Source organism: Melanotaenia boesemani, chromosome 11 (assembly GCF_017639745.1).
Source record: "Melanotaenia boesemani isolate fMelBoe1 chromosome 11, fMelBoe1.pri, whole genome shotgun sequence".
Lineage (NCBI taxonomy): Eukaryota > Metazoa > Chordata > Actinopteri > Atheriniformes > Melanotaeniidae > Melanotaenia > Melanotaenia boesemani.
This window is the reverse complement of record NC_055692.1, coordinates 7626686-7679187: the sequence shown is the minus strand read 5'-3', so window position 1 is coordinate 7679187 and position 52502 is coordinate 7626686. Positions and strand designations below refer to the sequence as shown.

Genomic DNA, 52502 nt, shown 5'->3' with positions numbered 1-52502 from the left:
CACCACCGTGCAGCTCACTGGGTTTTTTTAAAAAGTGAGTTTAACTTTGAATAAGTTAGTATTAATTAGTGAGCCTTAGAGGCACCTGCAGCAGTGTTTTGTCACTTTTGGACAAATCCGAGCTCATAACTTCCCCCTGCTTCCTGTCTTACCAGCTGCTGGTGCTGGTTAAACAATTATACAATGAACATGTCACTAAACAGGAAAAAAAAGCACATTTTTCCAAAATGCGAAACTATCTTTTGAACAGCAGTGTATATGTCTGCAAGGCAGATAGACACAACATAAAACTGCAACAAAACAAAGAGAATTATCAGATTTAACTAATTCTAAACAGGAAGTCTTCTAAAAGCAGCGAGTGCTTTAATGGACTAGATGAAGTCTGCTTAAAGGACTAGGAGCACTTGCTCACGGTCTGATTGGCATCACATCCATTTCCTGTTTTGGTTTCTCTTGTTTTAATGCACAGTCTGGTTAATGTTCTAGGAATTTGCCCTGGATTTTGTGTGCCTGGACAAACAATTTTTGAGTCAATTTGAACAGTTGGTGCTTGGAAAAACCTTCCAACAGGCACTTTTCTAAGACTGTAACAATACAATTGTGCTTTACAGTAATACAAATACTCATTTTAATTTCAGCCTCATTCTGCTATAAAAAAAAAAAATCACCCAGGAGAAGAGTCCCAGTCTGTGTGTACTTCATGTTACTTAAAAGCAAACAGAGATGAGGTGATAACGTCTGATCAGTTCGGCATGAACTGTCATTACCTCGGATGTTAAAAGGGTCACATTTAACATGCACACAGTTTAGCATGCTAAAATTTTGATTGTAGCTGGACAGATTTGCAGTCATAACAAAGAAGAGGATGCTTTCAGCCGATCTTCGGTCACTCTTGTTGGTCGCAGATGGGAGGATGTGACACTCCAGGGAGGTTTGTAACAGTCTGATATATGTTGGAGGAGGCAGGTCACATACACTTTGTCTCTTCTACATAACAACGGAGCTGCTTTTCAATTATACAGCGCAGGTAATTATACCTAAAAATATGGAAACAGATGGAAATAAAATGTTAATCAACTAGAAAACAACCTCTTACAGTTGATCAACACATTAACAACAGTATATAAAGTATTTCTGGTACCTTCTCCTGAGTTTCTGCACCTCTCTGTCCTCCTCTTCCTTAAGCTTGGTGATGAAACTCTGCAGAACAGGCATCTCAAACTTGATATATTGCGCCACCTGGTGGAAAGAAGAAGAAATTTAATGACGAAGCTCAAAAGAAGCAAGACTAATACAAAGTTTCTAAGAGATTCAAAGTGATGCAGTTATAGTCGTGAATCTCTGTATGTTTGTATCAAGTAAAAAAAAAACGAATTAATGTGACGATTTACATCATATGTGACTTCTTCACCCAAGTCTTCTTCCGTGAGGAAAACCTTGCAGACCTGCTCACATGGACCCTGCATTACTCTCAGCACTAGAGGATAGTCAGTCCGCTTGAGTTTGACACGCTCTGAAATGCCAACACAAAGGCACTGATTAACAAGAGTAAATGAGAAAGGGAAAATAAAATCAGCCATTACTGCTGTGGCTGATTTTAAACCCAGTGTACAATACTGTTGTAATCATCTTGCAATCATCTGCAGGCATCTTCATTCTGCACAATTATGTTTCTCTTTACAAATGAGGTTGTTTTTAAAGCTCTGATCATTCAAGTGAACTGCTGAATTCCTGCAGAGCAAAGTAGTGTTTCTGTGAAAATGTGTAGCTCTGTTTTTGTTGCACCCTTTAGGTGAACAAGATAAAACTCATTAAAAAAAATGTGCCAAATAGTAAACTAGCATACATTGTCTTATCATCAAAGCTTCTTAATGTAATGATGTTTAGAAGCTGAATAAAACTGCATCAACCCCGTCACCTGAGGAAGTAACTGCACTAACATTACTCTGCAAATATTATATTACTGAGATGATAACTAAATAAGAAAAAATATGCCACCAATGTCTTTTTCTGATGCATCAACTATGCTTTTCATTTGTCTAGTTTTTGTATCCTGGACAGATTGAGATGCTAAAAGGTTGAAAAGACGTTGACACTAAAGTGATTCTAACATTAACTATGAAATGAATGTTAGTAACTTGAGTTTTAAGCACAATAAATCATTCACTAGGAAAATAATTCCATCTTTTTACCATGTTTAACTTCTTTTTACACTTAATCGGAATAATTCACACTCACCTCCACTTGTATGGACAAGATACAGCGCAAAATCATCTGGGCTGTTTTCAATTTTAAACTTGTTGAGAAGAACTCGCAGCACCTGAGGCGTCGTCATGCAGCTGTTGATCCGAACATTAGTGACTGAACCAAAAGCAGGCGTGAACACTGCCGTCTGAGGGGGAAAAAACAAGCTAAACTTAGTTTTCAAGATATCTTCATGCCAGCATTTGAAGTTAAATGTGTCATTAAGTTTGATAATCACACATTAAAACTTCAGCATTATAGCTAACCAACTAGAAATGTCTTTGGGGATGCAGCGATTACACCACCTTATGGTTATAGAAGTGTCCGTTAATAGAGAATCGATGGCGTCTGATTTTTCTCTGGTCACTTGGGGACCTTCGCTGACCTCTTCTTAAAACTCCAGCATCGCTCTTTGTCCTGAGGAGCTGAGCGGAGCTCTCACTGTCCTCTGTGTGAAAAAACAATCAGGTCAAAGCTGTGATCCTAATGTGCACAAGTTTTAAGGCTGCTAGATGTTTATGGATGAGACTTCAGCTTCCTTTCTGGCTGATAAGAAGTTGCTTATCTGAAGACACGTGCCAAGGTAAAGTAGCTGAAGGCTGATTAAAGATGTGATCTGCAGTATTTATTCAGGCTACTTTGCTAATTTGATTAAGTTCATTTCATCTTAAAGACTTCACAACGCTTTTTTTTCAGGCGAATCTCTATGACTAAAACACAAGATAGTGAAGTTCAGTAGCTCACATTTAAACAAGAATGAGGTATCTGTCATTTACTCAATCAATGAGTCCTCATAGACAAGGGATTAATATGCTGTATGTTCCAATATTCATACATTCTTTAAAGCCCCACACCTTCCGAGTGTTCCTCAATTTCTTCGTTATCCTCTGGTTTACTGTCAGGTGGCGTCACCTCCACACTTGGTGGACTCTGCTGACCTTCTGTGTTGGGTGAACTGCAGAAGGGGAACAAGAGAATGGAAAAACTGTAAACATACAGCACAAAATATTTGTTAATAAAAGTAGTTAATAAATTTATTGACAATGAAAAAGCATTTGTGATCAAAAGGGAGGCTTAGCAGATTTTTAACTGTAAGAAGACAAACTCTGAAGTTACACAATCAATGAAAAACTGACAGGATGGAGTTTTATTTTTACATTTCCTGCCAAGTAGCAGCAGCTTGTTACCCACTCTGCACACATGTATATCATACATGCTGGTAAATTTCATTATGACCTTCTGTTTTAGCTGCAGTTTCTCTTACTTTTTTATTAATTTTTTTTGTTAAAATGCCCAATCGTGTTTTATTATTATTATTACTGTTATTATTATTATTTTATTATTTACTATCAGTATTAGTGGTGATTACTATGAGCTCAGTTCTGTATTAATCATATCATTTATACTATTTAATGACACAAATGTCAGCTGAGGCCTGTTATTTTTAACAAGACTAGCTTGACTTGATAAATAGGATTACTGAGCTAAGAATTGGGACTTGGAGCTTATTGACACAGACTGATCTGTCATAGGGGCAAAATCCAAAAATGAGCCAAAGGTGTGGCTTAAAAGGTTTATTCTATTTTAGGGACTGTTGCCAACTGGGCCATGATTAAGGATTAAAGAGCAACGGCAGGGATTAAAATCATCCAAAATAAATAAAACAACATTTTAAACATTAAATACAGCCTGGTGTCTGATCAGACAAAATGAGACATAAATCTATATCTGCCCTTGCTGACCTACTGCATATCACCATTTCCGGTCACTAAGGTGTAACTAGATCCGTCAGAACCTCTTACCCTTGACTGTCCAGATTGCAACCAGAGTGCCAGGATGTGGAGGAGGGGGGTGGTCGAATTCGCTCATGGTCATCCTGCATCTGAAGCCTGATTGGTCGCCGCAGGCCCCAAAAGATATTTAGCAAGCCCTCAACAATCAGCTCCCCCTCTTCCTGTTAGGAGACACAAGCTCTGATCAATATACACACACACACAAAATGGACAGTTATTACCCCCATGGGCTCAGACAGTGTAATGAGTAGTCTATATTATATTACAAAGGACTAAGAACAAAAGAGAAAAGGTCAAGAGGGATGAAGAGTGGAGACTAGGATTCTTTGAGACCAAAAGATTAGATGTATTTACTTACTTCTCTGTGCCGGAGCTGCAGGTTCTGTCCCTCATAATAAAGGTTGTATGTTTTCAGATGTGAGAGGACTGTTGCCCTGAAGAGGAAATGTTGTTTACAAAAGGAGCATGGCATTGATTTTAGCCCAAGTCACCAAACACATCACTGCTAACTGTTTTACAGAACACAGCACATGTGGTTAAACTAATTTGCTGATCAAGCAGGAATTACTTACGTCCTTCTTGAACTTATTCATTTCAAGTTATATAAAAATATGGTGTGAATATATGTATTTGTTAATACAAGTTTTTAGTGCCGCCAAGCAAGTGTATAACCAGTTTTGCTGTGATACAAGTTTCTTGTCCACTCCTGTTACCATTCTAGGTCTGATTTGATAACGAGCCAGCTTGTGAGAGGACAGACTCCTTGGCAATAAGCAAAAATATTTGTGATTCCTCAGCAGGAAAAAAAAACAGCATCAGAACAAGACGTGTGTTTTTACTAACTGTTCCTTTTCTCATGAGATTAAATCATAACTGGCTAAAAATATCAAATTGGCTGAATGTCAGTTTGAGCATGTTCTTCATGAATTTTATACTTTTTTGTGTTATTGTTGCAAGCAAGTGTGTTTACTGACTGAAAAGAAGAAATCTGTGAGAATAATAATAAAAAAATATCCTGATTGAAGCCAGTCAAGCTGAAATGGACCATTTCTGATTATCACCTGATCAATCGGTACAGCCTCATGAAAGATTTTGGCTTTAATGAGATGTTCTGAAAATCCTTTGCAGCTACAAGAAAGCAGCTTATGACAATCTGACAATTACTGCAGATTAAATCTTCTAAAACATTCCCTTTTTATGTTGTGGATAAGATGTGTGTGTTACAGTTTACTTACTCAGGCTTATGTTGAGCTTTTTATTTTACTCACTATGTAAACTCATAACTCAATAAATTAGAGAATGTACAGTATGTATGCCTAAGATATGCTAGCAAACAGTTAAGCTGATTGTTAATGGGATAAAAATGTGTTTAGCAAACATCCTTTTTTTCCTTTTTACACCATGTTATCTCACACCAGTGGCTGACTAAGGTTTAATATGTTTTCAGCAGGCGTCTGACCTGAGTTTATTGATTTTATGCTGATATGTTTTTTTTTACACGTTCATATGTGAAACTGTGTGGAAATGAAACCTTACTTGCTGACAAACTTGTTCTCTCCAATCTGAACCCCATCCTGTGTATCATCCATTCTCAGCTAGCATGGGCGGAGCTGAAAAACAAAGAAGCAACACAGAGTTAATTTTCATCCATCTGATTTGGTCTTATGACTCCTCATGACAACCAGTGAGCACAGACGTGAAGAGGACAGAAGTAAACTGCAGGAAAAAGAGGCGTAGGAGGAGGTAACGCTCCAGATCGTAAACAATAACAGATCATATCTACTTTCCTGTCAACTATTCCCCTTAAGATTGTAAAGCTGAACTACCACAGAAAATCAACACCACACAGAATATTTAACGTATCATGAAGCAGCAGAGCAGCTGCTCTGCATATTTTCTTCTTTCCTGTCATCACTTCACTTCAAATGTCTCCCCCTTTTCCACATAAACTGCACATTCACACATGCAGCTGTTTAAAATGGCACTCTGCTGTCTTTTTTTTTGTTTTTTTTTTTAAAATTCCCTTCCCCCTTTGCAATTCAGTATGCGATTGTGTGCTAGTTCATGTGTGTGTATCTCCGGAAGGAGATAGACAGGTGGAGTACACATGGGCCACCTGCTGCTTCACATTATTTCAGCTGCTTAAACATTAATCTCTGAGCATTCAACACACTACACCCTCATCTGTCAGATTTATATACATACATACAGAAACTATAGCTTCCCTGCCCTAAAACTAAAATCCACTCAACATTTTTTTTTTTACTAATAATTCCCATTTCTGCTGACCATGTTTGAACGGGAATGTAAGTTTACTTTTTAGAAAGTAAAGACGATGAATTCATGGGTGACAGTGTTGGTTAGTTGGGTGAGTGTATCCACTACGTTGTCCCAAAGTAAAATAACTCAGCAATTACTGGTTTCATAAACACATTATTTTTTGCAAACAAGCTTTTATAATTAGGAATAATCTAGTCTAGTTTAGGATAAATAAGTGTTCTAGGAGTGTCACAGAGCTTACCGAATTGAAGACTGTAGATTCTTGTTGAGTCACCAGCAGGTTGGAGTGGCCTACGTAGAGATGGAGTGAAAGGTTAAGACACAAAGACTCTATCCTAGGTAGTATCCTTAGGTAGTAGGAGTTTGTCAGGTATCTGTTTCAAACAGACCACAAGGGTCTTTTCAGTTGAGTATGATGGTGAACAGACAGGGTAGAGCGGGGGCGTTTAAAGGAAGTGCTCCCCTTCCGTCAAATCGCTTCCTCCTTTGCTCAGTCAGTCACACAGGAAACTGACACTAATCCTTCTACAGCCGAAAACTTCCTCAATACAAACAGCATGGAGGAGTTGTCAAGCTATAAAAGATACTGAGATAAAATCACCCGTACATAAGCTGTCTCACCCCGTTATCAAACATGTCTTGACTACTGAGTGTAAACAAAACATGTTCTCAAGCAGCTTTAAACACAGTGCTGATAAATAACCCGAGGCTATCAATCTCTGAAATAAATGTGGACAAATTAAATATTAAAAAGCCAATCAGCCAAGTCCCATGTCAACACCATCAATATTTCAGCACCTATATTAGGTCTGTCAAGCACCCAAAAGCTCGCCATTGACTTACACAATGGTAGTCATTAGCTTTTAATACCACATTCAAAGGCATCCACGCTTGAAGACTTATTACCAGGTGATGCCAGTGGTCTGAGATGGGCATGTGGCCAGCTATCAGACCAAAACAAAGCTGTAATCGCCTGTTAAGTCACAAGACCAACATGAACTTAGGTTCATCTAACCATCTGATAAGAAAATTGATCCTTCCAGATGCTACTGCAGGCTCCTGAGATAATGATCAAATCAGGCTTTTCACCTTTGAAGTTGCTGCCAAAGTATCAGTGTAAATTAAATGTTTTGTTGGCAAGACACTTGCTCCCCTCAGCTGAGGATCTCATTCTCAAACCACAGAACAGAGGTTGGAATTACTTCAGTGTCAGCTCATGTTTAATCAGGCCATGTTATCTTGCTTTTCATTGTTAATGGTGTCTGCAGAAATACCTGGCATGACAGAGCCTGCAATAACAAAATCAACATTAGCATAAAAATGCAGCCAGACAGATCGGTGGCTGACCCAGTCATGTTTCAGACCACAGCTTTCTTCTCTGTGCTGGAAAACAATCCAAATGTAGAGGTCATTGACTGAATGAATTCCCCAGTGCCCCATCACAATGTCAGCCAATCCCCAGTCTCCATCTACCCCTTTTATGTAACTTGGCTTCTTCTACACAGTTGTTTTGGATGATAGTAACTCTATTTATTAATGACTTTCCAAGTTTTCTGACTGGAATATTTTCTCTCTGTGATGTCTGTTTTTCCCCTTTCAGTTTCCTTCTTGGCTTTGCATCTCCTTTGTGCTCCCATATGAACAACTAGAAGCCATCCAACATGCTATTAAAACTCATGACCACAACTTCCAGACCGTCCTCCCCTGAACTCTCCCTTTCATTGACACACATGGCGCCTTGTTTTCTGCCCTCTTGCCTCTGGACCTCCTCTGTCAATGTCTTTGGCTGACACGGCCAATGAATGGCTCCAAACCTCCGCCTATCCTCCCTCAAACCCACCAATACCACCTCCCCAGCCTTTCAGCTTTCACATTATTACTGCTTTGCCTCTCTATTGTTGCTATAGTCATAGCAACACCTAAAACAAGTAGGCTCAAGCAAGTGGCCCACAGTACAGAGCCAAAAATAGTGTTGTCTCCTGCTCCTTAGTGGGATTGTCAAAAATGCTGCAGGACTTAACTTGAATCCAAAGACGGTTTTTAGATCTTCTAGATACAGCCTGAATGATTTGTTTCCAGAGAGCTGAAACTACCAGTCATATAAAAACATCTTATATGCTACTACTTCATCCATGAAAGCAAAAACTGATGGCAAACCTTGAGTATTCTTGCTTGTCTCCTCTCTAGACATGCATGTTAAATACAACTAGGTTTATGGCCTTCTTTTCCTCTTTCACAGTATCAAACAGTATCCTATAATACTCCTCAACCATCAAGTTTAACCTAAACCAAAACTTGAGGGCCTATTTCAATTATGTAATAAACTGGAATTTAAAATAAACATACAGCTAAATGTGGATTATACGACACAACATTCACTGTTCCTCTGTGCAGCTTGCCCATCTAAAAGCTGAGAGGAATCTCAACCATCTACTGCTTGTTATGTAATCTGTTTTACTAATACATATATGTGCCCTGTTAGGAGACCACGTGTGATAAGAAAAAAGCTGTTTCTATCGTTTGCAGTGCAGGATTTCTGTTCACGTCCAGTGCTTGAGTTTATGTCTATATACTGTAAACAAACATTGAACGTCTAGTATTTTAGGATTTAGATTTTAGTCTTTGTGCGTATCGTTACGGCTTTTTAAAAACACATAAGGGTAGTTTTTTTTAAATTTTTTTTTATTTAATTATCCAAAACCTCACATTTTCAAGCTTCATTTTAGTGCAAACAATCAAACGACATCCACTCCGTATCGCTAATATCTCAGACAACATTATGATACGCCGACTTAAGCTACACCGACCCCAGTGTTTGATTCTTGCCGACTTTAAGAGATCCCCCCTCGGCTCACCTTCAGCGTTTCTCCTCGCTGTCGGTCCTCCACCTTCCTTTCTTTTCTTTCCTTTCCGTTTCAGCTCAACTATCCGTTAACGGTCGACTTTTTGGTGAAATCGTTCGTTTTTTATCCGTAGAAAACAATCAGCGGGTGCGCGTGCAGCCGTGCATCCAAGAGCTGGTGGAAGTAGGAGGAGGAGAGCGCGAGAGGTCCATCTGTTGTGGCGAAGCTCGTGCAGCACAGAAGCGTCGCGGTGGCCTCGGCTGACAGCCAATCAGAGAGCGAGACTGACGCGCCTTTGTTCGCGCAGCGTACGGAGATGAATGAAAACTTGACAACAATGGAGAACCGAGCCGAGCACGCGCACACAACTCATGAATAATCATTGTTATTTAATAAACACCCGAATAAGTACAGCGTCGCATCAAACCCTGCCCACATTTATGTAACAAAAAAGTTTGTTTTCTTTAATAGTTAGGCATGTGTCAAACTCAATTCTGCATCTCACGATTAACCAGTCAGTTATTACCACCTTTAAACCATCTAAACTCCACATTTATAATTTGGCTAGTGATTATGGAGCATGTACAGAAATGTGGCTTATGGCACAAATATGATAAATGTTCAGGGAGAAAGCTGCCCCTTTCAGGCAAACGTAAAAACCCCCAGATTCACTGAGACTGCTGATGCAAAAACTGACCATTTTCAAAATTGCCAAGCCATTTTGTTAAAATATATTGGTGCAAAATTTTAACAGCATAGCTAAATTAAAACAATTTTCAGATGAAATGGCGTAAAATTCTGTTAAATGGGAAACAGCAGTAACACAAAAAAAACTACAGCTAACACATTCAAACAACCCTCCATAAAATGAACCTGATGAGCACTTAAAGTGTAAAACAGAGATAAGAGACTTTCCTGTATGAATGTTTTTGGCATGGTTTTCTTGTTATTCCCTTGACTTATTCTGCTGTCTGTTACAGTTTTTCCTCAATTGCTAAAACACTAAACTCTATTTTCTGAACCAAATGCTCAACTGTGGCTTGAAAATTGGGTTTGGAGTTTGGAGAAAAGGAGCAGTGCTTTAGAGAAATGTGTCTTAGCAATAGAAAATAACTGTATGAGACAAATCCCAAATAATTAAGGTCCAGTAGTTGGGATAACCACAGCTTTCAAGATTATTTTTGACCAGACAGAAGAAGAAGAAAAATACCTTTAGTCTTTGATTGAAAAAAAATGAAAATAAGAGGTGGAGACTGTGTCTTATGAGTCCATGCTTGGCTGTTCGAAAGACAAAATGGAAGAAACACCCTTTGTATTCTTTTTAGGACTCAGAGCAGCATTAGTAAAACTCATGTAAGTACATCATGCGAGTTTTCCCACATACTGTACATGATCACATCTATATTATACTCCTGTTATACGAGACCTGATGGCATTTAGATCTTTTAGTTTCCAAGTATAACTTTATTTTTTTTTAAAACATTAACTTTGCTGTGGTGTTATGACTATTTTTGTTGGAATATTGAAAAATTATACATGATACAGATATGTTTTAAAATACAGGTTTTGTTTAAAGCAAAGCTTCCACCAACACAACAGAGTATCCATCTTTTCACCTTTTTAAATACTACACCATCGTGCAGTCATATCCTCATGGTTTAATCCTGCAGAATCCAATCCATCACATATTCAAGTTTTTTGCTGGTAAATATAAACTCAGAAAAATGCCAACAAAAGGAGCAAAATTAAAAGAGCTGCAATCCCCATGCTAAAGCATAACCTGCTTTGTTGTTCATTTTATTTTAAATGGGACCATAATTTACAGTATTAGCTTTGTGCTTCAAAACCAGTTGAAACCATTAACTCAAACTCAGACCTAATAGGTAAATGTGTACTATAATAACTCTTAGAATGAGAAATAAGGTTATTTGCTTACACACTTCAGTCTGTAAGTACCCACTTTTCTCTGTCTACACTTTTACCTTGTGATAGGAAAAGAAAATATAAGAAAAAAAAAGCTGTCACCACCAGAATTGGCGACACAAAAGACAAGACAAAAGACCGATTTCATTCTATAACATCTTATTAAATAGTTTGTAAGAACAAAGAATATAACATTTTGATGCTACAATTAGTTTACACAATTTATCTTCTAGAATATTTAGCTAACATTAAATATACATTTTTTTGTTTGTTTTTACATCTATTAAAATGTTTTTAGCTTGTTCTTTAACTTATACTAGTAATGTAAAACAGAGACAGAAAGAAATGTTAGAATAAAAAATACAATATGAACAAGGTCCTGACAAACAAAAGGATTCCACCAAGTCAGTCAAAATAGGGTAAAAATGTATTTACTTTTTAAAAATAAAAAGTACAAGATGGTGCGCTTTCCAGCATGACTTAAGATTAAAAGTTATGATTTGTTTCTTACAAATATCTGGTTGCAAAAACATGTATATATATATATATATATATATATATATATATATATAGATAACATTGAAAAAGATTAAACATTTTACACACCAGTATAATCTTTAAGTAGTTCCCCTTCAAAATAACTGAAAGGGATAGATGTCTTTGTGTTATATACCTTATGGCCACCTTCTTAAGAGCCATATGTTGATTAAAATGACATGAATGCATTTCAGGGCAGAAAACCATGATGTTGTTTTATTTTTTTTTTACTGTAACTGGATGTCTGGAACAACAAAATACTAAATGCACATACATGTGCTTAGATTCTTCAAATAATAAAAAAGTTACATATTAAAAACTGCAGGTTAGAGTGAAAATGATCAGGAAGCTGCTTTTAGGCACACAGAAAACCTAATGTTTATCTTGACATTTGGTAATAAGGCAGAATCACTCAGCTGCCAGTGAACATCAGGCTCTTAATAAGGTGACCAGCAGGTGTCTCCTCCTGCATCTAGAAACATGGGAGTAACCAGGTACACCAAAGATGACAGGACGCCAATATATATTTCACTGCAGGATCACTGAGTAAGACAGAATATGCAGGGAGATGAGAGGTAATGTGACAGAAGTGCCAGCTGTGTGGACATTATATGACATAGAAAACAAGTTCAGGTGTTGTGCAGGTTATTATGGTGTGCATGCCACGCACTGAAGGATTTACAACAAGAAGTGCCAAAAAAACACCAAATCCCTTCCATCTCTCAGAGGATGTAAACGGTGAGGGTTTCTCTGACTTCAGCATCAGCTCCTGGAGTAACGCTGCAGTGCAGACAAGAATGTGTAAAAAAAAAAAAAATAATAAAAAAAAACATAAAAACAGCAGCTGGTGTGCTCATATCACACAAATACCAACACCAATGCAGCTTTGTATTTAGCTCTGAGCAAGGCCAACATTTAGTCGATTTAGATTCTCTTTTGTGACTTTGTGACTTCAGCACTTCTTAAACCAATGGTTCCAGGATAATTTCATATTATTTAATATTTGATGAGCCCATTATTGGAATAGAACATTGACATTTGGACATTTCCCTAACGATACACTCCACATCATTGCAAGTTCTGAAGCTGTGGAGAAACTGGACAGCTGAGTAATTTGGTTGCTCCAAAGCCAGCCAGACCTTTGTCGGGTAGCGTTCCCCTTTCGCTTTCCAACTTTCCTCTTTACATAGAGATAAAAAAGTAACAAGACAGTAAAAAACATGAGGCTATGGTGATTTCAGTTTACGTGAATCAACAATACTAAAAAGACTAAATAAACTACATAAAACAGAGCATGTCGAAATGATAACATCACATCTGAGAATTTTTACTTGACACACAGCTTCTCAAAATTTTAAGATTTTAAGGCAATAACTATGAGAATGATTTCCATTGATCTGTAGGAAAACCGACAGAATAAAAAATTTCCATCAACATCTCAAAGGCATTTTCCTCATTTTAGATTCAGCTGACAATTTAGGCTTGATGCAGAGACTTAGCATCACCACGTTTGTCTCAAATTGTCAAATATTCAAATGTCCATAACTCAATGAGCATCTAGTGACACAATATGTGCATGCTGCATTTTATTTGTACATTGAAGTTGTTGTTTGCCAAATCTGCCAATATGCAAATGTTTTCAAGCCCAACAGGCAAACAGATGTGTCAAGTGAATTAAATAACTATTTATTACAATGTTTAGTGCCAATTAATGGGGTCATTCTCCTTCAGATGAATGCTGATCATTAAAAACCAAGCCCATAATCTACTACAACAGTTAGATAAAACGAGCAGACAAAGTCGATAAGATTATTGGCAAGAAAAATTAATTATCAATTAATATTGGATGTAATGAGGTCACAAATGGAGCCACAATCAGAAACTAAATAATCAAAGCAGCTCAGTAACTTGTCCTCAGAATGTTCATATCAACTGAGTAAGCACTCTAATGACATTTTAGGGCTCCAGGTCGATGAGGGGTCCTTACTCAGACCCTGATCCTTGACACCGTTTCATGTGCAAACAGTACTTGCTGTAAAAAACGCCTGAATCTGGAAACCAACTGTAGTTCAAAGTGTTTTTCTATTGCTTTAAACATGCCATGAATGGAATGAAAGAGAAGCAACTTAACTCACACAGTAGAAACCCCCAGCTAATAACCTCCGTGTCTCTGAAAGCACTGACTGTAGCCGAGGCAGAGGAGAAGCAGTTAAACATCAGGACACCCGTCTTTCCTGGGCATAAACTTGTAAAACCGATAAACATACTCAACATTTTGCCACACTGAAACAAGCCATTGGATATAAATCACTCGACAATTTTCCCATAAATAAATAAATAGCTCAAGCAAGAGAAAACTAGGAACGTTTCTCATCTAACCATAGATGTTTAAAGTTTTGGTATATGGAACAGAATAAAAGACCGCTAGCATTTTGGTTGGGTAAGGTCTCAGTTTAGTTAAATACCTTTTGTAGTTGAGCTTCTCGTCTTTGCTGCAAACAAAGACATTTTCTAAAATACTGTTTCAACTAAAGCAGCAGAGATACATGATGTCAGATTCATTCTTTGAGATCACACCTTGGTTTATAAGGCGCAGCATTAAAAGGCATTGCCACAGACTGAGCAGCATCAGACAACAAACACCAGAAGTTAAACTGCATGGAGGTGAGAGAGGGAGGTGTGCAGATGACCGAAAATGGGAGGTGGAATGTAAGGAAAGTCATCAACACCTTTGAATTTATTAAAACAGCTAAAGTCACTCCCATAAGTGGACACAGAAGGGAATAAATGACTCTAAACTTCAATAATCCTTATTTCTTACTACAAATATGCTGAACACACTGAGCTTGGATAGCGGCACATTACTGTTATAAACAAAAGAAAGCCTAAAAATAACATGAGAAAAGATCCAGAGGATCAGATATCTCTGCAGTCACTGGATAAAAAGCATTCAATTTTCATTAATCCATCTCAAACTGTATGTACACAAAGTCTCCCTGACAAGGCCACGTGTCTTTTACTGTGCGTCACTGCAGCTTTAAAAAATGCACTACTGTTACCATGACAGTTTAAAAATTTTGCTTCATTATGCAAAGCTGTCATACAAAACAAATAAAGGTTATCAAAAAAAAAAAAGCTCCAAAGTAACGTAAAACAACTTAAATGCCATTAAGGAGCTCAATGAGACAAGTGTATTCACATAAAATTTACTTTTTTTTAAGTAACTCATGCATAATACTGGCATGGTAGGGAGTTGTAAACTGATGTCAGTGATCGTTATGCCCAGACATATGGGAAGTCTTGCGAATATTAGCATTCTTTGCATATAAAAAAGGGATATAAGGTAATTTTAGTGTATGATGAGTGGATATGTTGTGCTGCTTTGTGGATTTCTGAAGAAAAGGTGGAGGAGGGCTGTGAAGTGACATTCTAGTTTTGAATTCAGGAGGCAGATAGTGCAAAAATAAATCTCACAATCACTCTGCATTGCTAAGGGCACCTGACAAACTACCATCAGTCTGCATGACCACGTGTCGTGCACTGTAGCGTTCAAACTACTTCTACTGAGGCTGTTGGTGTGTGTGTGCATGTATCTCTAATGTGGTTGCATAACAAGTTTAAAGGCAAATGATTCAAAAGATGTTCCTCAATTGAAATAATCCACTCATGTGGACAATCTACTAGTATGATTTTGTAAAATGCCTTAAAGATGCAGAGTACAGGTTAGCAGCTCTTTTCAGTCAGTAAATCATCAGATATTCAGGTTTGACTATCTGATGTCCACTTGCCTCTTTATGGAAGTAAATTAAAGCACAGACCCGTTTTATCTCGCTGTATTCTGTACACGTGCACACACACCAACTCACCTTTGCATGGTGACATCTTTTATAGCATGCTGTGATTTGCTATAGCATGCTTAAAAATAGCATAGTGGGAAGTGGGAAAAGACATACACTAAGCTTAAGCAAACACATCGACGGGGGGTGGGGGTGGTGCAAAAAAATTTCTTTCACACAATCCTGCATTGCTTCTGTGCTCCACTATCCCATCATTACATCTTAGTGTAACTTAGTTGCTCCCCAAATACAGCCATTTCTCCAGCCCGTTGGCTATACTCGGCTCTCTCCTGGCGTGGCACCTCCTTCACCTCCAGCTCCTCTTCCCTTCACTACATCTCCATGTCCCATTCTACACCTGCTGGCTTCCTGTAGCCTCCCCCATTGGTAGCCTGTGAACACAGGGCTGATAGGGATGTACTTGAAGACTGAGTGTCTGCGGATGAAGTTCATTCCAAAAGGAAGATCATAAGATCTCATCCCTTCCAGCTCTGCCGCATTGAGACCAGAACCACGTTTCAGCTTCCTGATGCCTCGTTCTTCAGGGGAACCTGGGGTTAGAGGAAAAGATTAATCATGAGGTCATTAAAATCCACAAAGACTATTCCTCTACTGATACAGCCTTATGACCTTTTACAAACACACGGAAATAGAAAGTCCCTGACAGAAGTCTTAAAGTATCACTCAGCCATGCTGCTGGAGGGAATGTGGAGAAATTATGATTGGTCATGTCTTCTGGTGTTCAAGCCTCTATTCAGTCAACCACCATCTAATAAAGCCCTGGATTAAAGTATGAGAGCAGGATTCATGGCTCACTGTCAGAGATAATGTCTACCTTTTTAAGATCCTGCTGTCAGCAAATACAATGTTCATTACAAAAGAGGGGCCTCAGAAACTTTCCTCTGACTATCTTCCTTATTTACACCATTTAACACACAAGATAGCCCACTCCATGTAGCTCAACATAAACTAGCAAAAAAACATGTTACTTGACCACAAGACATATGTTCGCTAATTATTTATGTGCCATGTCTTTTATTTAATTTAAAATAAGGCAGTTTTTAATGTTTGTCATGTTTCTTTTTCTAAGTTCCTCCCCCGACACACATAAATCCTAATGGAGGCTGTTTTTCTGCCCTGCATAGCTGTAGTATGTGTTGGCCCTTTTAGAAGAGTTTTTATTTGTGTCACAAGCCTTTTTTTTCCTTATTCAAACTGTTTTTTGTTTTAAGTTAACATTTAAATTTAAAAAAGGAAGAAATATAAATAGGTAAAAAAAAAAAAAAAAAAAAAAAAAAAAAAAAAAAGAAAGGCACTGATGTACATTTGTCCATCCATCCTCCATCATTTCTCTGGGTGTTGGCAAGTTTAAACCCAGGCTTCCTCCTCCCAGCCACGTCTTCCAGCACTCCCCCTGAAGTATCCCAATGATCAGATTAACAACCGACTCGCCGACGTCGTCCTTTCTACGCAAACCTGTACCTGCTTGGCAGTCACAGCCAAATAGTTATTTTCTTCCTTTGACAACAGTTGTGTACCCACTAGCATCATGATGTCATGATTATAACCTAGTCAATCACAGATAAATTTCAACATCGACTAGTAAAGAAAGAAGAAGAAGAAAAAAAAAAGGATTTAATGAAATATCTTACCAGGAATAGTATTATCCAAAATAAAGGCAACAGAACCTCCAACAAACATTGCGGTGGTGAGGAGCACGTTCAGCACTTGGTCAATCTCAACTATACCTGAGAAAGATAAAGACACAGATACATTTGTGATAGTAAGCACACTAAAAGTATGAAAAAGTGAATATATTTAGTTAAACAATTCAAGCACTTTTAATAGATTGCATAAATATCTGGTCGTTGTGAGGTTGTAAACATGACATTAGTACTCACCAGTGACCAGCGGGTTCTGTTTGAGGTAGCTTGGCAGCATTAGACCAAAGAAGATGGAGAAGCCCAAGACAAAAAGGTTTCTGGAGGAGTTGAGGTCGACAAACTGTAGGTTGGAGAGTCCCACCGCTGTAATCATTCCAAACAAGGTGCAGAACAGGGCTCCCAGGACGGGGTCAGGCAGAGAGGCAAACAGGGCGCTGAATTTACCCACAAGGCCCAGTAGCAGCATCATGGCAGCGCCGTACTGGATCACACGTCTGCTGCCCACCTGGAGGACCAATCAAAGCAAAAGAAGAAAAAAGGGAAATATTTCAGACCTTATTGACAGAAATTTTATAAAAAATAAAAATTTAATTCACTTGACATTTACATTTTGTTGCTGCTTCCATGCTGTATAAGAGCAACCGCTCAGCTGTTAATGGTGAATTATGGATAATGATTCTGACATTTGCGCTCAGACACAGATCTACTCGAATATCAAAAATATTTCAGGGCTGCAGCAAAATATAACAGAAATGAAATAAACGGTGGTTGTCTGTTACCTTTGTAATTCCCAGGACGCCTATATTGGGACTGGAGGACGTGGAGCCATTTCCTGTCCCAAAAAGACCATCCAGCACACAGGAAATACCCTCTACAAAAATGCCCCTACAGAGACAGAGTATGAGCAGCATAATTAACACAAATACAGTGTAATGCCTGGAATGTACCACATGAACAAAGTACTGGACAGAAGAAGGAGGCAGAGGAAAAAAAGAGTTACCTGTTGATGGCATGGATGGGAGGAGGCGGTGCACAGGAGAGGCGAGCACAGGCGTAGTAGTCTCCAATTGACTCGATGATGCTGGCCACCACAGCGCTCATCATGCCAATCACACCTGCAGCTGTTACAGTGGGCATGCCCCACTGGACTGTGGAGGCGAGAACACAGAGCCGGTCAGAGCTGAGAAACACCTGCTTCATCTTTATGAGGACACCAACCTACTGCATGTACACTTCTGGTTTCTGTCTGAGCTGAATGTAACTGACAAACCAAAGCTGCAGTTCTAAATCTGCCACTTTATAGCATAATTCTTCCTCTTTGTTATCAAGGGTAAACTATCTGCAGCTGCCATCTTTTTCAGCTTCCTCTTTGTTGTCCTCATCATGCTCAGCAGACTTACAAGGATAGGGAACTTTGAACCACGGTGCCGCAGAGAGGATTCCTTGGCGTGCATCTGTGCGTGCGTAGAAACCGTACTTGTCCTTTTCTGGCGGGAAAACATCCGTCACAGTGAAAATGAAACACAGCAGCCATGACACCAGAATGGCCATTATGATCTAGGGACAAGAGACAGGAGAACACTTAGTAGATTTTCAACATGGAAAAAAAAAAGAAAAACACATTCACACAGTTTTAAACCTAAACACTTGTGTTACTTCAGCTTAGTTATTTTATCTAAATAAAAAGAAAAGAAGGTGTGATTAATATTATTTTAATTATCATTTAACTTTCTTTCTTTTATAGAAAACTAGTGAAGTTAGGAGTGCTTTTCAGTGTACTTGTTGGAAGCTTCCAAGGCCCCATTTAAACTTTGTGAATACGAAGCTGATCAGCCATGCAACACCTTTTAATGAGACAGATAAAATCAGACTGATAGGCCACTGTGGTGCTTTTAAGTGTTTGACCAGCAGAGGGTAGAAACAGATTGATTTACACTCTGTCCAGACACTGAGGGAGAATGAGATTAGCTCTGCTGAATAATTATACTTTTACAGACGCACAGCTGTAAAGAAACCGAAGTAAATTCTTTACAACACTTTAGAAGGTTAAGACTGTAAGCAAAGAAATGAAATGTGAGATCAAACATGGTTTGTACAAAAAGGCACAAAGCCAGTACTTACAGGAAACATTTTGAAGACCTGCAGCCTATAGGAAGTCCAGCCTTTCTTAACTTTGTAGACTGGAAGGGGGAAGTGGACATTTCTGGCATACTGAGAGAAGAGCAGCACCAAGAAGATAGTCCTGCAGACACATACAGGCCTCCTCAGTTAGGCAAATCTCCATGTCTGATCGTTTCCTATACTTATTACTATTCTCCTGTGAGAGAGATAATCCTGTGCAAACATGTTTCATTTAGTCCTTTCTATGTCTATGACTCCAGAGGCTGAAGAGCCAATCAATTATCTTAACTGCCTCAGAAAATCAGTGGCAATTATAGGCACATATCCTCCGTCCCTGTGGAGCAAGAAGGGAGGCCCTCCAGCAAAAACAATGACTCAGCGGAAGCTGATGTCATATCACCTGATGATCACAACCAGACAAAACAGAGGACATCTAGAAGGCAATTTTTTCTTAAGCAGTTACTGTAAAATAGTCTAGTTAACTAATGACTTTTCAATTTAGTAAAAAAAAGCTTTAGCTGATAAAAAAAAAAAAAAAAACTTCTCAGTTTGAAACATACGACTCTTAAAATATATATTTTTCCATTACAAACAAACTGTTTTAGTTCATGTAGTTTCAGTGGTTTCCAGTGGAGACAGCTTTCATGGCAGACAAAAATGGTGTCAGGATACTAAAGCTACAATCTTCTCTACAATCATAACGATCAAGCGGAGTGTTCTCTTGCTGTAAATGGCAACAGGGAAATGGGATTTAAGTGAAATGTCACTTCAAATATGTCTTTACTGATAACTAAAAATGCATATTCATTGCATGAGGGCCTGTACTCACAGCATAGCAATACCCCAGTGTTTTCCGGCCCTCTCCCCTGCGGCCTGAAAGCCCGACAACCCGATGAGTGCCACAGTTGGGGTGATGGTCAGAGGCCCGATGTATTTCAGCAACATCCCTGGCAGACCCAGTGCTCCAATAAAAACCTCAATGAGGGATGAAACAATGATGGCCCCTTGGATCTGATGGAAATCCAAGGAAACAGGAATGTGTAAGAAATGTTAAAGTATACTTAATACAGCTGCAGTTTTACACCATGTTCTTTTTTTTTAACTAAACCTATGAAGTACACAAGCATTCTCAGAGAGGTATAAGAGGATGACTGGAAATATAAAGAGTTAAGTTATACAATCAAAATTCCATCTTAAAAGGGGGTTATTGTCAAACAGCCAATTCGGGAGTGCCTGAAATGCCTTGTTTACCACCCAGGTTTTATTTACTTCAATTCAACACAATAACATGAAACACATTAGCAAAACGACTGGTGCGTGGCTGGTTTTCCATTCTACAAACACAGAATGGAGGCATTTAATATTAAATATAGATTACACATTTAAAGCCGAATGAAAGACTGACCCTTTTCTCTTGCAATGAATATTGTGATGCTGTTTTTTATTCCATAAAGTTCACTACCATTTCTTTTAGATTTTATTTTAGCATCATTTAATCTAATGGCATGTTTATTTTCTTTAATTTTTTTTTAATTGACTTGTTTTCATCATACCATTTGCTGTTATGAAAAACAACTTGAAACATCCCATTAAGATGGGATATTTGGTGGAAGCTATAGGTATGTTATGCTGGAGAAAAAGACCATATGTAGAAATCTGTAATGACCAGATGTAAAATTTTAAGGCTAATTTATAATAAAATAAATTTTAAAATAAATTTAAATCAACCCTTCAGATATGTTTCAAGCCTTGCCTTGCTTTTGGTCAAAGGGATGACATTTTCCTAAATTTTAGCTTTATTTAACATAAATTACTGAGATGTAACATTATATATTTGAGGGAAAAAAAAGAAAGATCTCTTTAAGATCCAGGCAAAACAGAGGTACTGATCAATAACACTAAATGTTTGCTTTGCAGCAGTGAATCAGCACTTACTACCTCTGCTGGCCAACAGCCTGAAGGAAAACCCGGCACACAGCCACGTTTCCCCCTTCCTTTACCCACACAATAAAAGAAATCTCATTTACACAATATTTGTCCAATCTCATTTATGAATCAGAAATGAGCGCAAGCTGCCAGTGCCGCGGTCGGATTACATGCAGTAACAGAATCAGCGTTGTGAGTGATAACCCTGATTACGCTCTGCTCTGTTGTCGTTCATCACACAGACTTTACAATGTGATTCAGCCTGATTGAGTTTAGTCTCATTCACGTCACATAAAAAACAATTACTCAACGTGCTTACGCAAACTGAAAAGGTTAACACAAATCAAGAGCATCTGTCATCCAAAGCCAAACCCTGCAGACATACAGATATAGTGATTTCTTTGTCTGAGCAAACAAACCGCACTCATAGTGCAACTGACTAAATATTAGGGTGAGAAAAAGCTTAATAACAGCTGGAAAAAAAGTTGTGTAAGGCGTTACTTAAAGTGAATATCTTATACAAGTTTTTACAACAAACTCAACCCATTTTTCCACATGGAAAGGTTTTACAACAGAGGATTTTATAATCATCCAACAGGACTCCTCCAATCTAAGCCTATATGAGTTTTTACATGCGCCTCTTTGCCTCACCTCTCGTATCCTGGGGTGCCAGATGTGCTCTGTATTTAGGAGCTCTGTCCCATTCAGTACTGGAAGAACTGGTCATGAAAAAAGATAAGAATAAAAAAGGGAGTCAGAAAATAATAAATTTCACATGTGAAGTTGTAGATATTTATTTGAAGCATACAGAGAATTTAATCTCATTTGGAGCCATTTAATTTTCTGCTCTATTTGCAGACCCTCTTGGAGTTTAGATCAAAATAAACAAAGATATCAATAACCACATTTTTCATTTGTATTGTATTGATCAGTTTAAGAGCCAGGCAAGTGTTACCTGTGTTGTTACACTTCCATTTGTCCAGTGACAGGATGGCTTTAGCTGGTGCAAGGAAGGCAAACGCACTAGCCTGGAACAAAGGCAACCTGAATACAAAAACTCCAATTTAGAAATGACATTCAGAATTGAAAGAACTACTTGGTAATTTTTGTGTATAGAAACTGTATACTATCAGTGTGGGATGCAACGTTCACGCCATCTTGGTAGTCATTTTTAAAATCACCCTGTAGCCTTTATCATGAAGAAGGACCTGAGGCTTCAATGTGTATAAAAACACTACAAAAGGTGACCAATTATTTTGGAAAACACCACCATCATTCCAACAACTTAATGTTCAAAATCATTATTAAAGAAGCAGATTGCTCTTTCAACAGACTGAAGAAACTAAAGCTTGTATTTGTTGACAGAAGATTTACTAGTAATGTTTACTGGGCTATAGCTACAATACAATAGTTTTACAAATCAACAGAAAGCACATGTGACAGATTAGTTGAACAGAATAGACGGCTGTAATGTATGGAGGACTAATAATGAAGTGTTAAAGGTGACAAAAATATTTATTTCACTTCTTACTGTGTTTCTTTCAGGCTGGGTTATATCTGTGAATTACCCATTTGTGTTTAGGATCACAGTTTTCTTGTTAAGTAAAATCTCTAGATCCCGTATCATCAGTCACTGTTGAAGCATCCATAACTAATGTTAGATCTTCAGCAGTGCAGACTTTTGAGGGCTGAGTTAAAGATAGCACCATTACAGATTTCAACTTAAAAACAAAACAACAATAACAAAAAACACCTTAACTATATTAAACCAGCCTAAAGCTGCAGGTGAGGGTCTGCTGCTGACTAGGCTGAGGTCAGTTAAAGAGCGGCGGGACCAATAAGTTAAATAGAATTAATCAGCTGTAATGTTTTTTTTTTTATCCATCAATGTAGTCCAAAAGCCGCAGGACCCGTGTTCATTAAAAAAAAAAAAGTGCAGGCCTCTGATGTTAGCAGATTTTAGTTTTTTCCAGAAACCATGTATCTATGTAAAATGCTGTTATACAAATAATCTCCTGTAAAGCTGTTTGTTTTCAGTGAGGTGGAAAATGACGGTAAAGACACTTAAGACTTCAGGCTTGAACAAAAAATCTGCATATTTAACCTCCACATGTACTCCACAGGCCACATATCTGCAGATGTCAGCTGCACACAGCCAGAATACGTGGATGTAATGCACACGATATTCACCTTTCTTGGATTGGTTGCCCTCCACCATCCATCTCACTACTGCCATGAACATGTTTTCATATTCCTCACCATTATATATCCACACGATATCTCTTCAGATTATTCTCACATGTGGCATCTTGTGATCAGAGTTAATACCCACACTAAAAGCAACAGATTATGACTGGTTTCATGAAAAAAAGAGTAAAGAATTCGAAGTTCAGAGGAAATTTATATGCAGATATGTTGGATACAAGATGATTCTACTGCAGTTAAAATATACAATTTCATGTGAATTCGAAAATAAAATCTGCAAAGTATATGTGTTTGGTAGATGATTTTACAAGAAGATGTGTTGGGATGGTAACTCTTCAGCAAAGCGAGTTAAAAGATGAGAAACTGATCACATTAACTCACACCATCAGTCCAAATCATCTGGCCTCAGATTACATTTGGTACATCATAAACAATCCAGAGAGTAGGATAATTAAGGTTGTGTTAGGGCCAAAATAAAGATAAGACTTGACTATTATTATATAACCAAAAGAATATTCTTAAAGACAGCATGACAAATAAAGCAAAGCCCAACGATCTGTGTGGACACAAACAACTAAACTAGACTACTGTTTTTGCTGCTGGACATTTTCCTATTGTCTCTCCCTTTTACCCACTTCTTTCTCTCCCTCCTTCGGTTGTTCCTATTCAGTGGCATTTCTCAGGAGACAGTAATCCACTGAGAGATGGACAGATAAGCACCGTCTGTCACCTCAGCTCAGCCCTGCCTCAGAGAGAGTGGGCTGCTGGTGTGACAGGAATGCCACTCACGTTAAAGCCAAGACCAGACCCGTGTTTGTGTCAGAGAACAAGGAAGAACTGGGTTAGAGAGGAACAAAAGATAACAACTTATATAACTTTAACTTGAGAGCCAAAAGCCTCTAACAAAGTCTTTTCTGGAATTTCCCTGGTGTTGACATTGTAGATTAGTTTTGGGAAAAATCTTTTTACTTTTAAGAAATGTTTGCAGCAAATTTTAAGTCATGCATCTTTATTCTTTAAAAAAAAAAAAAACAGATTTTGTTTTTGGCTACAAATCTGAAAAAAGTAAAACGCACAGCTAGAAATAATAATAATAATAAAAATAGATAAATGAGAAATCCTATCAGTTTTTAACTTTTTAAAAAATATACACCAAAAGAGGAGCACACATATTCAAACAGCTTAGCATGTCCTGACAAACTACATCAGTTTGTTGATAAATCTAAGCAAATGTGACACACAAGAAAGACAAAAACAGTGGCCAAGAACCCAAAGTCTTAACACTAATTAGAAAAAATAAACATTTAAAACTGTAAAGGCACAGTCAAAGCTGATGTAGTTGATCTGAAGCTCCAACAGAGGGCGACTTCTTCACTAAGAGCCTTAGTCTTACAACCTTACCATAAAACAAGCTGAACTTAAAAGCACAACATAAGTTTCCCTGTAAGTTACAAATCTGATCTAATTTTATTGGGATTTTATTTTATTTTTTGTCTTGAGTGTGAACACTTTCATGCTGTCTTAGAAAATGAAGAGTTCAAAGCTGAATCACATGTAAACTGGACAGATGCAGTAATATTCTGTTATTCCTGTACCAGGTATTGCAGATGTGATATAAAAGCAGAACAAAGATCTAGAGTCCACCAGAACTGATTGGTTTCTACAGCACAGCGGATTTGAGGTTTCCTAATATATTTAGTTTTTATTCCAGGAATGCTTGTGTAAATAAAATAAATAACAGAAGAGGAAGGACGGTGCTTGTACACTATGTTAATAAGGCCTTGGAACTACCCAGCCTTCATTTGAACGAGGAAACTTTGATGACGTGGCTGCTGCAACTTAGCAACGATTAATGAGCCCAAAAGAATGTGTTATGATAAGATGGAAAGATTACATTTATTAAAAAAAAAGGGAAATGAGAAAGTCTAAGTCTTGGAGCTGATCCTCTTTTATGAAAGCAAAGTAACACCTAATGCTAGCAGGAGCTGCTTATATTAAAGTACCAACCCTGAAAGATGGGATAATATCCATAGAAACAGTTGTTTGTTTAAGGGCAAAAAGGAAGACTAATAAAACTCTGGGTGGCTCAAATGAATCAAAGATTATAAAACACATTGCACACATCACATTCTATACAAGCAACATTAAAGTTGCGCAAGAGTGAATTTGTAGCCAAACATTTCGTTGTTGATAAAAAGGTCAGACAACACAAGTGAGGACAGAGGAAAGTAGCTCACGAGGAGAAATATTTGTAAGCAGTGAGCAGAGTGACATAAGAAAATACGCATTTTTAAAAAACAAGCAAATGAGATCAACAGAGCACATTTGTGAGAACTAGGTCAAACGAGTTATTCTTAACATGTGTGCTCTGGTATGTCTGAAAGTGGGTCTTCCAAGTAAAAAAGCCTCTCACAAACTATTGCCAGTGGATTTAATCAATTATAGCTTCAGAGTTATTTGAATCACTTGCCCAGAAGTGATGAAACTCTGAAACCAGATCTAACTCCTTCCTCAGCAGTAAATTTCCTCTTTTGTTTAGTTTCTGGAAAAATCTTGGCCCTCAAGTGTGTCATCTGAATCTGTTAAGCAGAAACAGAAAGTTTCTAGTTGAAGTTTCAGCCTCAAAAAGACAACTGCAGTCTCATGAACAAAACAGGGAACTTAAAATATGATCAACAGGCTGAACAAGCATTGCTATAGTCAGCTGAAAGGCATGCAGACTCGTTAAAAAAAAGAAAAAAAAACATGGACCTGACATTAAGAGGACTAAAGAGGAACTATATGTTGGTATTATTGGCAGTAGTCAGTGATGAGAGAAAGTAGCTGAAAAAGTGGCCAGAAATAATTAAGGTATACGTGTACAAAACATCATTGTACAAAGGGTGCCTGCATTTCTTTACTTTGTGTTGTTGCAAGATGGTGATTATTTTTTTTTACCTGCAACCCAGGGTAGTTTGCAGCAGGGTGGTGATCCCCACGCAGAAGAAGATGGTCCCTATGAGCTGACTGGTGGCCCACTGATCAAAACCGACGCACATCGCCTCAACCAGGAGGAACGGCACTGCAATAGTCCCACTGAAGCATGTCAAGTAGTGCTGAAAAGAAAGATGCCTTGTTTGTGTTGTCAAAGCTTTAATGGTTGTAAATCATTTTATTGGTTTATTGGAAGTGATGTATGAAAACGCCACAGATATTTCTGGTCTTTTAGCAAGATGCTGATCCCTCAGAGTTTATGTATAGAGTGCTAAATGTAATGAATTAAAAAGTGTGTCTGAATGGACTACTGTGGCTTTACTGTAAAGCTCTTAAGTGCTTAAGAAAAGTATTAAATGCACTCCATTTACCATTCCTGTGGCAAAATACACTGCCCCATAAAAAAAAAAAAAGTTGCCATCATGATTTAACTAAACAAATAGGTACTGGACAGCTGTGTAGCTATAACAAAACCCCCAATCAGTGAGGCTAATCAGAGAAAAAGGCTTTGATTTGCTAGGGATCATAAAGATTAGACTGGAGCAATGTGTTCTGATGAGACCAGATTTACTCTGTTCCAGAGTGATGGAGCATCAGGGTAGCAAAAGAGGCCGATCAAGTGATGCAGCCATCATGCCTGGTGCCTACTGTACAAGCCTGTGGTGGCAGTCTATGATCTGGGGTTGATGCAGTCACGTCTAGGTTCAGGTCTAGGTTCAGCAACATTATGAACCCAAAGAATGAGGTCATCTGACTACCTGAATATACTGGATGAGCAGGTTATTCCATCAATGGATTTTTTTCTTCCCTGATGGCACAGGCGTATTCCAAGATGACAATGCCAGGATTCAACAGGCTCAGACTGTGAAAGAGTGCTTCAGGGAACATGACGCATCATTTTCACACATGGACTGGCCACCACAGAGCCCAGACCTGAACACCATTGAGAATCTTTGGGATAAACTGGAGAATGCTTTGCGCAGTGGTCAGACTCTACCATCATCACTACAAGATCTTTGGTGAAAAATGAATGCAACACTCGATGGAAATAAATCTTAAGAGTGTGTGATGTGTATTTTTTGGGGGTGACTTTTTATTTTGGCCAGGCCATGTATGCTGTCAGGTTTATGTGAAATTAAAGAGATAGGAACAAAACAACTGGTGGGAAAGTCTTTGTTTTGTTTTAGATCTGCTAGCACCATCATAAAAAGTATGAACAAACCAGTTAATAGAAACTATTTTACCGGAACAGCATTTCCTGTTCAGACTGGATTTCTCAAGGAAGGCTTTTACTAATCAGAGCAACTGTGCAAAAATTGTGGAAAATCTTTACCCACAATAGATTAATGTAAAGTATGAAACTCATTGTTCATGTAAGCCATGGAGCATGTGTGGAAGATCCAGTCCTACTCTAATCTTGCTCCAACTGGTCTGGATTTTTCCCCATATGGGTGTAACTTCAGACTTTATAAGCTGAGCCCTTTCTGAGAAAAGAAACGTGATGAGAGTCAAATCCTCCTTAAATAACCTGCATTGGACTGTTTATAGTTTGAAGCAAAATTAGTCTTTTTTGATGCTTAAGAAATAATTTTCTTTGTTTCTACCCGTCAGCATTTCTTTTTTCCCGACTGACAGGCGACTAATGGACTGAATCCATCAAAGAAATGTGCTATTCTCCCTACAATTTGATAGATTTCACATATTTAAAATAGGTAATGGTAATAGTTGGAAATTTTTCTTGCTAAAGCTTTGTGTATATTTTTAGATGTGTTGACTTTTTTCATGTTCTTTAGACATGAGCTCATTCCAGCAGTAATTATGGGATAAAGGAAAATAACACATGGGGGAAATCCAGTGTCAGACACACTGTTGTCACAGTGAGGACATCAACCTCTTGAACCACCAGCATGATGACTACTGGGAGCAAAATCCTACTTTTGTGTCTGACATTAAGCTGTGTAATGAAGTGTGAGCAGTAAGAGGAAAACTACTGAGCTGAAAAAACTAATTGCATGTGAGGGGGTGGTTATTCAGTTCATCAACTGTATGTATAGATTTACCTGTAAGCCCAAGAACACACACAAGTACCAAGGTGGGGTGTCCTCAATGGTATAGATCATTTCCATTCTGCGTGCATCCGTACTGTCTGTGCTGTCAAGGGTCTCAGACATTGAGCTCTATACACACAATGACATAAAGAAACAATATTAATGTTGTTATAACAAAAGCTGGTTTAAGAACATCAAAAACTCATGGGAACAGCATGTTTGAACATGTGTGATGACGACTGAACTGAATGGAATAAAAAGGCTGAAATAATGAGTGAAAAAAAAATTGCAAAAGAGTGTGTCAGAAAAATGCACTGTCACTGTGACAAAGAAAAGAGCACAGAAGAAGAAGATAACTGTTTAGTGAGTCATTCTTTTCTGGTCCATATCTCATCCAAACCATCACTTTTCATTTATAGTTTTAAATACAACAACCTTGTGGCTTTACTCACTGGACATGATAAAACCACCGTACACACTGCTTAGAATTTATTACATATAAAATTATTAAACCTTATAAACAACTTAACTATGTCTTTAAAACTATGCTTGATAGCTTGGTACAGTCACCAGGAATTTTTTAATTTTCTATTTTAACTTCTACTAATCTTAAAAAATGAATCTGAAAAAAGCATAATGAGAATAATCATGATTATGCTTTGAAATGAGCACATTTTTCAAAGATTGTTTTCAGTTTAGTTATTTTCCTCGTTGTCTTTGTACTACTTTCAATCTGGTGGCTGAGATGCAAATGGAAACCAGCAGCTCTTCTGACTGTTCAAAGAGTGTTTGTTGTGGTATGAGGCCGCAGGATGAAGGACAAAAGGTTAAGAAAGGGAAAAAAAAGGTTACTAAAAGTGTGATGCTAACAGCGGTTAACAAAATTATAGTGTCATAACAAGCATAAGTCTGTTACTGACTAAGCTTTTTAACCATGTGATTGTGATGGGTTTTTTAAAGTTACCTTTTCAGCAACTTGATTTTCCTTAGTGTAGATGGCCATCAGCTCTGTGTTCTCAGTATCTTGGTCTCCACTAGCACTGCCAACTCCATTTACTACCACCTAAACACACAAACATAACTGAAGATTTTTATGTTTTACTTTTATAAGGCAGTACTTGAACAGTGTGACAACCAAACATCCTGGTAATCCTGTAAGAAGAATGAGGATGCAGACAAAGCCATTAAAAATAATAAAAGGTGATGATTAGTATTTAAAGTCTGAAAGCCTAAGCTCCATGCTGTGTGGAAAAACAAAAAAAAAATGTCCTGAGTGTCTGAAAATGGACTATGTTTATGTATGAAGATGTGCTTCTCTGAAATATGCTTCACTTTTGTTTCAATAAAAACAAGAGAAGCTCCCTATAGGGGGGAAAAAAGAACAAGAAGATGGTAACAAGGTGTTTTTTTTTTTATAACCTTTTCATGACCTAAGGATGATTTACAGATAGCTAAAACTAATTCTTAATGCTGATAAAAGTAAATTAATGCTGTTCTCAAATTCTAAGAAGGTTCCTCAAATTATCCCCACAGTATCCACTGGAAATGAAATTGAGGTAGTTCATATGTACAAGTATCTTGGTATCCTGCTTGATGATGCTCTCGCTTTCAAACCCCCCTATTGATAATCTTGTGAGGAAACTCAAACTGAAATTGGGTTTTTTCTTTCGAAACAAATTTTGTTTTTCTGTTGAGGTGAAAAAGCAGCTTGTCTTTGCAACTTTTATATCCGTTTTAGGTTATGGAGATCTTTTGTATATGAATGCTGTTTGAGGGGACGAGTCTCAAATATTAGGAATGCTGGTTGAGGCGGCAGATTATCGACTATGATTCTGGTTAGAGAATCAAGGCACTTGGAGAGAGAGATCTGCTTTCTTCTTCTTTAATAGAACTTCTGAGGTTTGACATTGTTGTACAGGATACAGGTATACGTGTCTGTGTGTGGGTGTGTGTTTGTGTGTGTGTGGTCTGAAAGGAAACAATGAAATGTATTACAAAATGTTCAACATAATATTCAGCAGTTAAAACAATAAACATTACAAAGAAAATGCTTTATAAGTGTATGATAGCGTAGACACAGTATTAGGGGTTGAAACAGTGCAAATTCCATCATTAATCTTAGCAGGAGCAAGAAAAAATGTCCTAACAGCATTACCAGCATCAAATGTAAACCACAGTAACATGAATTAGAATAACGAACAACTTATCCATAACTCAGAAGTGGAAAGCACTTACATTTCCTCAAGTACGCACATATAACTGGGAAAACACACAGAAAGTCCACGCAGCTTCATACAGTCTACTTGCAACTAGCCTGCGGCTTGTCAGTGGGGCTGTACATGCCCTAACTTGTTCAGACAGCATTCTTCTTCTCGCCAGCAAAGGGTGCTGTTGAACCTTGAGCTGTAGGGCTTTCTCACAAATGCTTCAGTTCAATGTCTGAGAAAGCTTGATGCTGATTATCATGCTTCTTTGAGGTTAATTACAAATTGTAGAGCCCTGACCCATCACTGTGAACTGTATTCTTGAGTGGGTTGGCCTTCTTTGTCCACCATTAGGTTGGGACACTGGTACACTTTTGTCTACAAGGCCACGCTTGGACTACTGCCCTTCTATATTTGTAACTTAATCACACGGAGAAATGTTGATTTGTATGGTTTGCGATCAAATAATCATTTGTTGCTCTCTGTACCACTTGCCCATACTGAACTGGGAAAAAGGGCCTTTTTCTTCTCTGCCCCTTCAACATGAAACATGAAGCTAAAGGACTGGAAATTAACAGAATTTATTTCACTGAATGACTTTATATCCACACTGAGAACACTTGAGACAGCCTCTTTAACTTGTAACTGTTTTTTCTTCATTTGTAAGTCATTTTAATTGTAATTGATACTTTGGTTGTAATCGATACTTGTTCCTGCCTCTTGGCCAGGACTCCCTTGGAAAATAGGTTTTTATTTTCAATGGGACTTTCCGGGTTAAATAAAGGTTAAAAAAATAAAAAAACAAAAAATAAAAGATGGGTATATATGTATATACATCCATCAAGTCTGACTTTATCATCAGAAGACTTCCACAGCTGTGGAAAACATTTTTCATATGTGAATGTACTCTGCTGCGTGCCAAGCTAACAAGATAAAACACTGCAAAGTAGAGCAGGAAAATAAAAACATTGTCTCACAACACTTTTGGAGGGAAACCTCAGTTTTTTTGTTTGTTTTTTTTTAGCAAAACTAAAATTTTCCAAGAAATAAAGCAAGAAATTTTACAATCCAAGTTTCTAAAACAAATCAGCAGGTACTGGTAGAACTTTGAGAATGATTTCTTTTCTATTTTAGTGAAAACAGATAATTTCCTTCTACATCTATTAATGTGGTCTGTGTGTTACTAGAACACAAATTAAATCCAAGTTTACTGGCTTGTTAGTTCTGTTTTAATTAAAACACCAGTTATTCTTAAAAGAGCTAAATGTTTAACTATGTCATTCCCCTAGTTGTGAGTTTTGTTTTTAGCATGTGAAACCTGTTTGGCGAAGGTGTAATATCAGTTGAAACTAACATTTCTGAGAGTGGCGACTCTGAATCAAAACCAGAAGTTGTGACTTGAAAAAACATAAATCTTAACAAACTGAAAGGCATTCAAAAGTTTCTAAAAATGTAGACGTAAGGGGTGTTTCTCAGTAGACTTGTTGCTAAGGGCAACGATTTTCACATGTAAGTGAGTCATTGTTAAAAAAAAAATAAATACAGTTGATTGTGAAAAATGATTATTCTTGTCACATTCATGTGTGAGAACGTATTTTATACCTAAAATGTGGATCTGGAAAACTATAAATGAATGTATATTTGCTTCACAACTGTTTTCCATCCATAAGCAACAACCTAAGACAAGACATCCAAGCCTCTGTCCCTACAGTGGTCTTACTGCTCCTCTTACAATGCTCCCTAGCCACATAAGATGCATCTGGTTGACAGACTCTAACGTTACGTCCAAAAACCCTCAAAAGAAACTTGCTCATGTGGCATCTTTATCACATACCTGAAAAAAAATCCAGCCAATCTTTATTTATTCTGCTACAGGCTCCATCTGAATGATCTCATATTTCTAAGAGAGAGCCCCACTATCCTCAGCTTCTTTTGGTCACCAACAGCTGTAGCTGGTGGTGAATGTAGATCATCTGGTAGACAGAGAGCTGTGCTTTCAGGCTCAGCAACCTTTTCACTACAAATGTTCTGCTACAATGGCTGAGCTACTGCAAGCTTATTCTCTACTTCATCCCTAATACACCAGATCATTCGCACCACTGGATTCATAAAAAAAATGCACCAGTGTGTGATTATGAGAGGATTTCAGCCAGGCTGACAACAGGTAACGTATCTATTGACCTACATGAAGCAGCAGCCTGGTGCCAAGGGGACAGACAAAGGAGATGAATGGACACCAAGAGACCATGAAGAGGACTGTTGTGTGAGGCTTTCCAGTTAAAAAAAAAAAAAAAGTAAAAGGAATAAAATCAGCACTACATGCGATAATGAGAGTCTAAGAGAGGAGGAGCAAATAGAGCTATGTACCGGAATAGGGTAGAAGTCTGCGCCATGTTTGGTCTCCTCTTCGTATTTTCCACCCTCACTGCTGCTGTCCATTGATTTGGAGGTGGTGTTCTTCCCCACGCCCATCTTTGCGTCTTTAATGTCCTCCTCCTCTTCAATCACTCCTGGCTCTTGTTCTGATTCGTATGCAGCAGGTAAATCATTCAGTCCAATCACATCATCCAGGAGTGCCTCACCTGCTTGGAGAAATACAAATAAAGAGATTGACAAAGGTTTGAGAACACTAGAGGGGGTTGCCATGTTGTACTTCACTTACAAGTACTCATTAGTACTAATTTAACTAAAGAAAGAAAGAAAAAAAAACGGTTTTGGGCGTACAAACACCTGGATTTGCTTCCTCTTTTCTTTACTCACATCAGGCCCTTTCTATTCTCTTTTTGGAGCAGCAGATGTTCTCGGTTTTCTACAGAGAAAAGCTTAAAAAAAGAAAAAAAAAAAAACTAAAGAGTTTGGAAACTTGACAAGGTGATTAGCTGATCTAGAGCTGAAGTATCTCTATTTCTGAGTAACTACATATGCTATTTTTAAGATGAAAAACCAAGAGAAACATCAAGCAGAAAGCAGATCTCAACATCCCATTTTTGAGAATTTGCTTATTTTCTCTTTTTCTCCACCAATATTTCTGTTTGAGGATCTGTTGGACAAAAAGTCGCCAAAATCAAAACAATCAAAGCTGTTGCTTTGGCTACACAATCATTGTGAGGATCATTTTTATTGTCATGATTATTACCTAAAATATTATGGGCAAGACAGTTTATAAGAATCAATCAAGATATGACTGCAGATAACTCAATAAGTCAAATAATAATTATTTAAGCAAAAAACTTTTTATAATAATATATTAACAGCTTATTTGGTGCTAAAGAGCTGAGTTTCAAAGTTAATTACCAACAGGTCAATGTCTGATAGAGACAAGAAGTGAAGACACAGAGGAGAGATTATGCAAAGGGTTGGGGAAAGAGTCTGAGAGGGAGGAAGAAAAGAGTCAGAGTTGAGAGATGATGAAAAAGCTGCAGAGACAGAAAGAGGGATGTCAGTTTGTTCTATCAGGCATGGGAATGTTTCTCCAACTTCTGGTGTTGTGTCAAATTCAATGTTCGTCAGCACCATCCCCTTCTCACCGTTGTGACTTGCACTTGTATACCTTACAAAATGGTCCATGCTTTTTGTTATATTTACATCACACATTAAACGGACTGGAATAAAAAGTAAAGGATCTCAGTTTCTCACGTATTATCCACCTTCTAAACCCAACTGTAGGTAGGACAAATGTTTCTGGTCCTGGTCAACTAAAATTATAGTGATCATAGTCATTTAGCTTCAGTTGGACTTTAAACACTAGCTGAAATAATTACATTATACTGTAATCCACTTTGTGTTTACCTGCTTGCACACATGCATTTCAATTACAAAAACAAAAAATAGATTTTGTGTTTGGTTCTGATGACATAAAGCTGAACCAGCTGACTCACTCACATCAAATCAAGCAGCATTGTGTGCACTGAAAAAAAAACTTGTTTTTTAAAACTACAAACCAGTAATAAATGAAGCTCTAAACTACAGATGAACATCATACTGCAAAGGAAACCCTTTATTCTACACTTAGTCTTAAAACCGTAAAGATGTTTGTATCAAAATACAACATGTTCTTATTGAAGATCATTATTCAGATAGTATCTAGTACAAAAACCACATCAAACTAAAGAAAACTGCATAAGATATAAATGTTCAGGGTCAACTTAGTGTTACAACACTCCTTTAGAGCTACCTCTAAATATCGATCCGTGATTTATCGTCATATTTATATATAGGATGCAGAGGATCCAGTTTCCTGCTTCCAACGTGAATCCAATGAAAAGCTGCTTCATTATTTAACAGACTATTTTTTCCTCTTTTTAAAAACAAGTTGTAATACCACATTTGCCTTTGATGATACAATCATTGTTCTGCTATTACAGCAATATCCTAACTCCATTTCCCTTTAATTTATTAGATGTCTAGAGTTTGATAGGATTAACTATCATAATCAACAGAAATACAGGCTAAAATGAAAAGACCCAAAGATGAAATATATTTTGTGTATATATAAAAAAGTTTCTTTTTTGGCGGGCTTATCATATAGACAGTATAGACAGGAGAAAATACAACTTTTTAAACAAGATGTAAAAGACAGTTTGGCTTTGAATTTTTAGCACGGAGCTTCTTGGCTTGTGAACTGGTATGTCTATACCACCATTACAACCATCCCAGTGCTGGCAGTGGGACTTTAAACAGGGGTGAAAACACAAGTTACAAGATGCAGCTCCTCCTTTAACTGTTACTTTGACTAAAATGACTAAATTATATACACAGGCTGACAGAGCAATACGAAACGAAAAAAAAAACATGAATAATACTCTTATTGATTTGGTATTATGAGCAAGACGGATGTAATTACAGCTTATTATAGCTCACAAGCATTAGATAATGCGATAAACATACTGATTTGCTTTGTTTACACAATATACCTAGTGGTTTTATGCCAAAAAACACTGTAATTTTAACTATTACATTGCACAGAAAAAAAGCACGCTAGCTTTCTTGTAGCTTAAGTAGACAAGTTTAAGTTCAGCTGGGGAATGCTGCATCCTCCATCTCTCTGTTCACTTCTCTCTTTTGCCAACAAGCATAAAAGATTATCATTTTTTCCTTTTTTCACCATTGTAAATTTTTAGTCCCTACGCACCCTCCCAAGCCTCTATCCCTGCTTGCAGTGTAAGATGTTGGGATAGGTGTTAATACCTAGATGACACATCCCATCACTCCTGTCAAGCTGGGCGGCTGGGAGCATCTGTGTGGAAGGAGCAAGAGAGAGGGAAAGGAGAAGGCAGCAAAAGGAGAGAGGATGAGAGCAAAGAGAAGAAGAAGACAGAGGGGAGAGGAGGCTCAGAGGAGAAACACAAAGGGGGGGGATCAAGGAGGAGGAGGGAGGTGAGACAAAAGTTAGTTTGACAGGTCATTTAATCACAGACATAATGTTTTAGTGTGATTAATGTGCTGATTATGACTCAGATTATCAGGTGAAACATTGCTTTAGGGAGGCAGCACGATGGACCAGTATTACAATTAATCCCTCCACCTTGTCACAAGTGCCATGCAGAGTCTTTAATAAGACTTAAAGATGAGAACTCAGCTTAAGTCCAAGCCTCTAAAAGAATATGATTCAGCTTAATTGCTTTAGCTTAACTGAATAAATCAAAAACATCAAGTTAACTTTGACACATTTTAATGACCAAAGCTTTACTCTAATGGAAGCTTTAAATTTTTATTCTTATTTTGCTCATTTTGCTTTCTTACAACATGAGTTTTAGGTCACTTGTCTTAGTAGCAATAACAAACCTTAAAGTCAAGATCTAGAAATGTGGCACATAGCAAAAAGGAAATCCTCTTTGATGGGGGAAATTTGAACATTTATTTTCTCATACAGTTTTTAAGGCTAATCAGATTCAAAAGCAAACTACCAGAGGGCCACTGACAGGAACTGAATCAACTACAACTGCCCAGTATCTTTAAATCTCCTTGATAACAACTGAATTAGTTAAGAATAGCAACAAAACAAGAGGCTGCAAATCAACTGTAGGTAAAACATCATATTAAACTGTACAAAATTTATCAGCCTTCTAACAACTTTTGTTTGTGATCAATCTCAGCTCATAGTTTTAGAAACAGCCGTCAGGCATGTTAGATTAAATAGCTGTTACTCACAAACCTTAAGACCTCACTCAAGAATTAAATTATATTCTATATATTTTATTGAAGTATTGTAGATGGACTAAACTTTTTGATCATAGTCTCTGGACTAAGTGCAACCACTTATATAAATAAACCAAATGGTGAGAACTATAAAAATATGGTTCTTGTCATAATACAAAAAACTGGCCCATAATAATGCTGCATAATGACTAGTCAGTTATTTGACCATTAAAGGAGAGTTCTCCCAAAAGTCAAACATAAAATTTCCTCCTCTGGCCAGTAATGCTGTTTATCTATCTACATAGTTTAAGTGTGAGATGGCAAGTTTTGGAGATCTCAACTGAATCAAACATAATGGAGGCAGATGGTGCTTGGCTTAAACAGTCCTAAAATAAGATTCACAAAAGATGGAGGAAGCATAAATCTACCCACAACAATCAGCACATTTATGCAACACTAGCAAAAAAAAAAAAGAAAAGAAAAGAAATAGTTACTCTGACCAGAATCAGATCTTTAAAATGCAGGTGAACATGTTGACCCAACTGAAACTGCAGCTCTCACGCCAGACCAACACACTTAGATAATGCAGTTGTGGATCTATAAACTCCTGCACATAGTACAGGTCAACTAGAATAAAATGGGCCTTGATACTTTGCACATGCTCCAAAGTGCCATATTTGTGCATCTTTTTAGAAAAAGAGTAAAGTGTATGTGTATCTTAAGACTCCTTAATAAAATTATGACGCCATCATCTAACACAAATTTCTATTTAAGTGGCAGATAGACATTTTTCCAGTGAATTTGGTCTGTGCATGTGTAATTGTAGCTCCACCCAACTGCTCATGTAACTACAGTTAATGGTAGAGTTGGCAATAGTCCAAATATGACCCTGGTTGAGCCGGTTATTAAATAAGTAAGCCAAGATATCTGGACAGAGAAAATGCTCTTTTAATTTGGGGTTTAAGCACCACAAGCTGAGTGCAATCTAATGCAAACACAAATAAAAACAAAGGAGGAAATCTCCAAATCTCATGTATAGACAACACAACACTAGACATATAAACAGTATGACAGGCCAAAGGAAAAACAAGCATTTTTGATTTGAAATTAACTTTCCCTTACAGTTGTGTTTCATCTGGCAAATTCTGCATGAAGCTAATGAAAAGTGAGTGAATAATTGAGCTCTGTGCTTCTCAGCCTCTGGCTCTCTCAGTAATGTGCATCAGTTGTGAGATGTGGAGTCTGACAGAAAGTATCCCAGCAGCCTCTGGGTGACTTCAGGTCTGGTGAGGCGTGTGCCAACACCAGAAGAGCCATGCTACTGTAGCATGAAATCCTCAAATGCCCTGTTTCTCTGTCGCCCAAGAGACAAAAACACTCAGTTTGACTCATCTGTGTTTTCTGTCTGCAGGTGTTAACCAGGAGTCTGTCCACACAGATACACACAAACAAAACATCAGAAAACCAGCAGAAAACAAGGGAGACATGGGGAACTGGAGCGTGAGGAGAGAATGAACACTGATTATGTAATAGAGGAGAAATGTGCAGATTTAATAAACATAACTTTTTGTGTTATGTAAAAAAATAAAGAAATAAAATAATAAAAATATATAAAAATAATAAATAAATATATATATATATATATATATATATATATATATATATATATATATATATATATATATATATATATATATAAATAAATAAAGGACAAAAGCAAGGAATGTGTGTGTGTGAGAAAAAGGATTGATGAAATGTGGAAAAAAGAAAATAATTGAAAAAAAAAAAAAAGGAAGCGAGTGAGGAAAAGAACAACAAAGATGCTGCTGTGGTAATTTTAACTCATCCCAGAATACTCAGACTCTTACTGCCTGGATCTATAACCATGGTAACCTGATCTGTGTATCATGTACAGGCTTGAGCTGTGGTGTGTGGAGGACAAACCAGATGCCTTTGTGACTGGTTTTATCTAGTGCTAAAACTGTTGGGATCATGAAAATGTGCATCTCCATCCACTCCATGTGAGTCTAGAGATCAAAGTCTAGACAGCCATGTTTAACACCTCTAGCACGATAAGAGTTATGCATGAAAATCTGCCTCAGGATAGATTTAGGTCCTTAAGAATATCTGTGCTCATAAATACTGAAACATATGTACACTTCTGATCAAGCTTTTTCCACTAAAAACACAATATCTCAGCATATCTCAGATCTTTTTCAATAATTAAAATTATATGGGGGAAAAGTATTTTCATGACTTTGCTAATATACTTAAATTAAAATCACATGAAAAAGAAAACCAGTATAAATCATTACTCTGACTGGAAGGCAATTAGCAAATGTTTGTCACACTTATTTAAGTGTGTACCTAAGTCTGAAAATCATCTTTGAGCTTTCCTGCAAACCATTACGTTACAATAATACGAACAATCAAGACTGATGAGAAAAACTCTTCTTTGCAAAAGCCTGCCCCCAAACAGTAAATTTACATTTGAAGAAAGACAATTCTAATGATTGAAGACACAAACTGTCTTGTATCAAACGTTTTGCATTACTATATATTTAAAAAAGCAAAAAGAAACACATTAGCTTAGCTTATGTTAACATAATGATAAACATTTCAAGGCTACCACTAAACTAGCAACGCCTACTTCACTTGTTTAATGTTAACATCGTCTACTAAAAGGTGATGTAAACATTATTGTTGAAATCCATAAAAATGTTTTGACAGCTGTCAGGTCGGATTGTGTGGTAAACCCAGTTTATCGGGTTTTGTCCTTTTCCAAAGCCCACACCTCACTTGACAGAGTACATGTGAGGAGTTTCTATTTCACCAAAGAGGGAAGCAAAGAGCAAGGTCATGTTTACATTTGTCACCTTCCTGTCAGTCACAGAGGTGAACGGATGAGGAGGGTCTGTCTTGACAATGACGTGGCAAACTGACTCATGCATGCAGTATCTGACTGGAAATATATCTGATTGTGCCAAAGGGAACAAAAAAAAAAAAAACCAATCAGCTTCCAGGGGCTTTTTTTTTTTTTTTTTTTTTTTTTAAATCGGAAATCCAAAATAGAAAGTACAAACAAAGAGGAGTTTTTATTAAAGCAGTTTTCTGTCTTTTAAATCTAATTGTAAAAGTTATCTATCACACTTTTAAAGCTGGGAAAAGCAAACTAACTTGGGTAATGAATGATTATGAAAATTATAGCTCATGTTTTTTCTTTTATAACCAGAGCAGCTACAATGATAGCAAGACATGAGGCTAAAATTATAATACTTTTAAAACTTTGGAGGTAGCCAAAGTCAAAAGGACACATTTCATCCTTCAGCTTAGATTTGTTTTTCCACAGCTGGTTTGAATATTTTAACCACCAACATCCAAACATTCAAATCTTTTAAATCATGGACAAGCCTTTTTTTTCTTTTTATAGCAGTGTGTCTTCCCAGAGTCTGAACTCACTCCTTTGCAGGCAGTGACATGCTAAGATGGTCAGTCAATAACTCTACAATGATTAGAAGTCCTAAAGTAATTGAATTTAATTACTTAGTATTGACAAAAATTAACAATGATTGTGGTTTTTGCCATGACTGAGTAGCTATTTTTTTTTTCCAGGAATAGGAAAATAAATAAAACTTTATTATTATTTAGTGTGGCACAGCTACTCTTAAATGTAATACTACTTTAATGCATTACAAATCACAAATACAATACAATGCAAAGTAAACTATTTTATCACCTGATAAAGGTTTCAGGTTAGAAAAAAGTCTACAGCCTCAGTTAAAATAACTGCTGACTTCCTTAAACTAATGCCAACATCAGGGAGAGCCTGCATGTCGTGTGACACCAGCTGTCAGAGGCAATGACAAGTGCTTATTAGTTACATATGTTGCTGTAGGGCTTGACAAGACATCCGTTCTACAACTTGCATGACAGACCGCATGCCTAAATCTACATTTGGAAAACTGCAAAACAAAAAACGTGCAAATGCTGTGTGAGCTGTTCTGGTTTTGTAACTTAAGCATGTAACCCAAGGAGCTCACTGCTTTGCATGTGCAGAAGCAGCTTGACTGCTGGAAAAGTTCAGGGTTCACAAAAGAAACAAAGTTAAAACTGTTTCACTTAATTTAGGAAATACTTTACTATGCCTTTATGGTTTGGCAGCATGGTTGGAAGTGCCTTCTCTTTTTATTACTTCTCAGGACTCGCGTTAAGGTACCAGATCCTGACTTTTAACCCATATTAAGGACAAATAGATTATAGCTGTACAAAATGATTTGCACTTTATCAATGATTTACAACTTCCCACAGATTAGTTATTCGTGGCATTTGGCTTGTGGGACATGAATGAGAGGTTCAGCAAGACTGTAATCACAGAAAAAAAATAAGATTTCACTGTCAAATGTTTCACTAAATTATGCAAAGGTTTAGATGAAAATGCAACTTCTGTGCATAGATGTGCTACTCAACAAGTTGGCTGTTCTGTGTTCAAATTATTTTTTTATTTTTTTAAGAGTTATACACCAAGTGGACATGGCTGCTGTAATGGACAAGCACATTTCTTAATTAATAAAGCTGCAAAGAAAGTTGCATGTGGGTGAACAGAGGTGCTCTCAGCATGCCATTAGCAGACATGAAAAGGAGTACTTTCTCACGCCTGTTCTCAAACAAGGTATACTGCAACTGTACACTCGGTTTGGGTTTTTCCACCTCCCACAGCCTCAGATATTTTCTTCGTTAATCCTAGCAGGGATATAAATTGAAGGTATCCATTGTTGCCTGAAGTTCTTCGAGCTCAGATAAGCCAAACTACTGCTGCTGCTCACACAGTCGACAGCCAGGTTGCACATGTTTGTACAGTTACTATAGAGACAGATTTATTTCATTTCAACCTTTAAGAGTTGTAATTATCAGACCTGAGATGCCAAGGCACACACTACAAGTTTTTAGAGCAAGTTTTAGAGAAGTTTTCATATTACATGAAAAGTAGGTCACTACAGAGCAAATGTTATGATTTTAATCTATTACATCACTTACACCAGAGTGGACTGACTCTCTTAAAATAAAACTGGGTTACATTTCTGCCATGTTTAACAGCTTGAATAACTACAGGGATAAGATACTAAACTATGTAATACAAGTCTGCATCCCAAATTCAAGCTGATAGTCTTATACATAGTATGAAATGCAACTTAGCTTTGTTATTAAACTACAGGTTATTTCCAGATTTATTGGTTTTGTGTCTGTAATGTCAGAAAAAAGTAACAAACACTGATGAAATGTCTTAATTATTCCTGAAATATAACCTGTTAAAAGAAATATTCAATTCACAACAAAACCGTCTCTGGAGAGTTAACACACTGTATCTAACTTAATTATCAAAATACTCGTAAACTAATTTTCTGCTTGCTGACGAATCGGTCACTTGACTGGCTGCTGTACATTTGAATCAGAAATCACATGGATGCCTCGAGGCTTTGACTGTTGCCATAGTAATCAGCATCTGAATCTGTATTCAAATGCTTTGTTTTAGTTATAATTTACCACAATGATACCAAACAGCTTTTGAAAGAAGTAGTGACCAAAATTATTTGTTTTTCATCAGGTCATTAGAAGTTATTCTCAGAACTTATTTAATCTTAGCATCACAGCTTTTATTTCATGTTATCGCCAGTGACAGCGCCATGCAAGTGAGAGGCTTATAACATTTCTGAAATCGTTTCAAAATATGTGACAGCGTTCACCAAAAAGCTAAGGACCAGGCATTCAAACCAAACAGCTTTAGTTGTCTTCGCTCACCATGTGTGTTTAATGGTGTCATGGTGAAATGTTCTGCTTCATGAGGCACACTTTGGTATAACAAGGGAGAGGGCTGACAAAGCAAATAAGGCAAGGACAGATAAGGAAAGGCTCGATATGAAGACCATCCATGGGTGAGGCTCACAGATAGACTTGAGGGCAGAGAGAGGAGATGATAGAAACAGAAGATGGTTTACAACACACTGCGAGGTCACACTGCTTTGCACTATTAGCCTTTGTCCAAGGGACTGTATTTCCTGAGCGACACTGGAAATATGATTCATGTGGACAGTCAGGGAACATGTTGATAGAAGGGGGAGGAAAACAAAAGTTTTCAATATTCAATAATTACATCATTAATATTAATAATATTAACAAAAAACAAAACCTCAAGTTCCTACTTTTTCTTTTACTTCTATTTTAGTAAATAAATTAAGCCTTTTGTTTAAAGCCTATTGGCTGCCTATTTGATCACTGGTTTATTTTCAAGACCTCTTTTCCATCAAGAACTTGGAAAAACTTTTGTAAAAGCACATCATAACTGTCTTTCATAACATCTGCAAACACTTTCAGGGTCCAACAGCGAAGTTAGATGTTCAAGCCGTTTTCCCTCTTTATTTCTGCACCTGGTAACATGACTGTGGATGCACATCATTTATCACTACGATTATTAGAGCCCTTATTGAAGACACAGGAACAGAAGGACCTCACAGCTAGTCAATTAGTAATCCTCTTTAGCATGCTGCTATGAGACTATTCATCATCTGTCAGGCTGCTGATTAAATTTTGATGAAACTTAGAGATGATGCAGGTCACTGCTCTGTTCTGGTACTTTTATTTATTTATTTTAACAGTACCAACTAACCCAAGGAAAGGTCACAGGCTTTAGGAGTCTTTAGATGAGGGACAACATTTTTCTTGCCATGTTATGTACAAAACTGGGAACGTGTATGTAACACAAATTATATTGTTTATAACAATTTTCTTGGGATTTTCACAACATTGTGTAATATAAATTGTTCATTTCAACAGCAAAAAGCAAAAATATACAGACCGATCATGGATCACAAAGAGTTTATAAAATGTCTGTAAAAATAAAAACGCACTACAATTAATAAAACAGAAAATAAAAGATGCTGAAAATAAATATAAAAATAAGCTCATCAATATTGTACGGGCATGTAGCAAGGAATACTATATCAAAATACTAAATAACAACAGGAACAATGTTAAAGGAATATGGGATATATTAAATGGCATTATTAAAAATTGATCAAAGTTACCCTCTATATTTTAAGGATGATATTATTTAAAAAAAAAAGACTATATGAATGATATTGTTGACAGCTTCTACAAGTTTTTTGTAAATGTGGGACTGAACTTGGCAGAGCAAATCCATGATCCATCACCATCTGAGGATTGGAATGATGCAATAGAGAGGAATCCCAGCTCAGTGATCCTCACAGCAGCTAATGAAACAGAAATCATAGACACTGTGAATAAAACCTAAGACTGTAATGGAACCGACATGGAAATTGTGGAAACTGTGAATTAAATGGATCTGTGAACCACTAACATAAATTTGTAATATACAATTCTAATCTGGTAAACGTCCACACAAAATAAAAATAGCCAAAGATGAAAAAAAACGCCACTTCACACATTACAGACCAGTGTCTTTACTTCCACAATGTGGATTCAGAGCAAACATCTCAACATCACTAGCAATAACTGACCTGAGGAAACTAATAAGGCAATAAATCAATAAAGCATGCAGTCTGTGTATTTGTAGATCTTAAAAAAAAGCATTAGACACCAACATTAATGACATTTTAATAAAAAAAAAAAGAACGTTATGGGATTAGGGGGTTGTCTTGCAGTGGGTGAGAAGGGACAGAAAGAATGTGTGAAGTTGGGAGAACATACATGGCCATGCTTGGACATTGATTGTGGCGTCTCCCAGGGCTCAGTCTTGGGTCCAAAGTTATTTATTCATATTTTAAAGGTCTCAAAAGCATTCAAATTTGTGTTATTTGTAGATGATGCTAATATTTTTTTCTAGTGAGTAAAAATAAAAAAAATGCAGTTTTGATGATAAATTATTGAATTTAAATAAAACTGAAATAATTTCATCTGGTGAAACACGCAAGTAGGGATACAGATAAATGATGTCCATCTGAAAAGATTTAATGAAAATATGTTTTTGTGGGTAATAACAGATGATAACACAAAGATGAAAATTACACATGAAAAAATGTACAACACAATGTGACAAAAAGAATTTTAGCAAAACATGATCTGGACCACAAATCTCTCCACATTCTGTATTATTTACTGGTGTTACCATGTTTAATTTAATATTAAAGGTTTTGGGGAAACAGTTATAAAACTACACTACAGTCACTTTTTATACTTAAAAATGAGTACTGAAAATAATTCATAATACTGGTTATAGAGAGCAGCACACAAACCCACTATTCTTAAAATCAAAAATATTGAAATTTAATGATGTGGTTAACTTTCACAAATTATGTATAAAGCAATCCAGAACCTGCTCTCTAATAATATTCAAAATTATTTTTCACATAGATAGTGGGAATGACATGTGTTCTCATACAACATTAAAAACGTTTTGTGTTTCTGTATGTGGAGTGAAGTTGTGGAACAGGACTGAGTGGGGGCTTGAGCAACGTACAAGCATCAGTCAGTTCAAGAAGCGGAACAAACAAAGAGTTTTCACACGGTACGGGGAAGAAGAAAGTACATGTTTTTGCTTTATGTAGATTACGTAACTATTATCATTGATATAACAGCAGACTTTTGCTGTAAAATGGAATAAATAAGGGGTAGGATTAAATAAGATCATGCATCTTCCTAGTCCTTTTTGAATGTGTTGGTTAACAATGTTCCAGGTAATATGTAATAATTCCATGTAATATGCTAACATGTTTGAAATGAACATTTATTCATTAATAATCAACAGGACTTTAAGCTGCACTTCTTTGGGAACATTTAATAACTTTTCATTATGTTTGTCTTAAAAGCTTCACCATCACGTTCCTGATAACAGAGTTGTTGGCATGTGACGTCAGCAATGCAATATTTGCTTTGTCTGCCCAACGTCTCATACATTTCTACTGATGAGGAGGAGCAATCAAAAGATGCAATGATCTTGAAACTGAGACCAAATATTTTGTCTTCCATGTCAAAAAGTTTTGACTTATTTTCTGGGACTTATTTACTGGGTGCCTTTAACTTTACATATCCAAGTTCAAAGGATAACAGGTCTTTATGGACCTGGACAGAGGACCCAAAAACATCAGAGCTGATTCATTCTGGGACAGATCTTTGCTCAAGACTCCCTCAGATGAGGTGCTTATACTGAATGTGAATGCAGGTTTCACAGTAATGCTAGCCATAAGGTCTACTTCATAAGGTCCACTAGCCAGAGGCTAGCTACAGTTTTTAGAAGAAACCAGAGCTTAAGGACCGTCCTCCATCATTAAAATCTCCTGTTTGGGAGCACTTCGGCTTCCCAGTGAAAGGTGTGAATGGACAAAGAAGTGGATAAAAAGAAAGCAGTCTGCCGGTCTTGTGCTCTCTCTGCAGCCCCGTCCTCTTCCACATGTGGTTGGAAGCATGCGCTCACTGAAAACTCATTCTGGATGAACTGTGCTCGAACCACGAAATCACTACAGAAAGCATGAAGGCCTTTTTTCCTAAGGAATTCAAATTGTTTCTATTTTAAAGAGTCATAGAAAAGGGACTGTCTTATATTTATGTTTTCCAACAACTATTGTCTTTAATGATAACAAATACTGTAAATAAAACATGTAAAGGTTTTTTTTTTACTATGAATAAAGACTATCTGAAAATGTGTGCTCATTAAAGCAATTGTTTTATTAATGAAACACGTAATAGCCTTGCAACTAATCATATGTTGCTTTTTCTTTTAAAGCATACATTTAAAGCATATTTTACTTAGAAAAGAAAAACTGTGGATTAAATTAATATTTGTACAAGTTTGAGGCAGAGCCTGACCTGAGGGCCGATGGAGAGGATCGATATAAAATAAATAAAGAGGTTGGTGAGAAATGTTGGATTGATTCCTGCCCTTGTGGACTCCCATTTTAAAATAAATTAGCCAATTAATTAAGCCAATTAAAACCAAGGTGTGTCCTGGACTGTGATTTGGGTGCACCCTTACACCCCTACAAGCTTGGAATGAGCTGTGATGACCCCTACAATAAAGATCTGAGAATGTGCTTTGGGGTGTTTAAGTCTTACATGAACTTGCACACGCAAATAATAAATATCACACACACACACTCAGGCTTATGTAATCTAACTGAATCATGGTAGGAACAGGATTAAAAAAAAAAAAAAAAAAATCTAAAGAAAAAAATGACTAAATAAAAAAATAGAATCAAATTTAAATAAATATCATAATTATAATAAAATTCCACGTTTTAAACTATACACATGTAAAAGATAAAAGACTGAAAAAGACCTTCAAGAATGCAAACACCAGCATCTGCACAAAAGTCCAATTAGCTGCTCGTCAATAAATCAATGTGTGTATTGTTCAGCTGTATCCGTCTGCTTTTCCAGAAATCTTACGTATAAAAAACAATCTATCAAAGCCTTAGTTTGTCCATCATCTCATTACAACAGGCCTGATGTTGTGCAGTAAATGGTCAATTTTTTCCATGTATAATGACACAGCCAGACAGCATTTTTCTCGTTTTGTTATGGAGGACTTTAAAAACAGAAAGGACACATCAGAGAAGTAATGCCTCACATTGTGATGCAGATAAACAGCTGAATGTACTTTAAGACATATTAATACAGCTGAAAAGCCATTTTTCTGTAAGGTTCACATGGCAAGCTATGCCGCCTTTGGTCATTAAATCAGCATTTTAATCCATTTCTTCCACACATGTAAAACTTTACACTCAGGAAAGCACAATGTGCAGTAGTGAACAATTTACATTTCCTTTCCTTCACTGCAACTTTAAGCAGATATAAAACAATTACATTCACACGGAAGTGATAGTGCAGACCTTAGTACAAATTATTTAGAGCCACATGCCAAATGGTTTCAGTTTACCACAGTCTCACACACACACCTTTACAAAGTACAGTGGGAAGGCATGACCCAGCACTACAGTGTAATCTTAGTCACATGCTGCCTACAGCAAACAGGGCCAAGAATGAGCAGCCCAGTTCACCTCAGCCTGGCCCATCATCCTGTGAGGTGAGCCTCTGACCTACTTCCTCCAGTCAGACGCTAACAGGAGTTGTAATAGATTAAGAGGCAATAAGAACAGTGATGCTGTATTAGAGACAAGATAAACTTAATTCATGGCGATCATTTCATTCACAGAGATCACTTTATAGTACTTGCACACATTGATTTGGCTCTCTTTTTAAAAAAAAAAAAAAAAAAAAAAAAAAAAAAAAAGGCATTTCTGTTTAATTGTACTGTTTGTCGTTTCTGCTCATTTTGTTATTTGTGTTCTTTTTGTGCAATCACTGCAGAAGATGCCAAAGTCTAACTATAATGAGTATACAAACCTCACTAGTGGAGTTGACTCTAATACTGATAAACTACAACTTCAGTAAAGCCAAACCAGTACCATTTAAGTTTTTATATTTAAAGTTTTGGCACAATGGAAAAAAAATACAACTTATCTAAATTAATGGCAAAAAGCTGGATGTGCCAACAACAAGGAGAGCCGGAGACACAGGAGGAATGTAGGAGGAACCAACTCCCAATGCAGCGTATGCAGGTTTCTCCCTTTCTTTCAGGCCTGAAGCTGCATTTGCATTTATTTACCTTTCAAATCAGATGCAATGCAAGCATCACATTATACACAATCACCACAAACTGATTATTTTTGTAAATAATGATAAGAACAAGTTCGTAAATTACGACCAAAGTTTTATAACAATAAAAGTTCCTTTTAGCTTTGATAATTTATACATTTCTTATGTATTGAGCTGAGAGTGTCCATCCAACTACCCCATTTCTACACAACTGATTTACAGGAGGGAACCTTTTTTTTTTCCTTCTTCCAAATGGCAGACTTTATAAAATCATCTGCCTAAAAAGAAAAATCCTTTCCCATATTCTCCCATTTCATTCCAGTAAAAGAGCTGCAATCAATTTTCTTCTTGCATTTGACAAGACTGACTCAATAATTTCCTGCCCTTCTTTTTGTCCACGGTTTTACCAGACTTGGGGCATCTTTGTTTTGAATTCCATCTTCTATACAGACACTAGTTTACAACCTTATATCCATGTACTGTCCAACACGTTGGTGAACAAGTTGCATGATTAAGTGCATCATTTTAAAAGTTTAGTTACAGCTAACTAGTCTTATTCCCTTCCACCTGCAGAGTGACTGAGTTACTGCTATACAGTATCTCACAGAAGTGAGTACACCCTTTACACTTTTGCAAATATTTTATTATATCTTTTCATGGGTTAACACTATAGAAATTAAACTTTGACCTACAGAATATCAAAGTTTAGTTTCTATAGTTTGGTGTTCTGTATATAAAATTTTCATTTCTATAGTGTTTTCCCATGAAAAGATATAATAAAATATTTACAAAAATGTCAAAGGTGCACTCACTTCTGTGAGATACTGTATACTTTAATATTATTCAAGCGTAAGCCTAATGAGTCTGTTTTAAGACCAAGTCCACTTTCCTGGACTGCAGAAACTGGTCCTTGCTCTGATAATGAGCTGAAGGGTGTCTCCAACCAGCAGGTGAAGAAGTGGTCCATGTGCCATTACACCATGTTCACTGTGGCTGCAGAGCCAAACAAGGATGCTACACAGTCTGCTTGTGCAAAAATCCGTCACCAGCTTCTGCTCAAGATGGTGGAGCTGGAGTTCATCCACAAGAAGAAACAGTGACCTGTTTTTTTTTGTAAACAAAAACTGAAAAATCATTAAAAAAAAAAAAAAACCCAGAATGGAGAAACTATCCAACTAAACGCATGTGATCACATAAGATTTATCTAAATCTGTGGGAAATATTGTGACTTTAACTGAGGATTAAAATTCCATCTATAAAAATAAATACATATAAGACCGCACACCTGTCTTCAAGTTATGTTACGACTCAAAGGCTAAAACAGAAGTGAATAGGAATGGATAAAAAATTTTTTAAATAAAAAAAATGAACACTTGCTAGGTAAAATGAGCTAAAAAAAATCTATTGTACTACCACTGCAAAACTAGTAGGGTAAGGGTTGCACAGCACCATAACAGTTTGCAAAGTACCTTCCATATGAAAACAAGTGAGGAGCCTACATTAAGAAGGCTGAAACTAGTGATCACCAGCAGATTTACGGGGCTATCTGGATATTATTGTTACCTCTGTCAAGGCAGTGTTGGTTTGTCTGTTAGCAACGTAGCTCAAAAGGTTATGGATTGATTTTGATTAAATTTTCAGAACATCTCATAATAATAATGGAACAAGTGGTTAGATTTAAGGGGTGATCTGGATCACCACCGGGATCCAAGGATATTTTAAAAGATTCTTTGCTATGGGGAATATAGGGATCATTTTTCCAAGCTTCTAACTAGAAAATAATGCACATCACTGGCAAAAAAACTTACAATGGCTTGGTGGAGGTCTGCACTCATCGAGTGCTTCTAGTTACCAGATAAAATCCCAGCACTCTTATGCAGCAGTTCAGTTTGGCTCCATTCCTGTGGCCTATGGCTTAGTTTTGTATATTTTGTTAATATCCATTTAATAAAAGAGATCTGTGTTTGCTTTGACACTGCATTATGTAGATTGATAAAGTGTACATGCATATCTCTTGCAAGCATGAGTACACTCAGCCAACAAACTTTATCCCAATATTTTGCTTTGGCTTAAGAGTGGCTGTTGGACATTAACGCTTATAATAACTGTAATAGAAATCCATAACTCAAACAACCAGCTTGCCTCAATGGTGGCAACAGTGGCTGCACACGTATTTGTGAATAATCATTCATAGTATTAAAAATAACCACTGATGGCGACAGACTGTCATGAATCTTGCTTTTGCAGTAACAAATCAATGTCTCACAATTTGCCAGTCTCAAGCTGTGTGTAAACTACAGGCAAAGGTGTATGTGTGTATGTGCTGAAAAATAAAATCTCTCACTGAAAAGGAGAAGGTAGGCAGACTTGTGGATAGGCTGTAAAAATATGTCACTAATCAAGGGTTATTTAGGCAGAAGTTTAAACTGAAACAAAGCCTAAACAAATTGTTTACCACACAGCAGTAGGAACCATCATCTCTTTATTGAACTTCTATGTCTAACTGATCTGAGATCAAACACCAGTTCCTCGGTTTTATGACACTAATAGACAGAAATGCAGAAACTGTCGTCGTCCTATTGTGAGCTTGAATGGCCCTGATTATGAAGACCACAAGCTGAAAAGCACCAGCCTCACTCTAAAAATATTTTCTATGCTTGGAATAAGTTAAACATGTTTTACAGCGATCAAACAGGAAATGCAGTGACATCTGGTTACATTGGCAGTTGTTGGATCTCACACCAGCTGGACCCACATCAAGTCTCTAAAATGATGCGCAGCTATTTCAAATTTCATTACTATAATCTGCTCATTTGATCTTTTTTATGTCTTTTCAGCCATTTGTGTTTACAATGCCAGATGCGCATTTAAACGCATATACTAAGCATACCTACTTAGCCCTGTCTCCAGGACACCATCATCCTAGAAGCCAATAAATCTTAATGGGTAAGTAAGCTTTAACATCCCTGTTGGTGCTGCCTGGAAGCGGTTGTTTCTTCACAGTTCGACCTTTCACATCTCGTTAATGAAATTAAAACAACAACATATATATATTTTTTTTATCGTGTACTAGTCACAATATTGTCTTCATTATCTGTAAACCTTGAGGCATCTAGGCCTCCACAACATACTGATAAGTGATAGTTGCTGGATGAAGTGCATTTCTACAATGATTTATTTAGGTAAGAAGGGGGAAATAAGGACTTAAGGACGAGCTTAAGAAACTGGGCCTTGGATTTTTACGGTCACACTTAACCATCAGCAGCCCTGCGGTCTCGCCGGCAGACGAAGTCCTTTAATCAGAGACCTTATCATCTTTATGTTTTACCCGCTGCCAGCCAGCCTGAGCTCCCACATGCGACGACGCACTGAGGGCATTCAACGCAGTTTCTACACGCTCGACAAACTAAATTCCACCTGTATGGCCAAATCTGTCATACTGAAATAAATACAGCACGTTTTGGACTCACCTGCCCGATAAAAGAGAAGACGGAGCCCACTTCCCCTCTTGACTAGAGTTCCGTCCGCTGGCTCGTCCCCGTGGTTGTGTTGTTGGAAGAGGAGCGAAGCGGGAGGCAGACACTTCAAAGGCGGAAAGTAACTCACATACAACGGCCGGAGGTGAAAAGATGTCACCGTGTGCCAGTCCAGTTCTTCGAAGACGGATTCCTTCTCTTCGGCTATTTGTTATACCACAAATGGGTTTTCAAACAGATGCCTGACGTGCTACCCATGGAGAGACATCGGCTTTCATAAAGCCACGGTGGTTGGGGATAGCCATCACGCATGCTCAAATTACCCGTGACGATAAATACCAGCCTCTCACCCCGCCTTGGAACGGAGGGTCAGCCAATCAGAAGCGGCCTCACGGTGACGCAGGTCAGCCTCCCTCCCCGGGAAGACGTCAGTGACAGAGCGTGGAGCAGTTTCTGTTATAACAACCTTACTTGCATAAGCCGTCTGTTTTTTAGATGTCATTGTTACAGTTGCTTAACCACGGAGTACATTTCATCCTAAACAAATAAAATCGAGCCTTTCTGTCCACCTTTAAATGTGTATTTGGCTTATGTATTCCACCACACTGCCATCTAATGGTTGTTTACTTGCACTGCCTTTTTTGGCCTACATACAGTAATGACTTT

The 52502-nt window shown here is 37.3% G+C and overlaps 2 protein-coding genes across 6 annotated transcripts; both read right to left on the bottom strand.

The window, feature by feature from the left end:
- Positions 1-346: 346 nt before the first annotated feature.
- rassf2b (Ras association domain family member 2b) lies at positions 347-9433 on the bottom strand. The gene is made up of 11 exons (XM_042000341.1): positions 9173-9433; positions 6559-6608; positions 5574-5647; positions 4396-4471; positions 4047-4198; positions 3099-3199; positions 2550-2692; positions 2239-2392; positions 1392-1513; positions 1142-1239; positions 347-1037 (listed from the first exon to the last, which is right to left on the bottom strand). The coding sequence occupies exons 3-11, from the start codon at positions 5624-5626 to the stop codon at positions 968-970; spliced, it is 969 nt and encodes a 322-aa protein (XP_041856275.1). The 5' UTR covers positions 5627-5647; positions 6559-6608; positions 9173-9433; the 3' UTR covers positions 347-967.
- Positions 9434-11763: 2330 nt separating this feature from the next.
- slc23a2 (solute carrier family 23 member 2) lies at positions 11764-52149 on the bottom strand. Of its 5 annotated transcripts, none has more exons than XM_042000336.1 (16): positions 51831-52149; positions 35785-35833; positions 32965-33182; positions 29358-29456; positions 28406-28522; positions 26310-26467; positions 22123-22211; positions 21819-21886; positions 20071-20252; positions 19242-19362; positions 18521-18677; positions 18121-18268; positions 17900-18005; positions 17358-17625; positions 17109-17204; positions 11764-16007 (listed from the first exon to the last, which is right to left on the bottom strand). In XM_042000336.1, the coding sequence occupies exons 2-16, from the start codon at positions 35831-35833 to the stop codon at positions 15730-15732; spliced, it is 2154 nt and encodes a 717-aa protein (XP_041856270.1). In that variant the 5' UTR covers positions 51831-52149; the 3' UTR covers positions 11764-15729. The 5 variants fall into 5 exon arrangements, with proteins under 5 accessions (XP_041856270.1, XP_041856271.1, XP_041856274.1 ...); XM_042000337.1 differs by having other exon boundaries at positions 32965-33179; XM_042000340.1 differs by lacking the exon at positions 35785-35833 and having other exon boundaries at positions 51831-52148.
- Between the last annotated feature and the right edge of the window lie 353 nt (positions 52150-52502).

Bases quoted from the DNA above. Each gene is read 5' to 3' on its own strand.
- rassf2b (XM_042000341.1), bottom strand. From the start codon at position 5,626: ATGGATGATACACAGGATGGGGTTCAGATTGGAGAGAACAAGTTTGTC. The intron at 4,199-4,395 runs GTAAGTAAATAC...GTCTCCTAACAG, and splicing joins TGCAGCTCCGGCACAGAGAA to GAAGAGGGGGAGCTGATTGT. The intron at 1,514-2,238 runs GTGAGTGTGAAT...TTGGCATTTCAG, and splicing joins TCTTGTCCATACAAGTGGAG to AGCGTGTCAAACTCAAGCGG.
- slc23a2 (XM_042000336.1), bottom strand. From the start codon at position 35,833: ATGCTCCCAGCCGCCCAGCTTGACAGGAGTGATGGGATGTGTCATCTA. The intron at 18,006-18,120 runs GTAACTCTTTTT...CTGTCTCTGTAG, and splicing joins CCCATCCATGCCATCAACAG to GGGCATTTTTGTAGAGGGTA. The intron at 16,008-17,108 runs GTAAGATATTTC...CTCTAACCCCAG, and splicing joins TTTGGATAATACTATTCCTG to GTTCCCCTGAAGAACGAGGC.